Source organism: Lissotriton helveticus, chromosome 6 (assembly GCF_964261635.1).
Source record: "Lissotriton helveticus chromosome 6, aLisHel1.1, whole genome shotgun sequence".
In the NCBI taxonomy this organism is placed as follows: domain Eukaryota; kingdom Metazoa; phylum Chordata; class Amphibia; order Caudata; family Salamandridae; genus Lissotriton; species Lissotriton helveticus.
In genome coordinates this window covers 1,769,326,753-1,769,398,841 of record NC_136067.1, presented here as the reverse complement: position 1 = coordinate 1,769,398,841, position 72,089 = coordinate 1,769,326,753, and positions in this window count along the sequence as shown.

Below are 72,089 nucleotides of genomic sequence, written 5' to 3'. Positions count from 1 at the left end.
AAGCCGTTATCGATTTTAACACCGAGGTTCTTGGCTATCGTAGATGCAGCCGAAGGAGGAAACATATCTACAGGCCACCAATCCTGCCAGCTCGGATCAGACCGACAGCCGAAGAAGAGCACCTCAGATTTATCTGAGTTGCATTTGGGGCTGTTTAGCTGGAACCATTTAAAAACAGCCCCAAGGCACCCTCGGATGCTCTCTCCGTCAAACTCCGACCCCTTTCCACAAGTGAAGAGGAGTGGGTGTCGTCGGCATATGATACGATCTAGGCCCCATACGACTCCGCCAGTGTCGCCAGAGGGGTCATAAAGATGTTGAAGAGAGTAGGGCTCAAAACAGAGCCCTGGGGAACTCCGACCTCCAATGGCGGCATTACAGCGGAACAAGGAGGGGCCCAGACCGTTTGGCAGCGGCCCGCTAGAAAAGATCTAAACCAGCTGAGCACCGTCCCCCTCAGACCAACTTCACTGAGTCTGGTGAGGAGACCCTCATGGGGGACGGTGTCAAAGGCCGCCAACAAGTCGAGCATCACCAGCATGGCCTTGCCTCCTACATCCAATACCTCCTTGATTGCCTCCGTCACTTCCAATAGCGCCGTCTCGGTGCTCAAGTTGGTATGGAAGCCGGATTGAGTAGAATGTAACAGGTTGTGGGTTTCAAGGAAATTGGAGAGGGATGTGTGAACATGTTTCTCCACAATTTTGGCAAAGGCAGGCAGGAGGGAGATAGGCCTATAGTTGGCGTAGGCTGGGCTTTTTTAGAAATGGAATAACCATAGCCTGCTTCCAGACTGAAGGGACCACTCCGGTGCTGAGAGAAAGGTTCAGCAAGGGATTGACAAGGGGATTTATTACCTCCGCCATTCTAGCCAAAAACTTGGCTGGGCAGGGATCAAGAGGGGAACCCGACTTTAATTTAGCTAAGAGCTCCAGAGATGTAACTACGGGTAAGAATGGAAATTCCGAGAAAGTGGGCTCAAAGCTAACTCCAGACCCTGCCAGGACACTAGCGCCAGGGACTGCCACTGCCCCAGCCGCCACAAAAGAGTCCTGAATGGTCTTAATTTTGGTGGTAAAAAAATTAGCCAGTGAGGTCACCCAGGGTTGCGAGTGCGCACGTACCGGCGTACTCATTTTAGGGGCAGTGAATTCCCTTACAATAGTAAATATCTCCTTGCAGGAATTGGTGGCCGCCTCAATTCTCCTTAAGAAATAGATTTTCTTTTCAAGCAGAATATCTTGATGGTAGCCTTTGATGGAAGATCTGTACGCCAACTTGGCCGTGGCGTCGTACTGACGACGCCAGGCCCTCTCCATGACCTTATACTGCCGCCGTGTCAAAGCCAGGGCTTCAGTGAACCATGGAGCGGAGGCACGTTTGGCAGATGTTTGAGGGTCAATTTCGGGGGCAAGATCATCTAGCCTTTCAATAAGCCATGCCTGCATATGTGCCCCTCACATGACATCTCAGCTCAACATGTTCACTCAACAAGTGCTAAGCTGTGCTGTGAACAATCAGTGTTGTCTCTCCTAGTACATCATCACACATGTCACGAACCCAAAACACACCTCCATGACTAGGACAGATAGATGTGTTTCCCACATGACTGGTGTTTGTCTGTCACACACACAACTATCTGGTCTTGTTACAAGAGCACTGACATTATGTAGCATCAGATGTACATGTAACAACATACCCACAAAACACACATGATGTGCTACCAGAATGTTGCATAGTCAAAAAATTAATGCCTGTGATGGGCAGGCACAACAGTGACTCACATGTCAAAAACACATGGAGGTTGATGAATATTCCCAACTACCACAAATAATCAGAGACATGTGTGTAGCACAATACACACATACTCTGCATCAACACCACAATGTCAGATGTGGGACACCCATTAACACACCAACCTTTTCACCTATGAGTCAGGGTGTATGTAACATGTCAGCATACAATGGGCACCTAGAACTGTGTACATGCCTCGAGGTGTGATCTGCACAGTTGGATATGACAGTGGTGATGTGCATTACACACAATGGTGTCTGTCACCATTGCACCTTGCAAAGCCTGGGAGTGTGTGCCACTAAGTCCACCATACAAGATCCCATGTGTGCCCACATACTCACACAGGTAATACATCCTGAGATGTCACATCATACACTGTGTGACAGGCTGTTCATATGTTGTTAAGTAACTTAGTCCATTGTAAGGTATTGTGTGTGTAGCATCACTTAGCAATTGCCTACAATGGTGACAGATGCGTTTGTGTTCCCAGGAGACATGTCGTACATTGACTGAGTGAGACGTGTGCACTCCTATGCTATTGCCTGCAATGGTGACCGATGCGTGTGTGTTCCCAGGAGACGCGCCGTAAACTGACTGAGCGAGACGTGCACATGCCTAGGCTATTGCCTGCAATGGTGACGGATGCTTGTGTGTTCCCAGGAGACGCGTCAACACTGACTGAGCGAGGCATGTGCACGCCTATGCTATTGCCTGCAATGGTGACCAACGCGTGTGTGTTCCCAGGAGACGCGTCGTATACTGACTGAGTGAGAAGTGCGCACGCATAGGCTATTGACTATCATGGAGACAGCTGCAGGTAATTTTTTAAAAGACACGTCGCACACTCACTGCCCGAGCCGTGCACACGCATTAGCTATTGGATGTAATGGAGCCAGGCGCAAATTTGATCATTGTACGGATAGTGTCCAAATAAAATTCAGTTGGCTCCCTACAACAATGTATCAACAGCAATGGGGTGATGTAGTTGAATTTTTTAACCATGCAGGAGGCATGTACGAAGTGTACAATGCAATGGATTGGCCATTTTCATGACATGCACATTCGTCGGACCTATCACATAGGTCGCCTGGGACAGATTCAGCTCTTCAGCACAGATATAAGACTGTCTGTTCTCCGGAGCCAACACTTGCCTGCACCAACTGCTACAGTATTACATCTCCAATACCACTGCTTCTGTCTCTGCATCCTCTGACTTAAAGAATGGCACATACTTCACCGAGGAGGAAAACCAGGCCCTGCTGGACAACCTCCTTCCACAGTACAGTAAGCTGTATGGGAAACCAGGGGAACAGGTGAGTACGCAGTCCACTGTCTTCCAAATTGTGCATGGAGTCTGACTAGCACTACTAGCATTGTGTTCAGCAATGCCAAGCATGCTCACTGAGTATTTGTAACTCTCAAACTTTGTGGATGCAATTACTGTACAGGTGCAGTGATGCCAATATGTACATTTTATTTCTTGTGTGACTGTTTATGCTCAGTTTCCAGTTTGTTGATGCAAGCTTGCACACAGGACACATGCCTATTACCATAGTGGCTCTAACTGTATACAGCATATTCCCTTGTGATGACAACATGTATGGTCAAATGTGTGATGTACAAACAAGTTGCATGTGTAGTGATGATGTCTTACATTGTCACCTTTACAGGTTGATGCCCATCAAAAACAAGAAATCTGAAAGTCCATTGTACGTGCAGTTCGATCAGTGGGGGTCTTTAAGCACCACCGCCACAACAGTCAGAAGAGGTGGCAGGACTTTCGTGGCTGGACCAGGAGGATCGCCAGGGTCCAGCTGAAGCTGTCACCTACACGCCGATGGGGCGGAGGACGAACACTGACCCCCCACATGCTGAGGATTTTGCCAGTGGTCTTCCCTGACCTGGAAGGGCAGTTAAAGGCCAGAAAGCAGTATGGAGGGGGTAAGTTCATTCCTCTTTGGTGAACTATGGCTAACATGCTTTTTGCACTCGCTCAGCCTCCTTACACTCCCACAGTTTGTGTGTCTACTGAGACAACACTAATGTGGACACATTTGGTGAATCCCCATTCTCATCTGCTGATCAGGTGTGGGCCTTTTGGCATCTGAATAGTGTCACTAGTGTTGTGCGTCCTTGCTGTTGTCCAAGGATAATGTCTGGGCCGGCATCTGCTACAGGTGCCTCGTTCTGTGCTTCATGAGTGTGACAATTGTTTGACATGTGTCTGCACATAGACAGGTGTCTGACATGGACTCTGTATGTGCAATACAAAGGTGTTGTGAATGCTGATCTTGGCCACCATTACTGTTGGAGGTATTTAGCAGACACACATGCATGATATGATACAAATGTTGGTGCCTTTAGTGAAGGAATGTCATGGTTGTGACACATGCATAGCCACCTGCCTATTGTTACTGGTCATAACCTGTTGCACATGGACCAGAACAGGTATGCCAACTCTGCACAGATGAGACACTCGTACCTCCCAATCCTGGCTGTCACACAACAATGTGAGCATCCTGACATGTGCAATGGGGTGTCTGCCCCTGTGTCATTGTGGACTGGCATGGCTTCTTTTACTTCAAGAGTGTTACAATCTTGGTAATGGCTAGCCTTATGATATGTGGCTGTTGTATCAGCACATGGGGCAAAACAGAGGGGCGTAATTACTTGAGTGTGCCTAATGGTGGATGGAAAATTACAGTGCAAGCTACTTCACTTTCTTCCTGACAGACTGAGATAGATGAGTCCATATTTACTGATTTGTGTTAGCACAAACTCAAATGTCTAATGTGGATACCGTGTGATCATCTGATTCTTGGTGATGTGGGTAGCAGGAACTGTACATGTGATATGTGCACAGTGAGACATTACACTTACAATCCTTGCAGATCTGTCACCTGGCCCTTTGTGGAGCATGTTTGCACATGTACTTAGTGACATCATACATGCACCAGACGGATGTGTCCATCCCCAGGATGGGTACTTGGGGCAGGTTTGCCTGGCAGGATGACAAGTGACTGGTTCACATATGTGTCAGTCATTTTTGCTATGCTTATCAGATGATGCCAAGACCTGCTCTGTGATGTGTCAGCTCAATATAGGTGACAAATGTGAATATGGTTTTCTTCATTGTTTACAGCAGCTTCAATGACTACAGGAGCAGACAGCTCCACGGACCAAGAGGAGTGGCAGAGCCAGACTGTGTCTTCCGCGGAGGAGCTGGAGGGACCCAGAGGCACGGAGGGTGAGGAGAGCCACACTGAGGAACACTCAGCTTCAACCACCTCAGCTGTGGATGCATCCAGTACCAATGATGTCTCCCTTGTGGAGACATCACCCCCGTCTCCACCTGCCTAGCTGCTCCCATCCCTGATGTCCGTGGAGGCTCCCGTGTTAGGGAGCATGTCTCCTTCAGTCCAGGCACCACAGCCCCTGCTGCCGTCTCCCCTGCTGCCCTGAGTTTGGAGTCTATGGACCTGCTTAAGCAGATCCATGTGGGGCAGACATCGATGCTGAAGGTCCACCATGCTCACACCGGTCTGTTGACACAAATGGTGTACTTCATGGAGGGCATCTCATCACACATGTCTGTCCAACAGCAGACCATTCAGTCCATGGCCTCCTCGCTGATGGTAGCAGTGTCCCCCCTCCAACAGTCCCTTACATCTCCCACATCAGCCACATCCACAATACCCACTACCCTACCTACCCAAAGCACACTCACACAGGCACAGGCAAGCACATCATCAGTCCCAAATAGCTAACAGCAACGCAAGACAAAATTATGACACGCAAGCACTCACACTCCGGGGACTGACAGCACACACATAGGGGATAGGGCACAGACACACAGACAAGCATCCACAACCATTCTGCAGACCTCAGATCCCTCTCCCTCCAAACCCCTTTCTCTTGCCTCACCTGCAACACCCACTTCCCAGCAACTCTTCCTCTGTGACCTTGGCCTCTTCCCCACAGCTCCATCTGATCCCACTCACAAGGGGAAGAGGCGGTTACCACACACAGAGGGGAGTTCCCCTGCCACACGGACGCCCTCCCCAAGGCGCAAGGACACTGAGGCCCTATCCGCAAATCTGCCAGGAACTGGGGGAGCAAGAGCCCTCCCCATTCACGCACCACCACCACACAGTCTCTGTTCTCTAGCCCTAAGCCCACCACTCTTACACACCATGCCCCAGGTTCCCCCACAAACAGATACACCATCCCCAAATTGATTAGGCCCTCCACCCCTTCCACATGCACTTCAACCCCTACTTCACACTCTCAGCCTGTTCCTGCGACTGCTGTGGAGTCCGTGTCCCCCTCATCTGTCCTGCCCACTTTACCTTTGGCCCAAGACACTACCTTTGACATTGGCACTGCTGTGGAGACCCCCTCCACCCCGTCTCACTTTGGCACTGCTGTGGTGACAGTGCCCACTGTGTCAGACACCCCCACTGCAATTGCCACTGACACTCCTGCACCCACAACTCCTCACCTGCCCCATACTGCTATCCCCTGATCTGGTCCCTGCAGTGCCAGGCCTGTCCCTATTAATGCCCCATGAAGGGAGCTATCCCCTTGTTGTAGCAGTGCAGGCAAGCAATGTGGGGCACTCATTTCTGTGGCACGCCTAATGGACAAAATTAATGGACTGGCCAGGGGCCTTTATTTTCTCTTTGGTTTCACCACATCAATAATTTGAAGCTGAATAAAGCAAATTTTCATTTCAATGATGTTTTGCATATGCTGTATGTGATGTTGTTAATGTGTATCCGGAGTTGCAGTTGTAATACTTGTAATGTAGCTATTGATGGTTTTTCAATTGTGATGGACTCCATGTGGTCCGTGGTATCTGAGTCCTATTACAGTATGTATCCATGTAATCCTTTGCTGCAATTTGAGTGTGTCATATTCCATACAATTTGGCAGAGGGAGCCTCACAATTCCTTTGCTGTGTCACATCTGTGGCTTGCACTGTTGCACTTATGTTGGGCTTACACTTGTGCACAAAGTCATTTCTTGGAACAGTGGGCACTTCTACACTGCACATGCAGGTTTTTGCAAAAAATGGTGACCAAGTCATCGTTGGGTCAGTGCAACTTGCCATACATGTTAATGGAGTATGTGCAGATGACTTAAATACCCTCATGTACACAGTCTGATGTGACCTGAGCTTTCAGTGTGCTGTAATTGTTGGCTCACTAACCACAATTTAGGCAGACATGACAGGGCCCTGCTCAGACTACTTTTTGCACACCTGACCTTCCACAGGAGTGGAGTCACCTCATGGCAGTGTGTCATTCGGTGAAATTGCCAGAGCCCATGGGGTATGTTCTGTGAGCATGTCTCTGTTTGTTAATTTCAATTTTTTACACAACCTGTATTCCCTTCAGATGTCCCTGTCTGTGATGCTTGATGAGTTGCCCACGATTCATCCAAGATTTTTGCCCTGTGTTTTCTGGGTTGTTGGTGCATGGGAATCTACTGGCCATTAGCGTGTCATCCCGCAGTGTGTTTGTTGTTATGGCCTCGAAGGTGGGCAAACACAAGTCTGACATATGTAGGATTTGCCAAGGCTGTTTAGTGTTTCTAACATGAAGTTGATTTCCCTTTGTGATATCTTTCTGTGACTGGCTCACTTGTATGTGTGTGTGACTGCTCCCACTGCTCAGATGCAAAGCTGCACGGTTTTAAGGTATCAACATATATTCTTTGTGGGTGTCCTAGTGTTCCTCATATTTTCTGGGACTGTGCAGGGATCCCAATTATTCAGATACATTTCACATAAGGCACATGTACCGCACACTGTGCAGGGTCGCAGACATTATCAAGGGTTTTTTAACTGGCCATGTGTGACGAGTTGCTGCGCCTTGGTTTCCCCCTGCCAACCCTGGTATTGTCATGGTGCATGTGCAATGTCCACAGGCCATGTGGGATTTGCAGATGTACTTTGGTGCAGTTCATGGTGTGTGGTGTTGAGAGTGTCCTTATGGGAGTTGTGGTATGGCTATGCCTGTACCTACATTTTGACCTTGGATTACAGGCCATGGCCAGTGATTTGTGTTTGTGTAAGTGTGAATGTAGTTGGTGTGTCAAGACACATGACCCAGTGTGCACAGGTGACTGGAGTCCACAGTAAGGGCAACATCCCAAATTGTCTTCACAGAGGGGTTATCATGCAGGCTACTGTCACATCAATGTAGGGTCCTTGATGGTACAGATGAAGTGGGTCTGTCTCTTGCATGTCTTGGTTGCTGTTCCACCCAGCTTGTGTTGTGAGTCTGTTGGGATCCCACTCATCTGACGATGCCTTCTTGCCCACAGAGGGGTAGCCAATTCATGATTTACTTTTGTATGGCACTGTGTAGACATATGTGTAATTTGAGCACAGCACACTATCATGTGTCGCATACCTGCCTGACTACACTGACACACACATACATCTTGTGTTTGAGATGCAGTGTGAGACAGGATGTTTGTGTTTGTGCATCTGCACCAATGCATTGGTATGGCTTTTGTGTGCCATAGGCTGGATCTTGTTTTGTGGTTCTCCACTGCTATCCTTGTGTCTCCTACATCATACGTCAGCACATTCATCCTGGTTGGTATGTCCCATTGCTACCATGGTATGTGACTGTGTCACCTCACATCTACAGTCTCCACAGGATACTTTAGTTTGTGTGTCTGACACACAAAACACAATCTTGACGTGATGGTAGGGGTGGTGTGTTTGTCCTGCAATGCCTATGAGTGAGGAGTACTGGTAGTGGAAGGTATCCCCCCCTATGGCGGAGCGAGATTCGCTGTCCTGGCTCCAACCTTTTGGAATTCTCTCCCTGTTACTTTACGCACCTCACCCTCTTACCCTTTATTCCGAAAAGACCTTAAAACATTTCTGTTTACGCAAGCTTACCTGACCTAACTCTTCAGCTGCTGTTTGTCCACTGATCACCACTAGCGCCATGAAACCGCTGGGTATGCGAGCGCTGTATAAATGAGTAGGGAGTACTGGTAGTGGTAGGCATCCCCCCTATGAGTGGTGACTGTTGGTAGTGGTAGGTATACCCCCCATGAGTAGGGACTGCTGATAGTGGTACGTATCCCCCCTACGATTAGGGAGTACTGGTAGAGGTAGGCACCCCCCCCATGAGTAGGGCCTGCTGGTAGTGGTAGGCATCCCCCCTATGAGTGGTGACTGCTGGTAGTGGTAGTTATCACCCCCTGTGAGTAGGGACTGCTGGTAGTGATAGCCATCCCCCCTATGAGTTGGAAGTACTGGTAGTGATAGGTATCCCCCTATGAGTGGTTACTGCTGGTAGTGGTAGGTATCCCCCTATGAGTAGTGACTACTGGTAGTAGTATGTAACCCCCCCTCTGAGTAGGGAGTACTGGTAGTGAATGATATCCAACCCGTATGGCTTGGGCAATGCTAGTGGAGAGGGATATCCACCCCTATGTTTGTGTTGCATTTCGGTGGTTCGTGACATTTGTGTGTGTGGTAGGTATCTGACTTACCTTCTGTGATGTTCGCGTCCTGTTGTTGATCCCGTACAGGGATGACCTGCGCGATCGGATTCATGATTGGTTCGTCTCGTATGCGTGGATCGTTGGTTCGTCTCGTCGGCGTTGTGAGTTGGTACGTTTCGCAGCTATGGATCGTGTTGTGGCGCGAATCGAACCTGAAGTACTGTTCCTCTGGAGGACAAGACGTCCTGGAGATGGCAACGTGTTCGGCGCGTAGGAAGTACGCATCGTACTTGCCGTCCCTGAAACTACTGTTGTTTGGACTCCGTGCGACTTGTTTCAGCCTTTCCGGACCCGACTCGTACAGGAACTGTGGCTGGAATGGGAGCATACGTACAGTTTTTGAACACATTTGCGCATCATTCTTCCTCGCCCGGATAGACCGGCTGCCGGAACATGTCGTTCGGAATGTATGCCTACGAGTGGCTCTTTGGGGGCATACTGAGGGTGATCAGAATCAACCCCAAGTATGGATGATGGTAGATGCAATACTGTTTGGCAGATGTCCCACTCCGCCAAATAATAAACAAAAGCCCCTACACTCACATTGGGGATTCTAATGCATTGGTATTGTTAAGCAAATTGAGAACAAGCACTTACCCATAAAGTTAGCAATAGCATATTATGACGATATCTGTCTTCTACAAGTAAAGAAAAGTACTGGTCCCTAAATGGTATGTATGGCATATGTGGGCACACTGTCAGACTGAATAACTTAAGTTACTGATTAACAAAAAGTATTTAACAAGCATTGGCTAAGTGAATAGGTCTCATCTTTAAAAGAGGAATGCCAACCTATTACCTTTTCTAGTGCTTATTTACATTGACGATCTTACATCATGACACACATGGGCATATGCTTTGTTACCCATATGTGTGCATGTGTCAAAACACATGCTCATGCATACATAATGTGGCCATTTTGGAATGTTAAGAACAAATATTCCATAATGGTTGCCATGTGCACGATTGGTGACAATTTTGGTATTTTAGAATGGCAAGGTAAACAAGCATTGGCAAAGCCAGTAGATCTCATCTTTGGGACCATATAAGTGTTTAGCCATGCAGCACATTATCCTGGGTGCTGCGCCGCCAGAGACTTAAGAACTATACAATTTCTACACACTGGGTCATGCAGTCTGATTCAGGAATACATGCTTGGCTAAGAAAACATTAACCCCTTCGCCACGGGGCTAATTCCCTAGCGGCGCGGGGGGAGGGGGCGCCGCGCGAGGGGCCACAGTGCTTGTGACGAGCTTGGCTCGTCATGCTGCACAGTGGTGTTGAGCTCATCATGACCATGACCGTTTAATGGAACGCCCAGCACAGCAGGGGAATTATCCCCGCGTGGGCGTTCCACGGCCGAGCACAGCGCCACTGTGCCTCATGACGAGCTGAGCTCGTCATGAGCACCGAAGTGGTTAATTGACACATTCCAAGACAGAAAGGCAATTGTCTTGATGCAAATGACCAGCACTATAACATTCTGTGTGCGACTGCAAAGTGCTATGAAGTAACATATTATAAAATCATGCACCTTCCCTCCTTTGTGGCTCTCTGGATCATTGAAGAAACAGAAAGGCAGTAAAAGTGGTGCCCAAGCTCCAACAAGACGTACACAGAAGATTTATTATGTTATCATCTTATCATGGGCCAAGGCTCAGTTTTATGGCATCTGCTGTTCAAGGGTAAACTGGTAGCACAAACAAAATCCAGCTTTGAAGATGGAGGCTTGTGTTTGACACTAGAATTGCAACAATGTGTGTAATTTGCTGTTTGGTGAACGAAGCTAAAAACAATGCTTCATCTTGAAGAAAATGCAACCAAAGTAGGCAAAGTGAATTAAAAAAGCAGTAAACATTTATACTCTACCAAAATTTAAAAAACATGTGAAAGCAAGGAAAGTTTTACCGCTTTGTGAAGTTACAGTTGAATGGTAGCAGCCGAGCGTCGGAAAAATTGTAACAGAAAATAAAATCAGTTGTGAAAATGGTGCAGTGTGTTTTGAGTATTTTAAGAGGCGATCAAAAATGCGTGTGAAATGATATTAGGTGAACAAAGCTAAATAAGTGTTCCTCTCAAGAAAGCATGCATATACTGAAAGGAGGCAGATGATAAGAAGTTGCAAAACTGCATTTTTTTTAAATGATTGTTTATGTACAGGCTGCGGGACCTTCCTGAACATAAACAATTATAGGCATTTGGCTGTTTCTATGTGTATAAGGCAGCACACATTGAAAACAGTAAAAACGAGGAGAAATAATGCATTTCCCTGGTCTTAATTTTTTGGCACTGCCTCCTATTTACGGTGCCCTTGTAAATAGGAGGCAGCGTGAAAATCAATGTGTGTTGTGGTGGAACGTCTATCGCAACACCCATTGCCCTCCCCTTTCACACTAAATACATCATGAAAGGGTGCATTATTTACAAGGCAGCATTAAGCCACATTAAGTGGCTTAACGCTGCCTTGTAAATATGGCCAGGCCCCTATCGCCATAACAACGTCACTGAAAGTTACGCTGTGGTTGCGATACATGTTTTATAAATATGCCCCAAAGTATTTCCGTTTAGCCAAGCCACCATTGTATCACATCTGACGTTCGTGGGAAGAATTGAAACTAAGACATATTTCAGTTGTTTAGAAGGTGCTTTATGTTATTTAAGAGCGAGCACAAATGTGTGTAAAATGCTGTTAGGGGAACAAAGCAAAGAAACGATGCTATCTCCTAAGGAAATTGTGCATGTACTGAAAGGAAGCTGATGTTAAAGTTATCATTTATTTGTAACTCCAATGCACATTATAGCCATTTATATTTATTTGAATCGTAATTTCGTCATACGGAGCAAACTTACTATGTGACCAGTTGAGAATCTTTGTTCTCTAAATACAATTTATAAAAGTTGTGGAGTTGATTGATAATCAAAAAACAATTCTTTAGGGATTCTAAAAACGTGTTTAATACATTGGTTGAATATTTGGTTGCACACTCTATGCTTTTAAAATAAAATGTATACCTATTAGGTAAGTCAGCCTAGTACATAGACACAGCCTTTGTTACCTTTGTCTTGTCACAGCAGGCCAGTCTCAATTCTGTTGCAGCCACTACATAGTGATTTATTCTCAAAAGAGCCTTTGGCTTGGGGCCATTAACTGCTTTACAGCAACTTCCTGCTCCACCCCTGTATGCTGGGACAGACTGGTTTTTGTGGAAGATATGCAGCGTTTCATAAGTGCCCTCAAACAGGATCAACCGTAAGCAATGGTGTGAAAAATGGTGCTTGAGATGGGCTGATAAGGTGGGGCAGACTTGATAGGTGTTAGTTAATTGGTGTGGAAAGCGGTACATTTGAAGGAGCAGTAATGTAAAGAAGACATTTCACTTGCTTTGATATTCTTGAAAGGCTGGTGTTAAGGTCGACACTTGTGATGGAACTGCTGCTTGTGCATAGCAGATAATATAGACAAACTTTATAAGTGAAAAAGATACATATGCATTTTGCTACAGACGGTGTGGTTGTGGTAGAGTTGCTCACTTCTCAGGGATTGAATGCGAAATTTATGAACCCTGATTATGTTTTAGTGTGCTCTTCCCATACCCACAACCCCATCCCCACTCCCAAACAAGCATTGGCATAGACAATATGACTGGCCTTTGGGACCGTATAAGTGTTTGGTTATCCGGCACAATATCCTTGGTGCAACAACATCAACTGTTGCATGGCTAAACACTTATAAGGTCCCAAAGGCGATATCTATTGGCTATGCCAATGCTTGTCTATTTTATTATTGTTATGACTCTGCGGAAACAGTAACCAAAATAGGTTTAGCCTGGAGTTGTAGGAACATCCGAATATGGTTATGCATTTATTTAGGCTTACACTGGCTTCACCTTATTGATTAGACATTCTTGTGGGGCATTTGTACAATTCCATCACCCCTGCTCCAAAAGAGACGTCGTCCATACATGTCAAACAGTACCGGGATACTGTTACGTCCAGTAAGCAAATCCGTGTACCCTCTGACACTTGACTTAACTCAAAATTAGGCCAGTGATACACTTCAAAAATGACATTGTTGTGTGTATCAAATGGCGAGTGGCCTGTCAGCAAACTAATACACACACATTCCTCTGTTCTACGGTGCCTCATGGAGATGTGAGAGTAACCTACCGCAAAACATGGTTTATGCAAGGCGGACACATGTGATTTCTAACTGCCCGGATCAGTGCTGATGCCTAGCAACAAGTCTAGGGCCCTGCCGCATGCTGCGCTTCTATATCCCACCTCATATAACGAAGTGAAGGCAAGACGTAGTTATATGCCTCCCTATCCCCAGTCTTTTAAAACTACGAGTAGCTAGAATGATCACGTGCCTCGAAAGTGAATGTGGAATTAATATAATCACATTACCGCAGATGTCCCATTCAAGACCCGTTCTCCAGACACAGTAATTTCACGTCACTCTTCGGGCAGCCGTGCCAAGCCGCAGCCAGAGTCTGACGCAGTTTGGCAATTGTGTCCGCCATTTTGTTCACTCTGGCGAAGAAGGCCACAATATGAAAATGATGTACGGTGTTGCATTTACGGCGAGGTTCAGTCACCCGGAGGAAAATGAAATAGAGTCAGTCCCGAGAAACCTGCCTTCATGCGCTGGATCCCGGGTTTATCAATGACTCCGAGTCGGATCCCATGAAGTATTCAGAGAGCCGGAAATGTATGTTTGAGAAATATGTGGCTCGCATCGCACCACTCCAAGAGGAGTCCTGGGGTTGCCTCCTGTGGTTGCTTTGATAACAGTTTCTCTTTAAAAATGATAATTGCTCAATTCTAGCTTTCTTACAACTCCACTACACGCTAGACAATTTTCACATCACTTCCAGAACAAAGAGAAACTTCATTATAGAGGGGAGCCCAGCGGCAATGCACACTCTGTTTCATCTTAAAACAAGAACAGAACAAGTGCGCGTGCCTCGCGCTGAAAGGAGGCAGGAGAGGGTGGGGAGAGAGGAGGGGGCCGGCACCTGTTTCCCTTGCGGGAGTGAGCAGGAACCATCTGTTAATTACCAACAGATGGTTTTGAAAGCTCGCTCCCGCAAGGGAATCGCCAAACGTGCACGTGTTGCCATTCAAAGCAATGCAAAGCATGCACGTTTTTGCATGCAAAAGTGAAGCGATGGCTAAAGGTCTTTTTCATATGCAGCGCATGAGCGCTGCGTAGGTGAGACCTAAAAATCAGAGACATACCCCTACTTTGCACCTGGGGAATCATTTAAATGTACAGAGTGCTCTCCACATTGGAAAATTCTTAAAATAAATATAGAGACATACTGATATTCAAATTGAAAAGACCGTATGGTTTGTACAAGATCGTTAGGCCAGCAATAAAATCTATTATTTGTTATGTTTTTAAATGTATTGAAAGGAGTTGAGTTTTCAATGAAAGAAATGCAGAATGCTTTGGGAAAAGGATGTAACATAACATTGAAAGCGGTCTACTGTTAAACTGCAGTGGTTAAAGTTCGGTGTGCTCTCACCTTGCCAACCAAAGCCCAAAAAATGGCAAACAGCTGCAAATAATCCAACAATAAAGTCCGATGGATTTTTGAAGGGTGGAATTTTTTAACATTTTTGTTAGACATAGCTGACAACTTGATAACTGTGTTATAATTGTAATGTGCTTTCCATGTGTCAAACTTTTATTAAAAAAAGAAGAGACATGCCGAGTTTGAATAACCTTTGTGTTGCATAGAGCCAGTAGGGCTGCTATTGATTAATTCAATTGCTAGGAAATTTAAAGCATTTAATGTATCCGCGTTTCAAATGTAATTCTTCTGATAGCCTTTTTTTGTAAAGTGGCACGCCAAACTAAAACCAGTCGCGCGGAGTAATTAAAATGTAACCTGTGGGCGCATGGAAGGTGGTGCAGCGCTTATGAAGAGAAATTAATGTGTGTGAAGATCTCTGAAAAGCTGTACAAAATTACACAAAAAATATTACTCCTGTTTTGAGCAATGGCTGACCAGGAGAAAATATGGGAAGCGAGGCCATCGCGTGCTATCCCAGGAGTGTGACCACGTTGTGATTGACAACCAAATTGACCTAAAAATAAAGTGGATGGGTGCACATAAATGAGAAGTGAGTATCTCAAAAGCACTTCACAATTGCTGGGTTCTAAAAATAAAAATAAAACATATTTAAAGCAAGCATTTGCAATGCAATAGGTCTTGCAATTGCGTGATTTTGAGCTATTGGCATTGTAAATGATGTGTTTAAAAAACCTGCAATAATAAAAGGCATTGTCATATACAATACCAATAGGTCAAAGTTTCTAAAATGCGAAACCTAATGCATTGCAAATGCTTGTTGTTTACAAGCATCCCATACTGCACTTTCATGTTATTAGAGACCACACCCCTTTCTTTAAACGAGCTGCATCTAAAACAAGCATTGAAAATGCAATAGGTTGCGCCTTTAATTAAGTTAAAGCCATTTGCTTTGCGAGTGTTTTTTGTATAGCAAAGCAAATGGCTTTAACTTAATGAAAGGCGAGACCTATTGCATTTTTAATGCTTGTTCAATATTATACACACACCATAGTTGCTGCTTATTTATCTTATACAACGAACAACCATTGACAAAGCCAATAGTCCTGACTTGTTTCATTCAGGGGTATTCATGGCCTCTCGGCGCCGGTGCTCGAGCACTCCCTGGAGAGGCGCCCTACAAACAGCAATGCAGTTAGCCAAGGCTCTCCTGCCCAAAAGCGCGAGCGGGGGACGGGGCTGCAGCCAAACACATTCATGGCTCCTAATATCCAGAGGCTATACGGATGGCCACTGAATTAAAATACGGATGCCCAGGGCTCACATGAGAGCAATACGAGTCGAAAGGCATGGACTGAGCTGGGAGGGTACGGCATCTGCGCGTCAGCGCGAGCTGCATTGACGGGACAGATTTTGCAAGGTGTTTAATTTCCAACTTTTGTTTAATGCTGTTCCTTGTCATGGTCTTTCCAAGCCTCTTAAGACCCTTGATAACCCGATGGAGTATTCGTGACAGAATCTCCCACACATATGTCACAGCCTGTTAGTGTAAACGACCCTACGTGCCTTCTGTAACCAGGCACCCCCCAAGTGTGCAAATCCCCTTACCGCACAAAGCGCTCCGCTGCCTTTATCCCTAAATACATAGATAATCAAATAAATACATTAAGTGCCTTGTAATTTGAGAAGATACAAAGCTACAATCAGCTGTGCGCAGGGTCTACCTCCACAGAGCAATTCAAATTGTGAAGAAATGCTACACAACCACTAGGTCCCCATTCCAGTTACCCTCTTAAATGTTTGTGTGTACCTTCTGAATGAATGTATGTACACAAGTGTGACTTAAGCTTTACAATGTGGTGAATTTACTGTCTAATTGTAGAATCAAGGAAAAAAAGCACGCCTCAGGGAAAAAAGCACACCGCCATGCGTGCGCGTGTGCACATCCCTACACGTCTAAAATATACTGCATGACACAAGAAGGAGGGGCCCGGCGGGGGGAGGGATGGAAAGCGAAAGCACGCCGCCATGCACTCGTACGGACAAAAAAATGCGTGTGCCTGTGACATCCCTACGCTAATTAAGGTAAACAGAGCTGGCGTTGGGCTGTCCACATGCGTTTGCATTTTTTGTCCGTAGGAGTGTATGTGTAGCTTTGTGAATGGCGAGAGCAGCCATCTTTGTCCACCTGTACGCGTGCATTCAGCTTTGGCTGAATTGATCGCAAAAGGCCCTCGCATGGCGAGGGCAGCGCATGCACGCTGCTAATGCCAGGCTAGACCTAAAAATGTCCGCAGTCGCTATTTAAAGCGAAAGTGTAAAGGCTCCACTGGAGACTTCTAATCCTAGACTTCAGCTCGAATCCCAGTTTATGCACTGGCCGCAGTGTTTGATTTTGAGCAAATAATGCCAACTCCCTGGGCCTTTGTTCTTTTATCAGCCAGTATTGGGAGTGCACAGAAAAAGGGTTAACACATGCCATTATAAAATGATTAGTTACATTAATAATGTCCATATAGGCAGGCCATTCCTAATAGAACGAGTTTGTGGTGGGTGATCCTTTAATCACAAACCTGCTGCCCAGAAGGAACAACATAACCCAACATGCATCTTTAAACTCAACTCTGACATTCTAGTCGATAAAAAAAGAGGCAGGAGTCGTGACAGAGAAAACACATCTTGTTTTCAGTTTATTCAAGAAGACATTTTTGCTGAATACTAGCTATTTTACTTGTAGTTCTGTCTTCCCCCGTCCTGCTGACTACGAGCAGCGACAACGTTTTTAAAACTCTCCTTCAGTGGCCCTGCTGACTACTAGCCGCCACACTTACCTTGACAGCCGCCTGAAGCCAGCAATCCACCGTGGGTTGACCGTTCAACGGTGACCCCCGGCGACTGCGGGTGCCATCTTGGGTTGGGTAGTCGGCCTGCTACACCCTAGCCACACCCCCCTAATCACTTTGCTATTTAGGATCCTCCCCTCCTTCGCACCAGCGATAGCTTGCAGCCCGGTGGCAGAGGGCTCGCGCGCATCTGCTGGAGCGCTATAATCTTTATTTTAAATCCTGGCCTCACTGTGCTGAATACTAGCTATTTTACTTGTAGTTCTGTCTTCCCCCGTCCTGCTGACTACGAGCAGCGACAACGTTTTTAAAACTCTCCTTCAGTGGCCCTGCTGACTACTAGCCGCCACACTTACCTTGACAGCTGCCTGAAGCCAGCAATCCACCGTGGGTTGACCGTTTAACAGTGACCCCCGGCGACTGCGGGCACCATCTTGGGTTGGGTAGTCGGCCTGCTACACCCTAGCCACACCCCCTAATCACTTTGCTATTAAGGATCCTCTCCTCCTTCGCACCAGCGATAGCTTGCAGCCCGGTGGCAGAGGGCTCGCGCGCATCTGCTGGAGCGCTATAATCTTTATTTTAAATCCTGGCCTCACTGTGCTGAATACTAGCTATTTTACTTGTAGTTCTGTCTTCCCCCGTCCTGCTGACTACGAGCAGCGACAACGTTTTTAAAACTCTCCTTCAGTGGCCCTGCTGACTACTAGCCGCCACACTTACCTTGACAGCCGCCTGAAGCCAGCAATCCACCGTGGGTTGACCGTTTAACGGTGACCCCCGGCGACTGCGGGCGCCATCTTGGGTTGGGTAGTCGGCCTGCTACACCCTAGCCACACCCCCCTAATCACTTTGCTATTTAGGATCCTCCCCTCCTACGCACCAGCGATAGCTTGCAGCCCGGTGGCAGAGGGCTCGCGCGCATCTGCTGGAGCGCTATAATCTTTATTTTAAATCCTGGCCTCACTGTGCTGAATACTAGCTATTTTACTTGTAGTTCTGTCTTCCCCCATACTGCTGACTACGAGCAGCGACAACGTTTTTAAAACTCTCCTTCAGTGGCCCTGCTGACTACTAGCCGCCACACTTACCTTGACAGCCGCCTGAAGCCAGCAATCCACCGTGGGTTGACCGTTTAACGGTGACCCCCGGCGACTGCGGGCGCCATCTTGGGTTGGGTAGTCGGCCTGCTACACCCTAGCCACACCCCCCTAATCACTTTGCTATTTAGGATCCTCCCCTCCTTCGCACCAGCGATAGCTTGCAGCCCGGTGGCAGAGGGCTCGCGCGCATCTGCTGGAGCGCTATAATCTTTATTTTAAATCCTGGCCTCACTGTGCTGAATACTAGCTATTTTACTTGTAGTTCTGTCTTCCCCCATCCTGCTGACTACGAGCAGCGACAACGTTTTTAAAACTCTCCTTCAGTGGCCCTGCTGACTACTAGCCGCCACACTTACCTTGACAGCCGCCTGAAGCCAGCAATCCACCGTGGGTTGACCGTTTAACGGTGACCCCCGGCGACTGCGGGCGCCATCTTGGGTTGGGTAGTCGGCCTGCTACACCCTAGCCACACCCCCCTAATCACTTTGCTATTTAGGATCCTCCCCTCCTTCGCACCAGCGATAGCTTGCAGCCCGGTGGCAGAGGGCTCGCGCGCATCTGCTGGAGCGCTATAATCTTTATTTTAAATCCTGGCCTCACTGTGCTGAATACTAGCTATTTTACTTGTAGTTCTGTCTTCCCCCGTCCTGCTGACTACGAGCAGCGACAACGTTTTTAAAACTCTCCTTCAGTGGCCCTGCTGACTACTAGCTGCCACACTTACCTTGACAGCCGCCTGAAGCCAGCAATCCACCGTGGGTTGACCGTTTAACGGTGACCCCCGGCGACTGCGGGCGCCATATTGGGTTGGGTAGTCGGCCTGCTGCACCCTAGCCACACCCCCCTAATCACTTTGCTATTTAAACTTCCACCATGCGTCAGCGCAGCGGACGAGCGCAGCGGGCGCGCCGTAGGCGCGCCGGAGTCGCGCCAGAGTTAAGCCCGTCTGCGCCCGTCCGCGGCTGTCCTCGGCTCGGGCCCGGTCGCTATGCTCATTCACCTACTATGTACTCTTCGGCGACCATCCACTCCCTCTGGCACCCTCGCTCCCCTTTATCTTCAGTGCTTGAACGCATTGCCTCACTTGGTTTATGCATTTCCTCTCCCGCACCTTCACGGCCCAGTGCGTCATTTCAACAGTCGCCCGACGCCTTCCCTTCCCCCACCCGGCCGCCACTCAGGCACGACCCAACTTCCCCTCGTATCTCTGGCAACCCCCAGCCCACCACCACTGCGATCCTCCTTAACACCAGGTCCGCGGTTGGGCACCAACTCGAACTATTCCATCTGCTTGACTCTCGCCAACCTGACGGTTATTCCTTACGGAAACATGGTTCAGAGACGATTCTCTACCAAGCCTTTTGTCCATGCTGCCCTCCACTTATTCGGCCATTAGAAAGGATCGTCCTGGGGGGAAGACTGGGGGGGGCGTGGCTCTGATCACTCGCGCAGACCTCCTTTTTCAAACCCTCCCTTCCCCCCTATTCCCGCTGTGGACTGCCTAGTAGCCCGTTCCACCTCTTTCGGGGTTCCACTGACCTGTGTACTCATTTACCGCCCACCCCAGTCTACCCCTGACTTCTTGACCTCCATCGAGGACCTTCTGGCCACCCTGGTAGTGAATAACTCTGCAATTCTACTGCTTGGGGATTTGAACTACTGGCCGAATGACCAAGCTGAAGACATAAGATCTAAGGAGTTCACAACCCTGCTTACTAGCCTAAACTTCCTTCCCCAGCTCAGCATGGCCACTCATATCAAAGGCCATCAACTTGATCAAATTTGGACCTTCAACATTCCCATTAACCCTCCGACCATCTCCCCTTGTTCCTGGTCAGACCACTCCCTCATTTCCTTTACAGTAGACCTCGGACGGCCGCCCAAACCCCCCTGCCCAAAAACACCTGGGCAAAAAGTGGGACAAGGCTGACCTCCCTGCGATCTGCTCCTCCCTCGCAGCTTCCAGCCCGGAGCTCAGCGACTTACCCCTTTCCTCTCAGCTCTCAGCCATCAACAACTGGCTGCTAAAGGCGTGCAACACCACTGTCCCCCTTAAGAGAGTGATTATTAAACGTGCCCACGCGGCCAATAGATGGTTCACTCCCTCCCTTAGAGACAAAAAGCTAGCGGCTCGCAGAGCTGAACGAGCGTGGCGACGCACTTACTGCCCTCTTCTCAAGGCTAGTTACTGCTCGGCACTGAATGAATATAAAAGGGACATATTAAAAGCAAAAGCGGAGTACTTCTCTGGCAGAATCCTGGCAGCGGAAAATCAATCCAAGGAGATATTCGCCACAGTCCACGAGCTCGCTGCTTCTGACAGGGTAACCCCTAAAATTCCCCCATCTCAAACACTCTGTAACTCCCTCAATTCCTTTTTCTTCGAGAAGATAGCCCTCCTTAAGGCCAACATCTCCTCCTCACCCCCGGCACCATCTGCTGCTCACCCCCCTCCCTCTGCCTCATCCTTCACTCAGTTCCCTCCTTTGACTCGAGACACTTTCCTCCCCCTTCTGGCCCGGGTTAAATCGGGTTCCCCCCATGACATTGGTCCTGCATTCGTCTTAAAAGAGTTCTTCTCAAACTGCTACTCCCCTCCACTTACTCTTATTAATCACTCCCTTAGCACTGGCACTGTCCCCCATGCCCACAAATCGGCAGTTATTATCCCGATTTTGAAAAAGGCAGGCACAGATCCTTCTCTGCCTGCCAACTATCGTCCCATTTCCCTTCTCCCTTACCTGGCAAAGGTCTCAGAGGCTCATATCACCAGGTCTCTGAGCGCCTTTGTGGAATCCACGGGCTGCCTCTCTGCTCGTCAGGCGGGCTTTCGCCCGCTGCACTCTACCGAGAAGGTAGTGGTGTCGGTGATGGATAAACTACTAAGGGAGGGCATCGACACCTGCCGACCCCAGGCCCTGGTCCTGTTAGACCTGTCCGCCGCGTTCGACACGGTGGACCATGACATCTTGTTGACCCGTGTCGAGGCGGCGGGCATTGGGGGCACGGCCCTTGCCTGGCTCCGTTCCTTCTTAACGGACAGGGAGCAGGCTGTCCATCTGGCCAACTTTACCGCCCCACCTCGGAGAGTGACCTGCGGAGTCCCCCAGGGTTCCTCACTGTCTCCTTTGTTATTTAATTTATACATCTCTCCCCTCATTTTTTCTTTACAGCAGATGGAGGTCTCGGTGTTTAACTACGCCGATGACCTCCAACTTATTTTTAATCTTTCCTCCTCCCCTTCCTCTGCTTCGAATTTTCAGAGGGTCATGCTCTTCATCCAAGGGTGGATGAACTGCAACCACCTCAAATTAAACCCTGACAAGACCGAACTGGTTTTGGCGGGGGGTGGTTGCAGTCCCTGGTCTCCTTCCTTCTGGCCCCATTCCCTTGGTCCCCCTCCCCTTCCAGTTCCCAAGGTCAAAACCCTGGGCATTTTCATTAACCCCCTGCTCACCCTGCATACGCAGATTAACTCAGTGGTGTCTGCTTGCTTCTTCTCCCTCCGCATAATCCGAAAGGTCTCCCGCTTCTTCTCTGCCGCTGCACTTAAGCTTATCCTTATGGCTATGGTGCTTTCGCGCCTTGACTATGGGAACGTGATCTACAATGGCGCGCCGGCCTACCTGATTCACCGGCTCCAAATGATTCCAAATCAGGCGGCCCGCCTGATCTATGGCCTCCCTAAATTCAATCATGCGACCCCTCTGTTACAGTCTTTGCATTGGCTACCAGTGAGGGAGAGGGCCCTCTTCAAGTTGGGCTGTATCACGTATCAGGCTAGGTCGGGGACTGCCTCCGTCTTCCTTTGTGAAGCTATCTCCCCTTATCTCCCGACTAGAGAGCTTCGTTCCACCCACCAGGCTCTCCTGTCAGTCCCCCGTTTTAGGAAGCAGAAGTCCGGGGGGGCCAGATTTGCGGTGCTAGCCCCATCCTTCTGGAACTCACTCCCTCTCGCACTTAGGACTTCTCCTTCCTACCTGAAAGTTCGCAAATCACTCAAGACTTTTCTGTTCTCTAGATCTGCAGCAGCCAAGCCCCCATCCTCGCCTCCACTGATTCACAGCTATCCAGCGCCATGAAACCGCTTAAGTGCGCTTAACAAATATTTTAAAATTCAAATTCAAATTTTTGAATGGCACATCATAAAAAAAACACTATTCTTTCGCAGCCAAGAACATCTGTTTCTCAATTGTTGATATTTCCTCTGCATTGACCCCTCAAGTGAAAACATGTTTGAATCATGAAACGCATTTGGGTGCGCATGCTTTTTAGTGCCCCAAATGATCTAACAAAATTATGCACTTGTCGCGAGCACTCAGAAAAATGCACAAGGACTTTGTTTGCATTCTCCCTCCTTGGTCAAATATGGTCTGCATTAATAAACCCATAGCATGATACAATGCCATGGAAAAAATGCAGAACTAATGCAGGCAAAACTGTCTGAATACGCTTGACATAAAAGGAGAACACCAGATGAAAAAATCATTTGCAATGCAATAGGTCTCGCATTTGCGAGAGTTTGAGCTATTGGTATTCTAAATGACAATGCTGTTTATTTATAAGTTTTGATAATTAACACATAAATAAAAGGCATTATAATGTACAATGCCAATAGCTAAAATCCTTGTAAATGCAAGACCTATTCAAAGAAACGGACGCCATTGTCCTGAGCTGCTTAGAAACTGAAAGCACGCATGGCGCGCTGAATGGTGCAGGAAAGCATGTCGTGCCTGCAGATGGAGAAACTATTTAAGAAAATAGTGCTTACAGACTAAACAAGCATTTGCAATGCAATCGGTATCACTTTTGGGACCTTGTATGTATCTTTTTTTAAAACAACACAAATTGGCAACCAGGCAAAGTGGGCGCTCAACAATAATATAGGGCAAGTGTTTTGATGAAAAATATATATTGGTGCTCCAAGGGAAAAGAGGTTGCCTGCCAATTCAACCCCAGATAATCCCTCCCAAGAAGGGAGCACAATGACAATAAAGTTCCTCCCTGAGCACTCCAAATTATAAATGAAAAAGTCTAGCAGTATTAAAGTCTCTTATTGCACTTTGTTCCACTTTATTTCTTTTTTCGGGTACTCAGCGTCCGATGTTCAACAATACATTTTCAATCAGTATATTGCTTCCACAAATGTTGACATGCGACAAAGCAATCTACAGCCAACACGTGTTTTGTCGTGTGTATTTTGCACACATTGACTTCTTCAGGGCTGATTCTCTAACAAGTTCCAATCCACAATCTGATCAATCCACAAACCACCATTTGTACCTTGTACACTAGTAGCCTTATAGTCCCCTCTCGTAAGCACTCTGGGTAAGTTTAGGAGTACCAAACTGATTCAGAAATCCCCAAACGTATTACACGTTAGAGGCTGAAGCCCCTGTTAGAGACTCACTGGGTAAATCCAAAGTAATAAGACGAACAGTTGTTCGTGCACACCGAACGGAGTACTTTCCGGCCACGATTTCTACTGATACTATCTTGGACTCGGAATTCCTACTTACTATACATAACAAGTGTACAATGTACAAGCTAGAAAGGGCAGCTAGACTTTGTGAGAACAAAAGACATGCAGGAGTGTGGGGATAGCCAGTTGCGGTGTATGTGAGAAATTAGGAAAGTAAATTATTTTTGTATGTTAACATCTGCAAAAAGTCCATCGGCTTATGCTAGCACTGATAGACAGACCTTTGAGCATAAAGCCAGCTGAATCACATCATCCAATTGATTATATGGAATGTCCAAACGCCTGCTCACTGTGTATGTATGTTTGTGCAGGTGTATGCTGTTTGGTGTGGTAGCTCCTTCAAGACAGCTAAAGATGTTTGTAGTCAAGACCTTAAAAAGCAAATAACATTTGCAATTTTATAGTGCATGGCCTACAAAGAGAACCCCCAAAAGAAAACACCGAAAGAACTTGGGAACTGGATAAGGTTAAGGAATATTATAAGTGCGGACAATATGTTGCTTGCACAACTACAGTGAACATAGAACTATATAGTATCAGTGATGGAAAATGCTAAAAGATCACACAAATTGTTCTGCAGTATTACATTTGAAAACTAAAGCAGGAAGTTTGCAGGAGAATTCTTCGGCACCTGTTAAAGGTACAGTTGAAATTGGAAAATACCGCGCTGACAGACATATATATGGAAAAATAGCACAAGCCCTCCCAGGTGAAGTGGTTATTATTCGATTCTGAGAAAAACTCCATAGAAGGCATGAACATTAATGAAGCTCATGCTCACAAGCAGAAACATTGGATGCATATGCTAAACTGTGTAGCAGAGGGATAAACAAATACGTAGAACGGGTTTAGCCTGAAGTGAATTTCGGATTATTATTTTACCAAAAGGGCAAACCAATCTATTAATTTGGTGCGCACCCTATGGAGTGAGCGATTAGACAGCCATGTTGGTTGTTCGATCACACTTGCATTGATTTTACTGTCTAGCCTTTATCTGAATGATGGGAGGTTCTTTTGACATTGCAGCTTGCACTGGGAACAGCACATTGGTCAATAGTGACCAGCTGTTTTAAGCCACTGGTCCTCTTTTCATTGTATAGGTTCAATCCGCCTTACATTTCAAAGAGGGACAGATTCCCCCCTTTAGGCTGGTGCAATGAGTGACTGCACAGCCTCTAAGACAGAGGTCTTCAAACTCTTGGATGCCGAGACCTCCCTGTCAACATTTTCAGACGTAAGGACCCCCTCCTGACAAATATTTCTTGAACTTGATACTCCTCTTTATCAATAACTATACACGCCCCCAATTCCCATAGAAAATCATTTTTACAGTGGGGAAATATTATTTAACAGTTTTTAGCAAGTCAAAGGTTTGTGGGTGACAAATCAACAGTTAAAACAGTCCACCAGACCATAAAACAGGCCAGCAAGCAGCCACAAAAAGCCCACACACTGACATGCCTGGCCACCCCTTTGGGCACTGCCAGACTGTCCTGTTGGCAGAGCTACTGGAATTATGAGGCAAGTTAGGACCAGATTATGTGGCAGTTTTAAACTTGCAAAGGCCGAGCTGTGTAAGTGTTTTGCAAGGAATGAGAAACTGCATGCATTTGTGCTTGCTGCAGGCAATATTTGTGGTCATAGCACAGAAAGTAACAGTTAAAACAGTCCACCAGACCATACAACAGGCGAGCAAGCAGCAAAAGAATAAAAGCCCCCACACCGACCTGACTGGCCATCCATTTGGGCACTGCCAGCCTGCCCTAAAGGCAGGGCTACTAGAACTATGAGGTAGGGGAGGGCCAAATTATGCAGTAGGGTTGATTGAGTTGTGTGGTAAGAAAATGGAAATAATGCTATGTGATGCAGCATATTTTGGGATAGTATTGCTTCATTATTTTGACATTTTTTAAACACGGTAACACTAAGCAAAGTGTTTATAACCAAATACAGCAATAAACAACAAAAAGATGTCTAGTCATCCTTTGTGAAGAGTCTTCCACTCCGCAGTTCCACCACATTAGAAGCTCACCTGGCCCTGGCCTGGCCTGGATTCCGTCCGGAGTCCCTGTGGCCTCCGTGCATGGCCCCCCCCCCAACCCCCAAGGCAGACATCAAAAGCCTGGGAATTGTCTTGATCAAAACCTTACCCTGAACACCCAAGCAAAGAAAACGGCAGGAATTTGCTATGGTCTACTTCGCACCACTCGCAAGATCCTCCCCCTGCTCCCCTTCCAGTCAAGAAAGCTCCTTATACAGGGCCTTATCATGTCCAGATTGGACTACGGAAACGCCTTGTATCTTGGCACGCCGAAGAAAGTCACAGCTAGGCTTCAGGTTGTGCAAAACGCTGCTGCCCGGATTCTTACTGACACCAAGAACCGATGCACGGCTAAACCAGCCATCAGAGCACTGCATTGGCTGCCCGTTCTGCAAAGGGTGCAGTTCAAAGCCCTATGCTTAACCCACAAAATCCTCCACGGAAAAGCTCCCCCTATTCTAAAGGACCTCGTTGTCCCATATACCACCTCCAGAACCCTTCGGTCCTCCAGTGCACACCTAACCCTGACACCCAGGATCAAGAAAGTGCGCTCTGGAGGCCGGCGCTTTTCCTGTCACGCATCCAAACTCTGGAACGCTCTCCCTCCTGACCTCCGTGCCCAACACAATCTCTTGCCCTTCCGGAAGCTTCTAAAGACTTGGCTGTTCCCGTAACTTTCCTCTCCGGCTCCTCGCTTGATCTTCTGTCAGCGCTGGGACGCTCCCGGGCAGCCATGCGCTTTAGAAATCCTTTAACATTTAACATTCAACATTTAACATCAGCACGGGTCCCTTAAAACCCTGGCGGTCTTATGCAGAGTTAAGCAGTTCACACACACCTCTTTCCTCCCACCCCATCCCCTTTAACTCTCTCTCCCTTTGCAGGCCATTTTCTTTCACCCATTTTTACAACTTCTGATTCACCTCTCCCCACTCAACCTCTTACTGCACCTTTAATCATCTCTCGCTGTTCTGTGTTTTTTAATCCCCTCATCTATTACAGTCTCTCTTATTTATCTCATGGCCTCCCTGGCCCCGTCTCCTCTCTCAACCCTCAGCACTTCTCATTCACCTCAAGTCTCTCCCTTCAAATTTCTGTCTTATCTATTTGTATCTTACACTTCTCCAGTCCCACCATTCATCGTTCCCATCTCCTTTGTTCTTTCACACCTTCTTGAACTTATGTTCCTCTCTCCTGTTACCTCAGCACGCACCCCAGTACTCCCTCTATTCCATTTTCGCTGCACCCCCTCACCCACGTTGCAACAAATTCTTTTTATACCGCATGGATCACCTCTCAGCTATCTTCTCTCACCCTTTAATGGTAGCTCTCCTCTCTGCCTTCACCTTTCTCTCACACTCACCTCTCCTCTTGTGTTTCCGCACTTCCTTCGTCACTTCACATTTCTCTTCATCCCTGTCCTCTCAAATTGAATTCTCTGACTTCCTTGCTGCCCTCCTCACTTCTCTCATCTGTCTTCTCTCCTCTGTTTTCTCCCATACCGTCTCCTCTCACCCTCATCTCTCCTCACCTCTCACATCTTCTCCTCTCACCCCTCCCACATCTTTCACCTTGCCTCTCCTCACTTCTCTCACATCATCCCCTTCTCTCTTTTCCCCTCTCACACCTGCATCCTGCCTCTCACCTCTAGCTCCACACCTCTCTCCTTGCCCCCCATTCGGCCTCGCTTACCTCCATCTCCTGTCAGTTAAAGTATGACTGGCCCTGTCTTTCAATACCTAATAATCACACACAGACAGTGCCTTGTCGGTCCAGGCTCCTCCCCTTCATCCCTACAGTGTTATCCCCCCTTCAAACCCTCCTCTGGCCCAACAAAGCACACTGCCCTTCTGTAAGCTGCATGATGATAGTGCCATTTCTAAAGGGGGGAAGAGCACCTTCAGTCTTCACCACAGCCGCACTGGCCCAACCCTGCCGTGGGAAGAAAGTAAAAGACACAACCCTAGCACACAACATGTGACGCCTATGGTTGGATTCTCCTTATTTTCATATGTTGAATACTCAATGATAACACATGATTGAGTTTTGTTCAGAATGGCTAGTTTTGTGTTCAAAAAACCTTTTTTGTTTGAAAAGATTGTTCTTTCTGGTGGTGCAGGTGGGAGTGTGATTGACTCTCTAGGGGACTATAAAGCACATATGGAAGTGTCAGATTGAAAAGCATGTGGGATAACATTGCAATAAAAGTCGAATAACTAGGGGCGTGGCCAAGATGGCGACGGAGTGAGACGTGTTTTCAGGTCTCTCCGGTGCCACGCGGGAAATAGCTTTATTTAAGCTCCCTCTTGGGACTTTAGCGTACCGTGGCCAGCATCGCCGACACCCCGGAGTCTGCCTGGAGTGTCCGGAGGTCCCGTATTGCTCGGTGGGACACGGTGTGAGGAGCTTACCAGTGCGGCCTACCTGGCGGCAGTTCGGGCCCGGCTTAGGCTGCGACGAAGCCCGAAGACGTGCGCCCTGGAGCGCCGACTGTGGGCACTGACGTGATCAGAGGAGCCTGTGACCTGCGCCGGAGGTGGTTTGCAGGGTGTCTGACATCTGGCGGTGCGGAAAGCAGGGAGGTGAGCCCACAGCGAACCGGCGTCTCGGGAGGAGTTGAGCGGCGAGCGGGCCCCCAGACTGAGCTGCCGCGACGCGGCCACTGCAGCAACTCGAGGTCGGGGCTTCTGGGCCGGTGTAGGCCCCGACCAGGTACAGAGCCCACCTTTCCAAGTGGCTGACGCGGGGATCTACGCCGGAGCTCCCGGCGGGGGAGGGAATCTTGGAACCCCGCCGCGCTCCCGGTGCATCCACAGCACCTGCCCCCCAGAGCTGCTACGCGGAGCCTGCCTCGGACTCCGGAGTGAGGCGGTGGAATCCCTGGCCTTGTGGAACTGGCCCAGAGAACTAGCAGGACCTACCTGGTCGCTGGGCAGCCGTCTGCAGTGGGAGAGGAGGCCATCCCATTACCCTCCTGTCCCGGGAGTGCACTCGGGGGACCGGGCTGGACACCTTGAGGCAGGAACGTCCTGAGAGCCCCAATTGCAGAGTACCGGTTGATTCACCACGTGGTTCGGCCTCGCCGCCTGCACGGGGGCCCACGCCTTGCAGCACGGATGTGGTGAGCTCGATGCCCGGTGGAGCCTGGCTTGGACCTTGACCAGCGAGTGGGGGGAAGGGCACGGATTGCCATTATCGGTCGTGCAGCCTATAGCCCTTGCATCGGGGCCCCCGAATAGCACAACAGCGTCGCTGCGCAGAGGACCACCGGCCTGTGTCGGGGTGCTGGCGCTCCACCTCTGACCTTGGGTGAGAATGTCTACGGTTGGACAGATCTTTGGGGTGCGCGGCGGCAGCCATGGCGTCCAATAGGATGAAAAAGGACAAGCCTGGGAAGGAGGGGATCCCGAAAGGAGCCGCGCAGCCCGCCTCGCCTGCTCACGACAAATCTCCAAAAAGGGTGATAATGAAGAACCCGCGACCAAGGCCTTCATGATAGAACTCTTTGCGGAAATTAAAGAGGACATATCAGAGCTGCGCTCACAACTGGCATCAGACTTGCGTGAAGTAAGGAGAGATGTGGACGGAGTAGGGGAGCGGGTTGTGACGCTGGAAGAACATGACGTAGGTGCAGCAGAGGACATTCACCGGTTGCAGCAAGACGTAATTCGCCTGATGGAGCAAAACCTCGACCTGCAGGCCCATACAGAGGACTTGGAAAATAGGTCACGTCGCAACAACATTCGCATTTGCTCAGTTCCCTGGAAAGGCGAGGGGGCGGACTTGAGGGAGTACGTTGAGGCGCTATTCAAACACATTCTTGAGGAGGAGGATATCCAGACCATACAAATGGACCGAGTGCACCGGGTTGGTCTACCGTGTGGGCCTCAAGCGCCGGCCCCCGACATCCTGGTGTGTGTTCATGATTTCCAGCTAAAGGAACGGATCCTTAGGAAAGCGCGAGATCTAGCTCCCCTCCTATTCCGAGACCATAGTCCCCTGCTGTACCAGGATTTGGTGGCTTCCACACTGCAAAAGTGCAGGGACTTCAAGCCTGTGACCACTTATCTCCAGGAACAAAAAGTGCCCTACTCTTTGGGGCACCCCTTTCGTCTCATCTTCCGCTGGCAGAATAAATTGGTCCAGGTGCGCTCTTTAGAGGTGGCAATGGATCTTATGGGCTTGGAACGTCAGGACCCAGCGTCCAGGAACAGCGGTTCCCCCGGCAGGCGACGACGACGCTCAGCAGAGTGGCAGAGAGTGGGCAAGCCAGCGCAAACAGGAGGGCCAGACCTTTCAGCAAGGATGCAGGAGCGAGGTGCAGCGGTCGCTTCTGTGGCCAAGGTCACTGACGCAGCGACGGACCAGGGTGAGGCGGTCCCATGAACCTGAGAGGGTCATCTGCAGGCACCGGAGGGGGCCACCCCTCTGAGGTAACACTCGTGCTGTCTCTCCATGATCGTGAGGGAGCCCGGTAACACGATCTGGAAGAACAGTGACTGGTGCCATGTCCCCCTGCCCTTAAGACTTTTCCTCCTTTGTTCTGTATATTGTGTTTTTTTCCTAGGGATGTTGGGGGGGTGGGTGGGGTGGGTTGGGGGGAGGGCAGTGGTGATAGCAGGGGTAGAATCCGTGGAACTTGCCTGTGAGGGAGGTGGGCCGTGGGGGGGGGGGCTTGAGGCGGGGAGATCCTGCGGGGCAGGTTAGTCTTGACATGAACAATTGGTCGCATGCTACATTCGGATCCTGGAGGGGGGACGGGGGGAATCGCCCATATGGCCACCCACCAGGGGGGGGAGGGGGCAAACGGCCTTTGCAGAGCTCTCTCGTAGGAATTTCCGATGCCGCCTTTAACTTTAGGAACATGGAATGTTAGAGGGCTGAATTCTCCCCAAAAGCGCCAAAAGACCTGGAAGTATATTATTGATCACCATCTGGATATAGTGGGCCTTCAGGAGACTCACCTGGCTAAAAAGGAGGACTCACGCCTTAAGCACAAAATGTTCCAGTTAATCTATAGATCCTCCGCTGCCACGAAGCACAGGGGGGTGGCCCTTATGTTTCGCTCGACCCTGCAATTTCAGCCTGTGGGTGTACAAAGTGATAGGGAGGGTCACTGGATCATGGTTAAGGGCCTTCTGAGGGGTAGACTCTGCACATTTCTTGTACTGTACGCACCTAACACAGGGCAAAACGCCTTTCTACTTACACTGCTGAGGGCCGTTGTGGATTTTGTGGAAGGGCCACTGATTGCTATGGGGGACTTTAATATGGTATGGCAGAAGGACTTACATATCACACACTCCCAGAGATCAGACATGGGCACGTTTTCCCCCGACACAAGGCAACAGATTTCCGACCTGGGCCTTTTTGATGCTTGGCGCCTTCTATACCCACAGTCTAAGGATTTCACCTTCTTCTCCCATGTCCACCGCTCCTATTCCCGGATTGACCACTTCTTCCTGAGCCAGTCGCTTCGTGGGGACCTGCGGGAGGCCAAGATCTTCCCTTTATCGATTTCTGACCACTGTCTGCTTGCGGTGGGGCTCCAATGGGGTGTGAAGAGCAAAGACAGCTCCAAGTGGTACTTCCCAGCTTCCCTGGTTCGGGACAAACCATCATGCACCTCCTTACGAGGACTTATCAACAAGTTTTTCACCCTCAATGACCCAAAGGACACCTCGGTCTTCACCACATGGGATGCCTTTAAGGCGTACCGTCTTGGACACTGCATAGCCCTGAACGCCGCCCTTAATCGGCAGCGTGGTCGGGAGTGGGAACAGCTAGAGGAGGAGCTCTCCTCCCTGGAAAAGGCACATAAGGAGAATCCCTCAAGGTTGGGTCTCAGGCAACTAACGGCCGTCAGGGGTAAACTCCAAGACCACTATTATAACAGGGCCGAATATACCATGTTGAAATTTTGGCGACTCTCTTACTCCCAGGGCAATAAGGTGGGGAGACACCTGGCCAGGCAGCTACGGGACAAGAGGGAGAGGGAGTACTTAGGGGGAATTCAAGATGCCCAGGGTGGAATGACCCATCAAGACCAGATGAAGGCGGAGCTCTTTGGGGCCTTCTACAAGACCATTTATACAGGGGACCACCTGGAGGCTACTGCCCAAGCAGAATATCTGCAAGGACTGACACTGCCTCAGGTATCAGCAGAATGGAATGAGGCGCTTTCCGCCCCCTTCTCCAGGGAGGATGTGCTGGCTGCCATTAAAGCTTTAAAACCCCACAAGGCTCCGGGGGCGGATGGGTATACGGCCATCTTCTATAAAACTTTTGCTTCTGAATCATGCCCGCACCTAGTCCAACTATTTAACCGCATGGCGGAGGAGGGTGAATCCTCCCGCACCATGGCGGATGCACTTATATCCATCATCCCCAAACCCGGGAAAGACCCCAGTAAATGCGCTTCCTACAGGCCGATTGCCCTCCTGAATTTAGACGCGAAGCTCTACTCCTTTATCATCGCCCAACGGCTCAATGATCTTATGCCGGCCCTCATAGACCCAGATCAATCAGGGTTTATCAAAGGGCGCCAGACCCATGATAATAAACGGCGGGTAGTACACCTCATTCAGAAAGCCAATAAGTTTAAAATTCCGGCGGTTCGGGTGGACCTAGACGCCGAGAAGGCGTTCGACAGGGTGGACTAGGGGTTCCTGTTCCGTACCCTGGCCGCCTTTGGCTTCTCCTCTAAATTTATAACAATGATACGAGCGAACTACCTCTCCCCCGATCCCGAGTGGCAGTGAACGGTCGGTTCTCTCCCTTTTTTGACCACTCCCGGGGCACTAGGCAGGGATATCCCCTGTCACCGTTGCTGTTTGCCCTTAGCATTGAACCGCTGCCAATAGCGGTGAGGGCCGACCCAGACATCCGTGGACTACCATTCACTGCGGAGTCCCACAAGATCACTCTCTTTGCAGATGATGTCCTCCTCTCCCTCTTGGATCCGGCCCACTCTCTTCCCCATGTACAGGCGGCTCTGGCGCGCTATGAGGCAGTGGCAGGGTTCAAAGTTAACTATGACAAATCTTATGTCCTCAACCTTACGGTCCCCCAGTCGGAGTATCCCCACCTTAAGTCGCTCACTCCCATGGACGGATTCCTCCATTCATCATCTGGGTATCCACCTGACCCCCACGCTGGGTAAATTGTACTCTGCTAACTTCCCTCTGCTTCTTGCTAGGATCCAGTCCGATCTGGCCCGGTGGAAGCCTATGTTTATCTCCTGGCTTGGGAGGATCCACGCGATTAAAATGACCCTCCTCCCCAAGATCCTATATCTGTTCCAGGCCCTTCGAATAGACCTCGACAGAGAATTCTTTCGGCGGGTGCGGTCAATGATCTTGCGTTTCATCTGGCAGGGGGGCCGCGCACGTTTTTCCTTCACCGCCCTACGCAAGCCAAGGAAGGAGGGAGGCGTGGAGCTGCCCGACATGCACTTGTATTATAAAGCGGCGCAACTCCGCATACTGGTAGAGTGGTCGCAACAAGAATCAGAAAAACACTGGTTGCATATGGAAAGGAGCGTGGCTGGGAGAACGATTTGGGACCTGGTGTGGCGGCCCAAGTGTGACCGACCTAGGAATGCCTACCTCAGCACCCCCACTAGCACCACCTTGAAGCTCTGGGACTCAGTCTCTACAGATGACAGATTCCCCTCTCCCTTCACGCCCATACACTTCAATCCCGCCTTCCCTCCGGCTTTACTCGAGGGCCCCTTCCGTGCCTGGAAGGATGGAGGTTGTCTCACACTCACGCACCTATTTCACAGTTATATGACCCGCTCACCTTTGAAAACTGCCAGAGGGACTATGGGGTGTTGGAGAGTGAGCGACACCATCATCCTCAACTACTACATTGGGCGCTCTCCCCCCAAGTGCGGGAGGCGGCAACTCGACCCCTCACGCAGTTCGAGGCCTTCCTGACCAGGACTGACTCCATTAAAGGGGCAATTACTTTCATCTATGGGTTCCTCCTTACCACCACCGCTTCCCCTAGGCCCCGGTATATGTATATGTGGGAAGGGATCCTCCAACGCGACATCTCGGACGCAGAGTGGAATCGTCTATGGTCTGATATTGCCAAATTTAATCACTCAGTAGAGCTTAGGGAGGCACATATGAAAACCATGATGGATTGGTATCTACACCCTGCCAAGCTCCAACTGATCTTCCCGGGTACTTCCGATAGGTGTTGGAGGGGATGTGGGTTTTTAGGGGACTTCCAGCACATTTGGTGGGACTGCCCCATTATCCGACCGTTCTGGGAGGAAATTCTAGCCCAAATTAAGGTTATGCTGGGATAACCTGTTCCCACCTCGATGGCCTCCACCCTGCTGGGTCTCCGTGATCCTGATCTCGAACACCAGACCAGAGCGGACAAGAGGATATTGTGGCTTAGCATTGGAGCGGCCAAAATCACTCTGGCTGCAGCGTGGAAGAAGAAGGAGGCTCCGGCCGTCTCTCTCTGGCATTCGAGGCTATGGAGATTGCTTAGTATGAAAAGGATGGCAGATATTTTTTTAGATGACTTCAAAAACTTTGAGTTTCGCTGGGGGCCACTGGTAGCATTCCTCTCTAAGGGCCTACTGTCAGCGGTATGTCCACCTAGCATACGCAAACTCCACCTGTTTCAGGTATGAATCCCTGTCGCTATACATTTGGTTCCTTGTTATGCACTTATTGCTACCCCAACTGGGGGGGGGAGGGGTGAGGGGTGAGGGGGGCAAGGGAGAGGGGGGATGATTTAGTTTGTTTTCTCTGTTCGTTATGACTTCTCGCCTAATGCACCATTACAGTATGGCGTACCACCTGCAGCAGGGGTCCCTTAGCACTACTGGCAGCTATTTGTGACCAACCAATGATCCGCATGGCTATGTTTCTGTGCACCTGTGACTTTTCAGCTTTCTCTTCCTCCACGGCTTACCAAATGCTTTCCCATAGGCTGGTTAAGCGGCTCTCCCCTGGACACTAGGCCATGCACAGGAGCTTTGCATACAATGGCATGTCCCCATCTGTTTTGGCGCCCTCGGGCGACAGTGTATGCTACCCCCTGCGTGGGCTGAAGTGCGTGATTGTCGCATGTTTCTTTCTACTGGTTTTTTATTAAATGATCAATAAAAATACTTTTGACAAAAGTCGAATAACTGATATCAGTAAGTGAAACTCATGCTATTTACCAAATGTAACTGGCTTGGTAGATCCCACTGTGCACAGTGGGGTTTAAGGTGTGTATGCAGTTGCCGGGGAGAACTGAGCTGATTGCTCAATGTCCATTTGGCTCAAAGGGTTTCAGCTCTAGCCCCCCTACTCCTTCGTGTGTGTCAGCCCGGGCTGAGACAGCTTCCCGGGCACACACACAGACAGTTTTTGAGCTGTAGTGGTCTGGCATCCGTCTCATTGCAGCCTCACCGAGTACTTCACAGGTCCTTAAAAGACCATGTACTTGTTAACGAGGCTCTGTTGTTCTTTCACCCCTTCTTAGAGCACCTGCATCTTCAATCTGCCATTTGCTAGAAGAATTCCCCCCCTCGAAGGTTTTTTTAACCTCTCCTGAAATTTGACTCTAGTTGTGTCTCTGGCCCTGCATGCACACTACCAGAGAAGCAAGTACACAGAGAGGTGTGACCTACGCAGGGATTTCCATTTTCACATAGTGCATTTACCTCTGGGGTCTGGTCCTTAGCATTTGTTAAGAGTAGCTAATTTTGTCTTCGAAAAATCCTTTTTGTTTGAAAAGATTGGTCTCGGTGGCACAAGTGGTAATCTGACTGCCTCTCCCCTCCTCCTCCAACTTCACCCTACCCCAGAGTCCAGGATAGCCTATGTGGGCTTTCCCCAAGCCAAAAGGGAGATCAGAGTACAGCAACAGTTAACAGCGAGAGCAGAGCAGAGTCATTTCAAAGACAGCAGGGGGAAAAGGGCGGGCGTGAAAATAAACAAGTGTTTTGGATTCCAGTTCCAGGCAGAAGTGCAACTGGGGATGAGCGACCCCCTATCTATGACTCCCCGGCCCCCCTGGGGGTCGCGCCCCACAGATTGAAGACCCCTGCAGTATAAGAGGATGCATGGGGGTATATTTGATCCCCGGTCTCCAGTTTCACGCGGCGGCCTTTGGGCCCCACTGACTGTGGCTCTCATTTGTAATAAATACAGTGCACATATGTGAACAGTGGTTCTATGCCAACATCTTCTCAATGGTGGAGAAGAGAATATACCATTTATTTACACAACAGTACATAGGCAAGATGTTTAATCTTTTGCATAGGGCCACACCCAATGAAAATTGAGGAATACCAGTTTGTGATCATACTGGCACTAAATGTGTTCCGGTGTGATCCGTAATATAGAAAGGGCAGCACAATCATCTGCAACCTCTTCAGTAATACGAAGCTCTGTAGTGTAGAAGAAGTGAACACAAACACTCTTACATCCCCAAATCACTTACTGTCACAATGCCTCGGAAGCCTTTTTACTAATGGAAACAAGGTTATTGCCACAGCCCAAGGAATTGTTATTCCCCTTTCTCAGACAAAAAACAAAACTGTTACTTTATTATCCCCCAGCATCACTTGTTTACTTGGAGAGTCCTGCAAGAAGAGATGCATATTACAAGATTGTTCTTATTTTCTCGGCGAGATTTAGCACCGCACTTAAATTCACCTGCTGACTTAGGAGCCCGCAGGATGACCTAACCTTAAGGTGCAGGAAGTATAATTGTAATCAGATACCACTTGTCTCCAACAAGATCTGTATTATATATCATTGTTCGTGTTTACTGCATTCTTTGCCAAGTATCTCTCTCAAGGGATATCTTTTCCCTCTCCAGCTGTCTTTCTTTTTCCTTCTGTTTCTCCTCCCACTCTCTCTGTTTCTCCTCCCTGTCTCTCTGTTTCTCTTCCCTTTCTAGCAATTTCTCTTCCTGTACCCAATATCTGGTATCTTCTGCCTCCTCTCCTCTTGTTCTCGGTGAGCTTGTCTTAGATTCTCCCCCTCAAGCTCCCTGGCCTTCTCATCTTCCTTAGCCTTTTGAAGAACCAGCTGCAAGCTCAGGGTCCCTGCTAGATTTAACCTACTCAAGGGATTTATCATTGGAATTGGTGACAGTGGTACCCTCAAAATTTGAGGTGGTGTACACACCTGGGGAATTCTCGAAACTAAGGGTGGTGAGTATATTGAGGAACTATGGAAAATGTGTTAGGGAACACACTTTGTGTGTGTCTGGTTTAGATCTGTCCCACGGGGATCCTACAGCCTGAGTCCACAGAACTTTCTTCCTAGGTTCATAACATGGTTCCTTCCTCACAGTCAACAACAGCCTCTTCCGTGTTACCCAGTGCCACAAACTGATCCCTAATGAAGTTAGTAAGACCCTCTCTGTCCCTACTCCTGGGAACCCTTCACCCTTTGTCCCTATATAAATCTTTCATATGGTCTATCGACATGGTGCTGAGGTTTATTCCCATCTTGTGTTTTCCATTGTCTATGTGTGCTGGCTTTGTGCATGAAAACTGGACTTATTGTACTAGTAGCGTGAATTGGAAATTGTCAATAACACACCTGTATCCAAGTCTCCTAAAGGTTAGGCACGCTCCAATTGTCAGAATCCTTTTTAGATGGATATGGGGCAAGCAGGAGCTATTGGGCCTAACTGTGGGGGTTGAGGCCTTTTGTTTTGGATGTCCCGGGGCCCAACATATTATAGATCCTGAGCAACTGGCTCAAGTACCCCGTAAGCACTTGACTCTCAGTGCTATCAGGGATCAAGCAGTCCAAAGCATCTTGTGGTAGAGGAAGACACAGGAGGGTGAACACAGACAAATATGTTCAATAGCAACAATACATTATTTTACAGTCAAATACTTCCTTTTATGAAAAAGGAGCAGTTATATACCAACAAAAAGTAAAATATGGCATTCACAATACCCACAGTCCCCTGAGGTCAGAGCTCTGGTGTTTCAATAGGCAGGTTCCTGAGTCCCACTCGCCTCTCACTAGCGGTAGTAGTTATTCCCTATTCACTATAGGTGATATTCATGTTAAACCCAACTAGTAGTCTGAGTCCCAGGAGTCCCACTCAAACTCAAATGAAAGTCAAGAGTGTTTCAGAGCTGAAGCGCCATATGGCATGCAAGTTCCCCCACTTCCTTCCAGCTGGTTACTGAGACTTACCGACACCAGTTGAACCTGCACAACTGTGGTCTACGTGAGCACCCCCACTTTCAAGCACAGAGGCTTCAGCAACTGTCTCCAGTGAGATTTGCACAAGTGGCCCTGCATAAACATTGGTCTGGTGTCCTGTCCTTAAGTTCCTCAAAAGTGATCGTACCGGGCCAGCAGCCAGGTGTATTCGACGCTCCTCCAATGCTGGCAAATTTCCTTGGATCCTCCAAAACTCCTGCTGCAGATTCTCAGTCCGGGCTTGGGCCCACATGGGTTACCATGGCTGCCTCTTCGTCTCAATGATGGTATCGATCAGACCACGCACCTTGCCTTTTTCCCTGTGGCCCCACATGGAATATGGGGTAGCTGTCCTCACTCCGCACACTAGCTACAGCATGATCAACACAGCAGTAATCTTCACAGTGGCCCCACCTGGCATACAAGGTTGCCAACTTCCTTCTGTACACAGGTTACGACTCGATCGATGCAGAAACTGTCTCCTCACACCTTCCTTCAGAGATCCTATCTCCAGAATCACCCACTGAACCTTGATCCCTCTAGTGCGCTCTTCTTTCTCACAGGGCATACTGTTCTTGGAAATCAGTCAGGCACGGGTGCACAGGGCTACAGGGGCAGGTGGTCTTGGATATCCCAGGTGATGCCCCCTGACCAAGCTGACAGATTGGCAGGCCTTAGCCTCTAATCCTGGTCACAGGCAGAAGTCTTGTAGAGCTTCTCCTCCTTGTACAGCTCGACTGGCTGTTTCACAGTTAAAAATGTCAGGGGCCTTGTGTTCCCCTTATTACAGTCCATTTCCAAACACCAAATGTGATTTAGGGGCTGAGTCTTTGAAGTTTATGTTGGGGTCTGCTTCCTTTCGAAGTGCCCTCTAAACTGCTCTGTCCTTTCTCCAGAAAGAAGCCTGTCACAGCAGGAGCAACTGCAAAATCGGATATCTGCACAACATAGGCTATGGGAGTGACTACCGGTTGACACTTGGATGTTAGCCACTGTGATATGTGTATCAAAAGGTTCACCGAGAGCCTCAGCCCTACTTTTTATAATTCTCTTATCGGCCCCATCACCTTCCTGAGATATGCCCAGTTTTCAGTGACCTCTTTCTGAATCAAAAAGCACTTTTTGAAGTATAGGTAAGAGCCTGAATCTCCCTTCCTCCAGTGTGTCCCAACCGGATCACAGGAATACAGTAATCCACACATCTGTCTAGGGGAATTCTTCCACTTCCTCATTCTGCTCCATACAGCTCTGGGTCTCCCAAAGTTGAACCCAGAATCCTCCATGTATAGTTCCATTCACAGGCACACATACACCAAGCACATGCATATAACACACAGACCTAAATACTAATCTGCTGTAGGCCAAGGGTGAGTTAAGCAGAAAGTAGTGGAACATTACATGAGTCTGTAGTCCTCACTCCAGTAACATAGGTAAAAAAGCCTGTTCACATCTATTGATCGTTACACAGTATGCTGCTACCACCACACTTGTGCTGCTTAACTCCTGGCAAAGGCAGATGCCTTTCACCACTAAGAGGGTAGCGGTTTAGGCTGCCCCTCCATTCCATAAGACCACAATCTGGGAGACAGGCCTATGTCATGGCACACACGCATGATCCCTGTTTGCCCATTACAACAAAAATCAGCACCAGGGATTGATGGAGCGAGATAGAAAACAAAATTTTGTTTAAACTCGCAAAGTCACATTTCCATAACATGAATAAAATTATTAATGATTTGTGATATGTCGTGCTAATACAACCTAGATTAAACTTTACACGTGGGGGGACTAACATGTGTGCTCATAAACGTGCATAAATGTTGCATCTTTTTGTTCGTGCAAAATAATAAAATAATTTATTGTTTTCGTTTTTGTCATTACTAACTGCTGCATATTTAAAATAAGCATGTGCTTGTTTTGCTTTTTCTCGTCTGTGTGATGTCATTTCTACTATTCTAGGTGCATATGGGTCTCATAGAAAAACGGAGACTGGTAAATATAAACGCTGCTTTATTTGTTTGCAATGGCTAGGTAACATTTTGATTAATCGGGTGGGTTAATTAATTAGTAAACCATGGGGTGGATACAGAATATACTTTATTTCTTTCATTAATACTTTTCTTGTGTTTGTTTTATACTAGAAATCATAAGTTGCCTGCTTTTGAGGCCTAACTATTTGAGCCGCACAAAAAGAGCTAATTCATATTTCTACAGAAAGTCACGAGACGCCCATTCTGAATTAAAACGTTTATTGAAGCTGCATTCACAAAGCGAAAACTGATGAGCTGACATCATTCTGTCGGACATGGCCAAGGTCGAAAGTGAACTTTTTGTCAGTCCTTAACTTGGCATCCGCGGAAGTTGCACTGAAAGACTATGGAAGCTGCGAGGATGACTTAAAACAAAGTTGCAATCGCAGGAAGCCTCTGGCTTCACGTGGAAGAGACAATGGTCTTTGTAAGACATGATTTTGTGGAACTTTTTAAGAATCGGGTGACATGTCACTTGTCACTCTCAGCCAATGGGACGTCGAGTATTTCTGAAAACTTTCCTTTGCTAGTTTAGTTAGCGTAGAAAGGTATAAAAAGTCATGCCCTTAGGGTTGGGCTGGCTGCTGCTTTCTGACTTTCCGATGAGGGTGATGTGCTGCTGGACTTTGCGTGGAGCACGTAAGAATCCTCAAAGATCTTTACTTTAATTTCTGTCTATTTAGCTCAGTTAGGGAAATAGGTTTTAGAAATGCTAAACTTTATATAATTTCTTTAAATTTGATTAAATTGCTTAAATTGTATTTTTCCATATTTCTTACTATCATGCTTGCTTTATTGCAAATAAATTTCATTTATAAAACTTACAACATATATATCATAATTTAGAAAATAAAATCTTACTTTTGACAAACAAGCTGGTCTTGGTTATTTAGAAGTATAGGTTACCTTTAGCTAGATCACGTCGCCTATAGTGGTCATTTAAATGATTGGGTTTTATTCTAATGACTATATTCTTTCTGCAAATGTATAAAATGTTTATAGTTTGTAAATAATGTGTATATAGATTTATTTGACCACCTGATTCAGTAGGCCCAAAAATATATCAGGTTCATAAATGGGTCCATGTATAGTTTAGAATTTTGTTTATAGGTTATGAAATTGGGTAGCGTAGTTTATGATATATTTTCTATAGCCCGCTGGATCAATTATCTGGTAGCAGAAATTGATGGTTGCTAAGCGGTAACCAAGGTAACATGTTGGTTGCTAAGGATTGCGTCATGGTATGCAAATAGGATCAATGTTTTAACACTCGTTAAGTTCGTTTTTCGTGCCTATCTGTAAGCTATACCGGTATAGATTGTGTGGCGAGAAATTAGTCACGCAAGCCATCTGTTCGTTTGTAGTGATATCGCCGAGTATCACAAGAGGTATCGCCGTGTACCATAGTGTTGTCGCCGAGCAGCACAGTTTTAGGGCTAGGTCTGATTCTTGTATAGTGAGGAATTTCTAAGAAATCAAAGCAGCATGAGAATAGGGACAAAGCGCCTTCCATAAAACTCACTGTGATGAGAGTATTAGTTATATCCAAGCTTGAGTGAAGGGTAAAATTTAACGTCGGTGCATGATTATCTATAAACAGGTTAGAGTCCTGTACGGGTACATGTTTCATATCTATAAACAGGTGAGAGCCCTGTACGGATAACGTCGTTATTTTGCTAACGGTGCATGATTTCTATAAACAGGTGAGAGTCCTGTACGGATTTCGTGTGTGTTTGAATTTAGGGAATTTTCCGTGTAAAAGTGCGAGTTTGAATTGTATTTTATGTTCAAGTGGAACTCTTAGAACTTTCACTTCGCGGTGGGTTCAGAGCAAAGCGAGTTCATAATTATACTTGCTTGAAGGGTGGGGTAAGGTTACTCTACTAACAATTGAATATTATCCTTAGTGTGAATAGCGCCGTCTATTCCGAAGTGTGGATACTTGAATGTATGTAAACTATCCTAATTAGTGAAACGAACAGATGTTGTCTTTATAAGTCATTGTTAAGAATTAATTTACACTGAAAAGTGTTCTTAAAATGGCACTGTGAAAAGATTTTGTGAAGGAGGGGTAAGCGCCAGGAGTGAGAAGCGAGAAACCGCAGCTGCTGTGTACGTCACAGAGCCGCGCTGGGATTGGGTGACCTACGTCACAAGCTGTATTCTGATTGGCTCCTGAGTCTCTGACGGCCTGTGAGCTGATTGGTCCTTAGGAAAATCTCCAAAATTATTGGTTGAGCAGGAAACTGACGTAGCTCAACTGCCATTGGCTTGTTGGTGTGTTTCGCGCACGGATTGGTTGTTTTGCGGAACATCCCGGAAATATTTTACGAACGATTTTGTGAATTAAATTTAACTTTTAAAAATGAGTTATCATTTTAATCATGTTGAGAAAAAGACAACATTATTTCAGAAATTTAAGAATTTATTTTCACCTGACAAGAAAATCGAAACGCGAGGTGGTAAACTACTTCATAAGTATAAAACACCTGCAGCGTACATGGAAGGTGAATACGGATATCATACTGTCTTATGGTTCGACAGTTGGAAACGCTATACTAAAAACGATGGTGTTTTGACTTGGCCTGATGATGGTTCATTTAATGTAAGAGTTTTAAGAAACTTACGAGAGAAAATGAATGCTCTTGTTCCTAAACCGAGACCAACTCAATTTGAAGCTTTAGTTGAGTGGGAAGATGAAATGTATCAGTTACAAAGAGAAGCTAATGGAATTAAAAGACCTTCTAAAAATCCATCATGGAAAAGAGAAACTCATGAAGATAGATTACGAATGTGGAGACAGGGAAACATGAGTGAAGGATTGTATTTAATTCATGAAATGGTAATGGGTTCTCCTACAGGAAAATCTATGGAAAGTGAATCTGAGGATGCAATTATGGAAGAAATATATACAACTGCTAAAAATAAACAGCCTAATCAGCCTTTGAGACCTCCTAGATCATGGTCTACTCCGGTGGTTTCTACTGAAACTTCACCGAGTGCACCTCCAATTAATGAAGCTCCTAAACTTTATCCAAATAATTGTGAAATCACTGAAACTCCTAGAAGACCAGAATTTGAGAATGCTCGAAATGAGGGTAGACATTTTTCAATGACTCCAAGAGCAAGGGAACCTCCAAAAGATTATACAAGAGAGACAAGAAATGTTGATGAGGATGATTATAATGAATACTTAAGGTCTAAAGAAGAATTAATTAAAAGAATGACAAAAGGCATGGAAGCTGTCACAGTTCCAGTAACAATAGGTCCTGTTCAACCTGTATTTGATCAAAGAAATACAAACAAAACTGGATTAACTATTCCTTTAAATACAGAAATTCAAAAGCCTGCTGAAAAATTTTATTCAGACTTGACTGAATTAAACACTTCTAGATCGAGAATGCCTGATTTAACCTTTAATGAGGATTTATCTCCAAAAACACCAATGGGTGCTATGTCAGATGTAGGAAGTCCTGAAGTTAGGGTAACCACACCAAAGCTTGATGTGGCCAAATTAAAAGCAAATATTGAAGAATTAATAATTGGAACAATTGGCCCAGATAGTTTAAATTACTATCGGGATGATGAACTACTATTCATTTGCAAAAGCATTCAATGGAAAACGAAAAATAAATATGATCAATTAGAGGATCTAGCTGCAGAACTTGAAATCGATGTGAGTAAACAAAAGAATTTTGCAAAACATTACAGATTAGATTTCTCAGAAAGCGACATTGAGAGTTTGAACTCAATGGGAAGAATAGTTCACATTAAAGATTTAATTGTCTATATCAAAAAGCTAGGAGAACTGAACAAATGGAGAGTGAAATGGACTAAAAGGAAGGAAGATGAAAGATTAGAAAGAATGTCAAAACAATTTCCAATGAGAGAAGTTGCAGGTGGAGGATATGTTCATGTCCCATGGTCGAGACAGGACATTCTGTTATTCACAAATGACTTTCCAAAATTAAGAGAGAAACCTGTTGAGTGGTACAGGCAAGTCGATAGATTTATCAAAGTGTCAAAAGTTCTGTGGATTGATTTGGATGGATTTTTTGACATTGTTGTTCCATCTGATCTTTGGACAGAATGTAAAATTTCTATTAGTTGGCCAAAAACAGAACCTGAGCGAATTAAAGAAACAGGTGCCCCAAATCCACTCGTAATGGATTTTTATGAGAAAGTAATTGTTTGGATGAAAAACAAAATTCCACCCAAAGAAGTTGATTGGGTTAAAATAGAAAGAACAGAGCAGGAAACAAAAGAATCAGTTCATTCTTTTTATGAAAGACTACTGTTAATCTTTAAACAATACAGTGGTTATGAAAAATTAGATGAGAAAGACATGAGTCATTTTATCCATAGATTTGTTTATGGACTAAAGCCTGAAATTGGAGAAATGATCAGAACTAGTATTGTCGGATGGCAAGCACTATCTATTGATGATATTCTGAGAAAAGCAAAATATTGTAGCGATGAATTAGAAGTAAAACAGAAAAGGCTGAAGGAGAAAGCCATGTGGGCACAGGTAAAGGTGGCTGAGCAACAGATTGCCAGCATGGGAAATAAGAACACTAATTTTGTTCAAACTGGAAATACGAACCAGATACAAGGAAAGTTTAAAGGTAATAATTTCCAAAAGAAATTTAGCCCAAAAATAGAAGAGCTGAAACAAAGATTACCTTGTTTTAATTGTGGCGAAATTGGACATTGGAGGGACGAGTGTCCTCATCCTCCTAGAAACTTAAAGAATCCCTTATTGAATTCACAGATGCAGAATGGTGTTAACGTGCAACAACAGCTACAGATGCAACAGGGGTTAAATGAATTTAATATTCAGCGACAGTTACAACAACAGCAACAACAACAGGTGAATAATCGACAGGACCAGTTGCCACAACCACCTTTTCCGAATTGTGGGGGAGTTCAAAAATATAATCCAAACGTGGGATTTCAGGGATGTGAACAGGTAATAAAACCACAAAAACAGCAAAAGCAGCAAAGGGTTCAAATGCAAAATGCTTCACAACAATTTTTATTAACAGAAAGCCAAGACAGTGATTCTGATGATTATTGCTGACGGTGCCCGAGAGAGGAGGAAGAGTGTGTTGTTGGAGCCACTCTTGAGGTTGACCAGTCTGGTCCTTATGTAAACGGGAAAGTTAATGATGTAGACATCACCTTTCTAGTGGACACTGGTGCTACCCGTTCTACTGTTAGATCAGTGGAAATTGAAAACCTACCTCTCTCTGGGGATACCATCCAAGTTGTCGGAGTAAGTAATCAGCAAATTAAAACAGATTTAACTGATCCAGTACCAGTTGAAATTGGAAATTACAGAGACAAACACAGATTTGTGGTTTGTAATAGTAGTCCAGTAAATCTATTAGGTAGAGACATACTGTGTAAAATGAATTGCAGAATATATTGTTCTCCTGAAGGAGTTGAATTACAAACAATGGAGGAAGATGGTTTGTACAGAATGACAATGATGATGATGGAAGCAGAAGAAACAAAATTGTTTCCTGCATTTGAAGAAAAAGATTTACCTGAAGAGCTAAAAGAAACAGTGAAATCTGAAATATGGGATTTTACTGGGAATGAGATGGGTCTGATGAAAAACGTAGATCCTGTTAAAATTGCATTGAAGCAGGGAATAGAATTTCCAAACACTCCACAGTATAAAATGAAAACAGAGACAATCGAAGGTATTACACCTGTAATTGAAAAATTAATCAAGCAAGGTGTATTGGAAGAAATGAAGAGTAGCTCTTGTAATTCACCAATTATGGGAGTTAAAAAGGCTAACGGAACATTTAGGATTGTACAAGATTTGAGAAAGGTTAATCAAATTGTTATTCCATGTTGTCCTGTGGTTCCAAATCCAGCAGTGATTCTATTTCAGATTCCATATGATGCTGAATGGTACACAGTCATTGACCTTTGCAATGCATTCTTTACTGTTCCTCTACACCCAGACAGTTATGAAATCTTTGCTTTCAGATTCCAAGGTAAGACCCTTGGATGGACAAGAATCCCTCAGGGCTATACAGAAAGTCCTTCAATCTTTAACGAACTGTTAAAAAGATCATTAGAAGATTTAGACTTACCAGGTAGGTCTACGTTGGTGCAGTATATTGATGATTTGTTAATAGCTGCTAAGACAAGAGAAAATTGTGTAACAGACACAATAATTCTGTTAAATCGCCTTGCAGAAGAAGGACACAAAGTGTCCCCAGCAAAACTACAGTTTTGCAAACAAGAAGTGAAATATCTTGGTCACAGAATTGCAAAAGGAAAAAGACAAGTAACAATAGAGAGAATAAAAATGATTCAAGCAATGTTACCGCCAAGAACACAAAGACAGGTCAGAATGTTCCTGGGAATGGTAGGTTACTGTCGACAATGGATAAGTGGATTTTCAGTAATTGCGAAACCACTACAAAGACTGACCAAATCAGATATAAAAGATCCAATTATTCTCAATGATGTTGAGATGGAATCTTTTGAGAACCTGAAAAAGAGCTTATGCCAAGCTCCTGCTTTGGGTATGCCAAATTATGAGAAAGATTTTGAACTGTATTGCAGTGAGAGAGAAGGATGTGCATTATCTGTGTTAATTCAGAGACATGGAAACCTAAAGAAACCTATTGCATATTTCTCTGCAGTTCTTGATCCAATTGCAAAAGCATTACCAGGTTGTTTAAAAGCAGTCGCAGCTACAAGTATTAGTCTTGAACAAAGTGAAGGAATCATTATGGGATTTCCTGTAAAAGTTTTTGTGCCTCATTCAGTTGAAATATTACTGACAAGAGGTAAGACTCAACATTTAACAAGTAGCAGATTGACAAAGTATGAGAAAATCATACTAGGAGCAGATAATGTATCAATTTCAAGATGTTTGAATCTAAATCCTTCTACATTACTGCCTGATTCAGAAATTGTTAATGACATTGAGACAGAACATGAATGTTTAGATGTCATGGAATTCTGCACAAAACCAAGAAAAGACATCAAAGACAGACCTTTGCCTGAATCGGATTTTGTCTACTTTGTAGATGGCTCATGCTTAAGATCCGAAGGTGGTGTCTTGAAAGCTTCATACTCAGTTTGTACAGTCGAAAACATTAAAGAAGCATCATGTCTTGAAGGAGTTCGTTCAGCTCAAGTAGCTGAATTGATTGCTTTAATTCGTGCATGTGAAATATCAAAGGATATAAGAGTTACCATCATTACTGATAGTCAGTATGGGTACGGAGTTGTGCATGATTATGGACAACTCTGGTCACAGAGAGGATACATGACATCAACAGGGTCACCAATTAAAAATGCAGTTTTCATTAGAAGATTAATTGAAGCAATACAATTGCCAAAAGAAATTGCCATAGTCAAGTGTGCAGCGCACACTAGAGGAACTGATTATATTTCCAAAGGAAATGCCTTCGCAGATGAAACAGCAAAGTACTGCGCAAGGAAAAATTATTCTTACAATCGGAATAGAAGTACAGAAACTGATTCAAATTCATTAATGCTAACAACTATTGTAGAAACATGGAATGAGATTAGAGATTTACAAAACGAAGCAGATGATGAAGAAAAAGACCAGTGGTTAAGATCAGATTGTAGACAACGTGATGAAGATGGAGTGTGGGTTTACAAAGATGGGAGAGTAGTTTTACCAAATTGCATGATTTCTGACATGGCCAGATTATATCATGGTCCTGCACATTTAGGAAGAGATTCTATGGTCAGACTGTTTAAAGAAACATGGTTCAATACCAAATTTAGAACCATTGCAGAATCTTTTTGTCAAAGGTGTTTGTCATGCCAACAAATGAATCCAAACAGAAAATCAGTGGTGGGGACAGGAATAATTGGTCGAGAGGGTGGTCCCTTCACCAGGTTACAAATAGATTTCATTGAAATGCCCTTACACAACTGTTTGAAATATGTACTTGTAATTGTATGCTTGTTCTCAAGGTGGGTAGAAGCTTTTCCTACAAGACATTGTGATTCAATTACAGTAGCAAAACTAATGCTCAGAGAAATCATCCCAAGGTACGGTTTTCCAGTCACTATTGAGAGTGATGGAGGAAGTCATTTTGATAACAAACTGTTGAAATTAATTTGCGAAGCTATGAGTATTGAGCAGAAAATACACTGTGCATACAGACCAGAGGCATCAGGTGTAGTTGAACAAATAAATGGAACTATCAAAAACAGAATTGGGAAAATGTGTCTAGAGACAGGAGTTAAGTGGACTGATGCTCTTCCACTTGTTTTGATGTCAATAAGAAGTACACCAGATAAAAAGACAGGTTTGAGTCCTCATGAAATTTTGATGGGAAGAGTTATGAGGCAAGCTTTTGTACCTGTAGGTAAACTGTTGAGCATAAATGACAGTGCAATTTTGGATTACTGTAAAAGGTTATCTGATATGGTAACTTCTGTGTCTAATCAGGTGGGAACTGAAGCACAATCAAATGACAAAGTTTTGACACATGATCTGAGACCTGGAGACTGGGTCAGAACGAAAGTACATCGGAGGAGGAATTGTCTATCTCCTAGATGGCAGAAACCTAGGCAGGTAATCTTGATCACTACTAATGCTGTAAAGTGCAGAGGATTGAAGCGTTGGATTCATCCAAGTCATACTATTCCAATACCAACTCCTGAGAGTTCTGATGTTGAAAGTGATACCACAGATGACTCTGATTCTGAAGCAGAAGACAGATCAGAAGGTGAAGTAATCCCAGATTCTGAAGATCGACAAGAAAGTCGACATCTGGAAACTGTGCCAGTGAATGGAAATCTGACAAGAAAAGACTTAGAAATAATTGAAATAGATTCTGAAGGTGAAGAGAATCTGTTAAAAGGAAAGATAACTGAGGATTCGGTTGTCTATGTTGAAGACAGAGAAGCTGAACCAAAAGAAGTTTCAGACCAGGAGAGTATCGAAAGGCAGAGAACAAGCTCTGAAGTAAGGAACAAAATTCCGAAATCTGGGAAGCTAGAGGTAATTGAGGAAGAGGAGGAGAACGAATTACCGAGTACCAGTGATGGAAGACAAAGTGAAGTTCCTGAAGGAGTGAAATTGCCGAATAGAGAAGTTCCTGAGTCAATTGAAATTTCAGACTACGAAACTGAGGAAAGTGACGTGGAAGGTGGAAGTGAAAGCAGAAAGAAAAGGACTTGGAAATCTGAATCGAATAATTCTGAACCAAAGAAAAAGTACGTGAGAAAAGCAGACTACTGGCCTGGTGGAAGATTGAGAGTCAGATTGATTAAAAAGCCAATAGAACAAGTTGAAGAAATAAGTAGTCAAAAGAGTCCAGGAAAAGAAGTTGGAGTTGGAAGAAAAATTGAAGTGATATCAAGAAAAGGGAAGAGAATAATTAGACCAAACCAGAAATACAAATCTCCTGAGTGGACTTACTTAGTAATTCCACCTGTTATAGACATATATGATAGTAGTGAAGAAGAAAACGAAATCCAAGAAATTAGTGACAATGATTGAAGTACAAATTTATTAAATTGGCATAAGGCTGAAGAAATCCTGTTAGTTGACACAAGGTCGAAGAAAACTGTCTAATAGAAGAAAACTTATGTATGACATAAGGTCGAAGAAATCTTGTTTAGGGTTATAAAAAGAAAAATATTTTAAAAGGGGGGTGTATATAAATTTTAAAATTTATTTTTATTTTTTATTTTATTTTTGAGGCTAAAACTAACCTAAAAATGCCTTACATTAAGGAGAGCACTTCAAAATGCTCTGTTTTTAAAAGATGCTGTAAGATGACTCTGGTGTGTCTGCTCATTTTAGTTCTGCTCTGGTTGGTACTAGCTGTGATTATACCTTTAGAAATGAATAGAGAATTACACAAAGTTAACATAACAAGCAAAGCTCTGGTTAGCCAAACTAAACATAGTGCATCTGCAAAAGTAATTGATCATCAGCCTAACATTCATCAAGATAAATCAATAGGTGATTTTTCAAGCAATACATTCACAAAGCTTTTGAGTGAATATGTAAAGGTAATGGATGCAAAGGATTGTTATGTGTGCGTTAAGTTGCCCGCTTCTGTTTCTGAGGGAGTAACATATAATATGCTTCCTCTCACTTATGCTGTTACATGTAGTGTATTAACTAGTTTATTTTATCAAACCGGTCGTTTAGAATATTACTATTCAAATTATGATGAGATTTTTGCTAATGTCAAGATTGATAATGCTTTAAATAAGCATAAGAAAGCTAAACAATTAAGAGAATATTTCCTTGTTACTAACGAACTCACTTATGAGTATGCTTACAAGAATAATCTAACATGTAAATTAAGTGCTGAAGGAAAGAAATTTCTGAATATGGTTGAGGAGAGAAGAGCAATTTATAAGAGAAATGAATTAGTCAAGCAGACTAAGTCATCATTCTGGCAAAAAGAGGATGAGAAACTAAATGGCAAAATGCTTGAAAATATTGCAATTCATATAGACAAACCTGTTAGTGGAAAGCTTTGCATTAGAAGAGATAACACACTTTTTGATAATTATTTTGTAGGTGCAAGCAACTGTGAAGATACTTATCAGATTTTGGGAGGTTGGGGATTTAAAGGTGGAAAAGATCCTATCTTTCCTGGAATTTATTTTGTTTGTGGTGACAAAGCCTACTACAACCTTCCAGACCATTGGTATGGAACTTGTTATGTGGGAATTGTTTTTCCTAAAGTGTTTCATGTTGACAGAGATTCAGAAGGATTATTTAAAATTCATAATTATGTAAATAGAGCTAAAAGAGAAACTTTTACTGAAGTTCTGGGAGATATTTTCCAAGCTGTAATACCTTTTGTTGGTATAACCCTAAATGCAGGGAGAATCAGAAAATTGTCCACTATAGTTGATAGATTATCAACTGACACTGCTGATGGATTTCAATTAGTGAATGTTGAAGTTATTGCAATTAGATCCATGGTAATTCAAGACCGTCTTGCTTTAGACATACTCCTAGCAAAGGAGGGAGGAGTCTGTGGCATTTTACATGTCCAACATTGCTGTACATATATACCGGATGAAAGTAAAAATATTGAAATGTATATTAAGAATATTACACAAATGCATTCTGAAATAATTCCTTTAGAAGAAGAAGATTTTACTGGGAAACTTTCAAATAGGTTTCAAGCAATTAAAAACTGGTTTCATAATATCGGAAGTTCAATTCTTGGCAAGATTCTGGCACCTTTGATTATAATTATATTCATTTTTATTTTGACTAAAGTAGGTTGTTTGTTGCATAAAAGAAAGAAACATTTAAGAGAAAAGAAGAGAATTTATAAACTCAGAAAAGAAGAGGAAAGGGAGATTGAGTTGCAGGAGTTACATAGAGAGCGTCATGTTAATTGTAAAGATTATGCTGAAACAGACTTTTAGGTTTACTAATACAATGAATTTGAATCGATTTCTTATAAATTAAATTTACCAAAATTTTGAGTGCTGGTGTGGTGATTTGTTAATCACCAGATGAGGGAGTTGATGGAGCGAGATAGAAAACAAAATTTTGTTTAAACTCGCAAAGTCACATTTCCATAACATGAATAAAATTATTAATGATTTGTGATATGTCGTGCTAATACAACCTAGATTAAACTTTACACGTGGGGGGACTAACATGTGTGCTCATAAACGTGCATAAATGTTGCATCTTTTTGTTCGTGCAAAATAATAAAATAATTTATTGTTTTCGTTTTTGTCATTACTAACTGCTGCATATTTAAAATAAGCATGTGCTTGTTTTGCTTTTTCTCGTCTGTGTGATGTCATTTCTACTATTCTAGGTGCATATGGGTCTCATAGAAAAACGGAGACTGGTAAATATAAACGCTGCTTTATTTGTTTGCAATGGCTAGGTAACATTTTGATTAATCGGGTGGGTTAATTAATTAGTAAACCATGGGGTGGATACAGAATATACTTTATTTCTTTCATTAATACTTTTCTTGTGTTTGTTTTATACTAGAAATCATAAGTTGCCTGCTTTTGAGGCCTAACTATTTGAGCCGCACAAAAAGAGCTAATTCATATTTCTACAGAAAGTCACGAGACGCCCATTCTGAATTAAAACGTTTATTGAAGCTGCATTCACAAAGCGAAAACTGATGAGCTGACATCATTCTGTCGGACATGGCCAAGGTCGAAAGTGAACTTTTTGTCAGTCCTTAACTTGGCATCCGCGGAAGTTGCACTGAAAGACTATGGAAGCTGCGAGGATGACTTAAAACAAAGTTGCAATCGCAGGAAGCCTCTGGCTTCACGTGGAAGAGACAATGGTCTTTGTAAGACATGATTTTGTGGAACTTTTTAAGAATCGGGTGACATGTCACTTGTCACTCTCAGCCAATGGGACGTCGAGTATTTCTGAAAACTTTCCTTTGCTAGTTTAGTTAGCGTAGAAAGGTATAAAAAGTCATGCCCTTAGGGTTGGGCTGGCTGCTGCTTTCTGACTTTCCGATGAGGGTGATGTGCTGCTGGACTTTGCGTGGAGCACGTAAGAATCCTCAAAGATCTTTACTTTAATTTCTGTCTATTTAGCTCAGTTAGGGAAATAGGTTTTAGAAATGCTAAACTTTATATAATTTCTTTAAATTTGATTAAATTGCTTAAATTGTATTTTTCCATATTTCTTACTATCATGCTTGCTTTATTGCAAATAAATTTCATTTATAAAACTTACAACATATATATCATAATTTAGAAAATAAAATCTTACTTTTGACAAACAAGCTGGTCTTGGTTATTTAGAAGTATAGGTTACCTTTAGCTAGATCACGTCGCCTATAGTGGTCATTTAAATGATTGGGTTTTATTCTAATGACTATATTCTTTCTGCAAATGTATAAAATGTTTATAGTTTGTAAATAATGTGTATATAGATTTATTTGACCACCTGATTCAGTAGGCCCAAAAATATATCAGGTTCATAAATGGGTCCATGTATAGTTTAGAATTTTGTTTATAGGTTATGAAATTGGGTAGCGTAGTTTATGATATATTTTCTATAGCCCGCTGGATCAGGATAAATACATAATTGCAGTTGGGGGCACTTAGGGTTGGGGTACATGTCCATCACCATGCAAGACTTTTCCATACAAACACTCTGCTAATGCAGTTTGTTCCATGAAGGGGTCCCAACTTTAATATTGTTGTAGCCCAAGCGTGAGGCTTCAATATTGGATTCTCGTTCAACTATACTTAGTGGTGGAACACACAAATTCACCTATTACCAAACACTTCTTGAAACAAAAAGCAATTATTTTTTGCTGTACCAGTGCTTGTTCCTTATGTTTTCACTTTTCTCGTGGTATGTTGTACTTTGTCGAATTCTCAGACTAGTTGAAACTTGTATAAACTATATGAATGTTCAGCATTCTTACTTTTGACAAAACTTTTTATAACTACAGATACACAGCCACCTAGTAGATGCAAGGTATGGAACTAATCTACTTACCATGAAAGTAACATACAGCCTAAAAAACATTCCCTTTGGGAATTGTAAACGTGGATCTTCACCTCACTGAGCCATGGGAGGTCAAGTTACATACCATTGATCTCTGAAACATGTCAGTAGTTGCTTTTGATACCTTTGAGGGAGGACATGGCCTACCATTTTTGGGATGGACTTTCACTTTTGGAGCAGCCCTTTGAATAATTTACATATGGTTCATGTGTGTCTGTCTTTATCAAAAGGAGGGAGGGAGATCAATAGATCAACGGACACTAGTTACCACTTAGGGGAGTGGAAGGTCCAGTTACAGCATGTGTCCGTGAGTGGTCTTCACTAACAAAGCGGGGGGCTGAACTGTTCCTGCAAGGAGTGGGAAGAGAAGAGGAAGACTAAGGAGGACTATGCAAAAACTGGCGTGACCAGAGGTGTAAATGTAACACCTGTGGGCATCCCTTTTGTTGGATGTATTTGCCTCACACACCCCGAAGGATGTCATGCTTCATCATCGGCGGTTGCTCCTCGTCGGGGGGGCGGTGCAATCCCCGACGGGCACACCTCAAAGAGGGGCACTTTGGCGGAGATCTTTTGTATCCAACTGCCCTATGGTGAAGTGTGGGTGTGTGGGCGGAGAGGCAACTGAGCCTAAGGTGAAGGTTAAAATGCAGTAAGAGGTACCGGAAACTATTTTATTCTGGTGGTCCCCCTATTGCAGTTAAAATCGTGAAAACGAGCTCACTCAGTGTCACCTCGTTAGGTAGAGTGACCTATGTGGAGCTCTGAAAAACAACAAGTGGTCAACATGTTTCTCGCAAATGGATTACTATCCTGCGATTCATCAGGACCTTAAAACGTGAAAAATAATGAAGAAAATTAACTCAATAACATGCTGGTGTCATGTATATGGTGTGGTATGGGTATACAGTTCACCTCAATGGAAAGTCCTATGCCTAGAATATGAGAAAGAAAGCAAATACACATTAGTAGTACATTTCTCATTAGAACAGCAAGGATTGCCAACGCCAGAATGTGAGCATAATGAGGCATGCTTGGGGCAGTATGGGGAATTGTCACTACCTCTCCATGCCAGGTGGTTTCAGCGTGCAGTGTGGTGTGCACACACACTCTAAAACTATATCGGTGAGGAGGTACAGAATATAAAAAAATACAGTTATAAAAAACAGCAGGCAACTACACAAACACCATGTTGGCTCAGAGCGGCATCACGAACCTTGATTGTGTGAGTGGCAACACCTAACACTCAATGTGCACTGTCAAGCCTCGGTGACACACATGGTCATGAACTAATCAACGCCGGACTCACCTAAGGGTTAAGGGCTACATACCACATGAGTGGTCGGCGGGTCAGTACATCGGGGTAAGCCTTCAGGTTTGGCTGGAAAATAGACATATTGCAACAAGAGTGAAGAAAATGCTTCGCATAGTTCAGATTAGGTATTAAAGTGGAAGCGCTGCGAAAGAATTCAGGAAGCCGGTGTGACTTGGCTGAGAACTAGGCATGTTACACCGAAGGTCTGGAAAACATTTCGCTGTGTTCAGGTGTATTTAAATTTATTTTACAACGCAATAGCGCGGTAAGGAGATTGGCAAAAAGATAGGCGAAAAAAATTATATATATACAGGAAGCCGGCGTTAAAGCCTCCACCCGGTCAGGTCTCATGGTGTGCCCACATATTAAAAAGAGGGTGAAGGAAACGCTCCGCTTTGTTCAGATTACCGAATGGAAGCGCTGGCAAAATAATTAAGGAAGTCGGTATTGACTTAGCTGGGAAGTAAACACATTGCAACGGAGGGCTGGAAAACATTTCGCAGTGTTCAAGTATTGTTTATAAAGCGGAAGCGCTGCACAAGGATTTAAGGAAGCCGGTGTTACAGCCTCCAACCAGTCAGGTCTCAAAGCGTGCAAGCCCAAAAAGGGGGGTCCTCCTCTTACCTCACTCTGCCCGTGTCCGCGTGGGATCACCTACCCATCTCCGCCGAGCTCGGATAGATGGTGTAGCACTCGCGGAGTTTGTTTTTATTGAAGCCCGGCTCGGGGGTTTCGATTGAGGACCCGCCTCCCGCCCAAATCATGTGACTCGGGCGGTTGATAGGTCGGCCATGATGTAATGGTCAAATGGGCCGCGTAATTCATGTGTAAAGCTAGCATGTATGGGATTTAACGTTTCTTCCATCGGTTATATGGGGACAGAATGTTATATTTACCGGTTATTCATGATTATTTCCTGAAAAAAATGAATGTCAACTACTCTTGGATTTTCCAGAGAACAGATTGTGCAGAGGTACTGACAAGGACCGTGTTATTCGAAGTCCATGGGGCGTGCACATGTAAACTTCGTGTGGGTTGTAGAATGGGAATTCTACCGTGTACAGTCCGTCGGCATAAAGAATATAGGCATGGTTAAGGCTGATAACACGGGGGTTGTTCCGAACAGATGTGCTAAGTCAAAATTTAAAGGCAATGTTGCTGGAGACCCAGGTAAAATTTTTGTTTGATCTGTCAGGATTCAAAACTAATATATACACATGTGTGTCTGTAACAGGGACAGGAAATCTAACAAATTATGGATTGGAGTGAAAGATTGTCTGTAGTTTTCATTGATTCAAGAAGTTGCACCCACCACATTTTTATTCTCTAGGAAAAATAACTTGGAATTAACTGGGAATCTAGCCTGGCCTAAATCCAACCTCTGAACTTGAGGTGGTCTGATGTGGGTAGCACTGGCATCATAGTACATAACAAGTTAGCAGGTTAAAGAGACATCAGTAGCCTGGCTTCTATCTGTTAAACACATGGCTTAGATCCCGCCCTGAGTTTATATAAGACTGGCATCGATAATGTTCAAAACGTTGCTTTAGGGGCGTTTAAATCTTTAACCTTCAAAACACAGCAATTTACTTTTACATAATTATTTCTAAAGGTTTCATTGGAGTAGTACTTATAGTGACTTCAATTCAAAGGTATCATACAGCTGAGCAGACAATGTACTGTATGAATAGGGCTCCTCTTTTATTTGCTGTGCAGCTCGTGTCTGCTCACTCTTCAAAAGTAAAAGCAACTTCAAAGGTATCCCTTGCCCAGTATTAACATTTGGTCAGAACATGAATGTTTTTTGTCATGTTTATTTTTAAAACAAAATGTTATGGCAAGGAGGTAAAGAAATGGGGGAATAAGGCAGGGATGAGGCATCATTTTTTTTTTGCGTAACTGTCTGTAGAGAAGGGTGGGAGGTACGTACAGTGTTTTTTCTTTCGCTAATAATTGTGACATGGTTTGACAAATCTTCACAAGACTAATTTTTTTAAAGTTCATCCACTTCAGCTTCTTCCTGGAAAGTTTTTGGGTGATCTATCAAGGGTGGGTAAAGAAAAAGGGGGCTCCCAAAATATTGATGTTGATTTCCATGCGAAAATTCTGTTGCAGCTAAAGAACAAACTGCTGAACGTAATTACACCATATTTGCCAAAAGAGAACTTTATTCAGAAAGGGTGCTCTTTGTGATTTGGTGTAAATCGTTTCAGCCATTTTCAAGAAACATGCATTTAAAGAAGTGCTGACTGTGGAGGGAAAGAGTTAAAAAAAAGGTATAGCTGGACGGTTGGTCCCACAACATTCATTTAAAAAAAAAATGGGGCTTACTGATTGGCCACGGTGCTTTTTCTCCAATGGTCCTTTTTGCTACAGTGGAACCATGACTGGTCCCGCTGTACTTAGCAATCTGATTGGCTTGTTGTGGCTAGAAGTAAAATGCTGTGGCCACCATTACAAGTTTTGGAGACTCGGTGCCAGAGACTTCAACTTTGTGTTTTTCAAAAGCCCATAAGGGGGCGGGTGGGCACGAACTAACCCCTATAGGCATGTGGGGGGATCCCTAAAGATGGGTCAGGGATAGCACTAAAGACCATGAAGGGCAAGTGGGATGGGCAGGGGCAGAAAGCTGACCACGGACAGAAGATCGTAGGAGCAGTGGCATTAAACTGGGCCTCAGAGAGAAGGTGGGATGGACAGTGCACAGACCACGGAGGGCAGGCTGTGAGACGATGTTAAAAAAATGTATACTGGGGCGGCAGGTACTGCATTACCTAACAGCTGGCAGTGTGGTACTGTAAATCCTTAGCAAACAAATGTGTCTAGTCTGACAGGGGGTCAAGAACGAGGCAACACCGGGTCAGAAGTAGAGCCATGGGGAGCACACAAACAACAGAGGGTGGATGGGGGAGGCAAGGGCAACGCATTGTATGAGTGAGCAAGGCGGGACAGGTAGGGGTAAGCACATAGGCTATGGAGGGCAGGCGGGCGGGGCCAGCAAATTGAAAATGAAGCACAGGAGGGAGTGGCAGTACAAGGACCATGGATAGCAGGCTTGAGGGGTAGCAAGCTGACCGCAGACGACAAGCTTGCCATAGAGTGCATACAGAAGTGGAAGCAACTTCAAAGGTATCCCTTGCCCAGTATTAACATTTGGTCAGAACATGAATGCTTTTGTCATGTTTAGTTTTTTTTAAAAATTGTTATGGCAAGGAGGTAAAGAAATGGGGGAATTAGGCAGGGATGAGGCATAATTTGTTTCTTATTTTTGGGCAACTGTCTGTAGAGAAGGGTGGGAGGTAAGTACAGTGTTTTTTCTTTCGCTAATAATTTTGACATGGTTTGACAAATCTTCACAAGACAATTTTTTTAAAGTTCTTCCACTTCAGCTTCTTCCTGGAAAGTTTTTTGGTGATCTGTCAAGGGTGGGTAAAGAAAAAGAGGGCTCCCAAAATATTGATGTTGATTTCCTTCGGAAAATTCTGTTACAGCTAAAGAACAAACTGCTGAACCTAATTACACCATATTTGCCAAAAGAGAACTTTATTCAGAAAGAGTGCTCTTTGTGATTGCAGCACAAAAGACAAAGCATGGATGACGGGAGGAGAATGAGCAGCAAAGAAGGGCAGGGCAGAAAGTTAATCACAGAGGGCAATCTAGGGGGGCAGAGGCAGTCCATAACTTCCGAGTGCCTGCGGGAGGGTTAGGGGCAGCAATCTGACCAAAAAGGGCAGGAGGGAGTTAGGGTATGAAGCACAGTGGATTGCTGACACCAGACAGGAGGGGCAGGGGCAGCACATGGATCATGAAGGGCATGAGGGAGGGGCAGAGGCAGCCAGCCTACCAGGGATGGTAGGTGGGAAAAGGGGCAGCACAACAGATCTCAGTGGGCTGTCAGGAGGGGCAGGGGCAGCGCACGGACAATGGAGGACAGTTGGGTGGAGCCGGTGCCGTAAGCTGACAATAAAGAGCAGATGGGGGGTTAAGGAGCACCAAGCAGACTGCAGACGGCAGGCAGAAGGGGCATGGCAGCAACTTGACCACAGAGGGCTCAGGGCAGGCGAGAGAGAGGGGGGCAGTTGCATGGTTCATGGATGACAGGCACTCAGACAGAGGCAGCAAGCTGGCCACAGAGGGCAGGTGGGAGGTGCAGGGTCAGCATATGGACCAAGGATGGCAGGTGAAAGGGGCAGAGGCAGCAAGCTAACCACAGAGGGCAGGCAGGTGTAGAGGGAGCAGCAGAAGAAATCACAGACAGTAGGCAGGAGGGGCAGGGGCAGAATGTTGAACACAGAGGGCAGGCAAGAGGGTCAGGGACAGCACAGTGGACTATGGATAGCAGACAGGGAGGGCAGGGGCAGCATGCGAACCATGGAGGGCAGGCGGGAGGGGCAGGGGCAGCAGGCTGACCAAAGAGTACAGGCAGGAGGGACAGTGGCAACACATGGACGAAAGAGGGCAGGTGGGACGGGCAGGGGTGCCACAATGGACCATGGATGGCAGGCATGAGGGACAGCAGCACATGGCCCATGTAGGGCAGGTGGAAAGGGTCAGGGGCAGCACAATGGACAATGGAGAGTAGACAGGAAAAGCAGGGGCAGCAAGCTGACCATGGAGGGCTGGGGAAAGGTTATGGGGCAACAAACGCAACACAGAGGGTAGGCGGGAGGGTAAGGAGCAGCACATAAAATACTTTATTTATTAAGGGTGTGGGGCAGCCCACGCTTACATGGGGACATGGCTCCAAAGTCGAAAATACAGTCTTACTGCCCCACCTGCCACAAGGGATTTTATGTTTGGGCAAAAATATAGGGTGCAGGTTTCCTATCCTGATATCGAGCCATACCACCACCTCAATATGGGCAAACCTGGGCAGAAAAGCACCACTATCCCTATGGCAAGCGAGAGGAAATTTCGATTCTTGTGGGGGTTGTTTCCCATTTGGGGCTAAATTCCACTATCGTCCCACTTGCCATGCTGAATGGCTGCACTTGTCAGGCTTGAGTTGCCACCACCTGGGGAACCTACCAAACTCAGAAAGTTCTGCAACTAGGTTCTTAAGAGAGTCCAGGATGGTGGGCCTTGCTCAGATTGCACTACATTATTTTCTAACCACAATGCTACACAAAAATCAAATGTTGCCTAAAAGGACATATTTTCCTTGCCTTTCTGTGACGTAAAATTCCAGAATGTGTAGGAATCCACAAAATTTCTACCAACCATCATCCCCACACTTATCCCGATAAAAACGCAACCCCACTTCTGTGACTCGGCCTAGCGCCTGCGACAACAAAGGTCCTACAAAGCAATGTGTATACATTTGCAATAGAGGGATCTGTGGTATTAGGGCCAGGGCTCTGGCGCCCCTTGGGAAACCTACAAACCCATACATATCTGTAAACTAGACACCGTGGAGTTCAGGGTGGTGGGCCTCTCTTACATCCCTTATAGTATTCCTATCCACAATACCCTGAAAACTTCAAACTTTGTCTAAAATCATATATTTACCTTCAAGTACTGTGATGTAATCATCCCGAATCCATAGGGATCAAGGACAATCCTACCTACAGCATTCCTTCACTTGTCCTTTTAACACCACTGCCCCCACTTGAATGGATGGGCCAGCACCTGTGAAGGCAAAGGCCCCAAAATGCAATGTTAAGACATCTACATTTCCTGTCAAAAAGGTGACCTGATGTGGCAATGGGTAGCAGTGATAATTGGGCTTGGCCCCCACTTCGGGAAACCTAGCAAGCCCAGACATTTCTGAAAAATAGATGCCAGGAGGAGTCCAGGGTGATATGCTTTGCATGGATCTTACAAAGTTTTCTTACCCACAATGCCCTGTAAACCGCAAACTTTACCTAAAATCCTGCATTTTCCTTGCATTTCTGTGACTTAATCTTCCAGAAAAAACAGGGGATTCACAAAACTTCTACCACCCACTCTTTCCCCACTTATCCTGATAAAACCTCTACCCCACATGTGTGGCTGGGCCTAGAGCCTGTAACAGGCACTAGGCCCAGTGGTCCATGATCACTGTGGGAAACTGTTAATACAACCCCCTAAAAAAAGGGTCCTCCTGGAGTCAACTAGAACCACTACTCTTAGACTGCAAGGCCGTCTTCTGACCGCAGGGGTAAAGCCAGTGACTGAAACACTCAAAATGAGTCACATTTTGCAATGTATAAGCCACAGAGATATGTGGTCTACCTCAAAATATATTGGTTTTCAACTATAGAAAAATACTAGTGTGGCTTATATGTTGTGGGAAGGTGAAGGAGTGATAGCTAATCCAAATGGCTGGAGATTTCCTAACGAATGAGCTCCTTGCGTGAGTTGAAGACAACACTAAGACGAGTCACAACATACTGTGTATTTTTTTCATAGACAAGAGAGACTTTGCGCTTGCGGTTCTCAGCTAGATAGAGCGCACTGGCGTTCAGTGAACACATATTTCGTATTATATTTGGCATGGATATTATATTTGTCTTCATAGTTCATAAGAGATCTGGGCATGGTGAAATAAACGTTTGACTTGTATGAACAATCAAATAAACTAGTCCGGCATAAAATGTGTGTTCCTACCGCTGCATATATGTTTCTTTTTTATCATATGTATATATTTTTTTTAAGTTGGTCATTGACATCATTTCGGGTTGATACTAGTAGCAGCTTCCACCGGATGTGTCCTATCTATCACTGGCGCTTTTGTGACCCCTAGCTCAATGGGACAATAAGCAACATCTATTTAATTTAAAGTTTTTTTTTCACTTTCTACTCGTTGGCATCGCTCTGATTTTTGTCATAGTTTGATGCGACAGATACAGCAGAATAAAAGGTCAAGAAACTCTTCACAACTGTAGCAGTGCGATTGCGGAAGCACGAGACTAGTGCTAGGATAGAGGGAAGGAAGACGAGGGAATTCAATGGCTTTCTCGTCACTCATAATGTGTCATTTCATTCAGTAATCATTAAAATGTCTGCTTGAAGAAGTCGGGCTATCCTATATCCTGTTGCATGTTTCACAGTAGTTTATTTTACACTACAGCTCTGGATTTTTGAGGAAGGGCTGCATACTTAAGCCCTGAATAATTTAAAACTACTAGGTAGCTCACTGGGTTTACCACCTGCTGCTGAGATATCAGTAGAGCCTTGAGCCATTGGAAGTTGGTAAATATTTGGTTATGAGGAAAGCAGAAATCCCGCACCAAGTTTTGTATCCCCAGGTTCCTGAGGAATAGAGTGGGATTTTTTTTTAATATCATTATGCCAAACTTGCATTCATAGTTTACATAAGTGATGGGGAATTCTCGAAAAAATATTATTCTTTTGTGTGTTGTGATCAAACCCAAATAGATATTTTAGCAGAGATGAAAACATTGCCCTAAATTAACATCAGTGTACTTGTTTTTTTTTTTTTTTACGGAAAATGACTGCATTTTAGATTTCGTGCGCTATTTATTCAAGTTCGTTTCACCGTTAACACCCGACTGGACTAAGAGCTTCCAAACGTTTATTTTTAACGGGTTCAGCTGTTGGCATGCCATGTTTACAGCAAGAACAAATAAACCGGGAGTAGTGAGTAATAGTCCTAAAAGTGCTCCACCCAAGCCTGCTGGATACAACGCAGCTCTATTAAACTATCTGTGACTCGCCTCGAGAGTGGGGCGAGGCCAGGGAATGTGAGGAGGACAACCTGATGTTAGAAGTGAAGCAACTAGCTGCAAATCACGTGGGTTTTCATTAATCGAGAACAACTGACTGTATTTTTTTTATTTGAGCGTTTGGCAGAAAATAGTACAAACTGTGAAACGAACGACATAGTTTAGTCACTAGATGCTGCTTGACATGCTGCCATACAGTGAGATGCTGCAGAGACTGTTGCTGGAAGTCCCACCTCCTGGACTGATGATAAAAGAATGACGGATAAATATTGTTTAACAAATGTATTTCTATGTCATAATGTCTTAACACTGGCCTTTTACGTCTCTCAAAATTGCAGCCCAGATGTTATGAAAGCATCTGTCCATTGACTACTATGTTACCCAGTGGTCATACATAAGCACTGGCAAAACCAATAGGTCTGTGTTAAAGTTGTGAATGCATGAAAACAGTGTTACCACATTATAGCAAAAGAAATGTAAGAAACAAAGGCCAGTCTATATCGAAAGCTCTCTTGCCTTCATTATAATCCTGTTTATGTTTCTGTGAAGTACAGCTAGATAAGGGGGTGCCACAGGGCTCGTGTCTGAGCCCTACACTTTTTCATAAATACATAGCCCCCCTGGCGAAAATTGCCAGGGCATTTGGTTTTGAACTTTTGTCTTACGTAGACGATACACAGCTAATTGTTACTCTTGGTAAAGATTTGAACAATGTAAAAGCGCACTTTTCTGCCGGTCTGACAGCCAACGCGACCTGGATGACAGATAATGGCCTCCAGCTAAGCGCCAATAAAACCAAGATTATGCTTTTTGGCAAGGCCCAACATCTGGGCTTTTCCTTTTTTTCTCATTCTATGTGGTAGACCTTGATTCAGGCTCTAGTCATCAGCCACCTAGATTATTGTAATGCCTTATTGGCTTCAATCGATGAGACAATGATTCATAAATTGCAAGTGGTCCAGAATACTGCAGCGTGTCTCAAGGCTAACCTCCCACCCAGGACACCTTCTTCTCCCATTTTGCATTCTCTTCATTAGCTGCCAGTTCATAAAATAATAATTTCTCAATTCTGCTGTATGACACATAAATCCTTAAATGGCAAAGGCCAAAGTTATCTGTCCGCTTAAGCTTTTCCCTTATCGGCAAGACAAATCATTGAGACCTAGTGATAAAGCCCTGCTTACTGTTCCTTGAATTAGAAAGTCTCGTTCAGGAGGCAGGTCTGTTTACTATTTAGCCCTTATGTATTGGAACATGCTTCCACTCTACCTGCGTCATTGCAAAGATCATTTTAAATGTCAGAAATTTCTTAAGACAGAGCTGTGATTCTTTTTTTGAACTGAGCTGCACCGAGACACCCCTCCCGGGGTGATTCATGCCCATTATAAATTAAAATAGGATAACAACAACATATATGGTAGGTAGGCATGGCAATTTAGGCCTGAAGGTTAGGTGTATGGTAGGTAGATATATTGTAGAAGCATACTTCTATTTCCTAGATATCAATGGAACTCAGTTAGGGATATATCCAACAGCTCGTATAAATTGATTTACCCCAAGTCCATCCAAGGAGCATTCTTCTCCTTGTATCCAAAATGATCTGTTTACTCAGAAGTATGTCTATTTCTAAAACTTCTAAAAGCTCTGTCCCCATCAGAGCTTTGGCCTAACCTAGAACCTGTCATTACTCTCGGTTGGCTACTTACTAAATTCTGAATTCATGGTAACTTCAAGAGAATGTTCACCTTTTAAAAATACACCTTGAACATTGTTTACCACAAGCAGGCGGATTTCCTTTTAAAGTTCTGGATTTTGTACTTGAAAGATTACCTTGACAAACCTGCATTGGGAGAGTAACTTTAATGTCTGTCGGTGTAGGTCTTAACGTGTGACCTTGAGGGTACCGCTATAGACTCATTAAGATGATAGATATGTTGCACCAAAGGCTGCCTCCTGGGAATTCATTTGGGTGCCCAGCAAGCAACTGATTGTGGCTGTTTAATGCTATATTAGATAATGCTTAGCATACCCTACTGCAAGAAGAGAGACCTGGCAGTTTGCAATCTGATCCAACCAAAAGGCACTAGAAGGTTTTCAGATGCCCTCTGTAAGTCAAGCCGGGTCTCTCTGGAAAAACCAAAAACATGCCAAAAGGTGTGCGCCACAAATAGTTAAAAAAACAATAACTTGTGTTGTATATAGTGGTGCTACTCTTCGCCTTTTGTAAATCCTGAGAACTACTGGTGCTAATTAGTTATTACTCAATGTAATGATATTCAGTTTACCTACCTCGGAAGGAAGGAAGGTTGAGACTACGTTGCTGGGGTTAAACCATGCGACTGTGAAAAAACATATTTAAATAGCAATTGTTGAATTCTCTAAGTTGCATTGTCGACTACATTAGTTCTCAACTCCATTCATTCGCAAGTGGGGCTTATGCTAACTCGAGTTGTGTTTACAATGTCCTTCATCTTATACTGTCGTTACTAAAATCACTGTTCTTGTTGTCGTTTCTTACATTTCAAATGAAGAATTGCAAGACACACTAATAAACTAGAAACTGTTCTCAGAGACCTCTTCCCTATGGTCCAAGGATGCCTCAACTGTACCAAGCCATGGGCATACAATGCATCCATTGGATTGCTGAGCTAACTATGAGATTGTCTGTACATTCCATATAATGTTTTGCTTTTGTCCTCATGTCACCATCGATTAGCACCAGTCAATATGCCCTTTGTGAGTGCCCAAAATAGGCTACAGATCAATCAGATTTACTGGGTTGAATTGAAGTTTAGACTGCCCTCACAGTTTCTGATTTAAGAGGGTGTAATCATTGGACAGAAAGTTCTTCAAAACTTTAGCAAGTCCCAGAACCTGAGCCTACTTTTATCCATTTCCTTGAAAAAATCCACGTTTGTAAGCATAGACCCTCCAAAGATAGTCGGTAGCTTTTCTATTTAAGAAGAAAATAGAGTGATTGTTCTATTTTCTAGCAGTACATAAGCTAGACTTGTAGGCTACCCATGTAGTTATGTGATGTGTCTGATATAGTTTTGACAATTATAATGCAGTAATACATGGGATTATGCAATCGATGTAAAAAAAAAACAGTCTCTAATTTCTTTTTAATAGGCGACTTGTGACACACCCTGATGCCTATTAAGAAGAAATGAAGTCATAACTTAGAGGTATTAGCTTTTTACAGTTACGTTCTAATGTCACAATGCTTGCTGCCAGAGCCAGCAGCCGTGGGGAAAGACAGCTGTTTAAAGAACAAAGGAAAACATTGCTTTTTAGCTTTTGCTCTGTTTTACCAGCTGTATATTGGCCAACAGAAAGGAAATATTAACTGCAACATGCTCATGTTTTAGCACTCCTTAGGTAATTATAGAAAAGTTAAAATCTTTCTGCATGTTTCTACACATTCTGCACCTTTAAAAAAATATATATTTGTATTTAATGATTCTAATATCGTTTTGCAACAAATATGTAACCGCTTGTTTGATGTGTTTTATCTTGCTCTAGAGATTCTCTTTTATTCTTCATGTTTGCAAGCATGCTGTCTCTTTCATATGAAAGAGTAGTTGTGCACCAAAAATTTAAGGGAGGTGTGTGAAAGGCAATGGTGTGACCATGCATATAAAGGATTAAAGTATCCCCTGATGTACATGATAAGGATATTGCAAATGATCTTTGAGTTCCATCATTTTATAAGTAACTCCGCCTTTGGTCTTGTTCCTCTATATGGCCATGGACCTCCTCAGTGACTTGCAGCATGAAAGTAAAAGGGAGCTCCTATATCTGAGGAGCTCTACCTCAGGCTACATATTAGGTCCAAAACTCTAGAACCTATAAAATTAACTCTATCCTGGTATCTCAATCCCACCTATATCCGAGTCCTTTCCTTTACCTCCTTATAATGTACAGCGAGGGGAAATGTATCCATATATTATGCTATTAGTTCTAATAATGCAAATCATACCAATAATGTGAGAAGCTCATAATTAAATTTATCGCAGGCAACTGTTGCAGTTCAAAGATCCCACAGTGCTGTCTTTAAAGTTGTGAAGAAGGGATCAAGGAGCTGTTTACAGTCGTGTGTAAAGTTGGTATTATGTAAGCATAATCTTATGTATACCCTCAATGTTGGGCAATTCCAGGCTATTGTAATTTCCTGCTTCTCTTACAAAGACTTGGGGCCAGATGTAGGAAGGCTATTACCGGTCGGTAACGGCCGAAATCGGCCGTTACTGACCGGTAATAGCCTTTTCAGATGTAGGTGGTATATTTACCGATTCGGTATTTACCGAATCGGTATTTACCGATTCGGTATTTACCGAAACATCATTTACCGATTCGGTATTTACCGAATCGGTAAATGAGATGTAGGAAGCACTTTAAAGAGTGCTTTTGTGCTTTAAGGATTCGTTATTTACCACCAACTATTAGTTGGTGGTAAATAAGGAATTCCTCTGTAAATGCAAATCTGTGCATTTACACCTGTGCCATGTGACAGACATACACGCCCTTAGGGCATGTTTGTATGCCACATGAGCACACTAGCACTATTCAGGGGTGAAACAGGGTGTCAAAGTGACACCCTGCCACCCTTGACTCTCTCCCTATTTTACCAAATCGGTATTTACCCATTCGGTAATTGACATTCATTCCTATGGGCCTCCAGTCCCATAGGAATGATTTGCAATTACCGAATCGGTAAATTCCGATTCGGTAAATACCGAATCTTAACGATTCGGTATTTGTTACCAACTTTTCATCTACATTGCATTTACCGATTCGAAAATACCGAATCGATAAAATTCGGTATTTTCGAATCGGTAAATTACAATTACCTACATCTAGCCCTAGGTTTGAGCAGACATGTCACAGAGGAATTGTGAAACTAATGTGTGAAGTGTGGACTGTGCTAGCAACCTTCACCTTGTAATTTGCAGACACGGCACATTGTACATGGGTAATGCATGGGGCTGGCATTTCTGTCTAGAACAGTCTATCCAGCATTAAGGCTAACTATCTAAGACTTAAACAACCTTAAGGTCCGGTGGACAGGATCTGTTTCTAATGGATTTGTCACTATGAAAACAGTCTTGTGCTCTGGTTGGTGGAGGATCTGCTGTCCAGGCATCTGAGTGACCCACAAACCTCCTTTGTCTTAGAGATGATGACTAAGAGCCTAAAGTTCGCTTGAATGAGATGCACTTGGAGATCACAGAGTATGAGAAACCACTCTCTGCACTCTAATAGTAGACTCACGGCAGAGTATCACATGAAGTGGCCCCTCCTTTAGGGAAGTCATGTGAGCCATGGCAGGCTTTGTGGAAACCTGTGGAAAATGGTGTCTTTAACCTCTGTATGTGTTTAGCGTGGACGATTTGGCGTGGTTGTCGGTGTACAGATAAACATGTACATATTCTGACAATTCACTGAGTGTTTGCCTTTACATTGTCTGGGTATGTGAGTAAAAAGTATGTTGGTTTCAAAATGCTCTTTGTCACTACTGACATACAATGATGTGCAAATATATCCTTTGGACTATGGATACTTTATTGTGGCATGCAATAGTCTAGTCTTGCATTAACAAACTCGTTGGTTTGGGATCTACCCATCTGCTATGTCTTCTCGCTGTGTACGTCATCCATTGGCTAAAGTCTTATAGCTACTTCAGCTCTAAGTCACTTGTAGTGTCTCTGCATGCAGCCTACACACTCCTTGGGTGATTTTCCTATATTGAAAGTCCATAGTGGCTCAGCTCAGCCAGCATTACATTGCCTTACCGGAAGCAATGACACAATTCTGCCTCAAAATGAAGTTGGTCAGTTAAATGAGCTGTTCAAAGTCTATTGAAACACCTTTAAATCTTGGCTGTCCACCATCTAGCTGAAATTAAATTCCACAAAAACAGAATTTGTGCTTATCAATAATGGCTTGTTTCGGGCCCAGCTTCAGACCTGTGTAAGTACTTTTAGTTTCTGTATTGATTTCAGCTCGCTTTTAAATAACCAATCGAAAACTAAATTCAGCAGGCCTTCAGCTTGACCACCTTACCAGAAAAAAGTCACTCTTTGCCCCACTATCTTATGCACACTAAAGCTACAGAAGTTAGCCCAGCATGCAGCCACCCTCCTGGTGAGAATATGCTTACTTCCCACATTGAGTTAACACCAGTGACTATCCTTATCAACCTATACCAAATTCCCCTCATGCTAAACAGTGGATTGTCTCAGAGAGTGAGCCTGGAGTGATTTGTGCCTTCAAAGTGTTGCCCCAGTCTTTCTGTGTGGTTCTCATGTGAGATGCATTAAGACTTTTTAAAGGACAAGTACCACTGTGTCACCTGATAGCCCACACAGGCTGGTGCTGCTACTGTTGCAGATGACGGAGAGGGAAACCTGCCTTATCGCTGAAGCGGGAAGCCCTGATTGGCCTGGAAGTTGCAACTGTCGAAGGCACAATGACGGTTGATTACATTGCATGGAGGCTGCAATGAACGAATCTGAACCCCTGTCTGCATCCGTTTGAGAAGGCTGTCACTATCGAAGATGAGTGCTTCCACCAAACCGGAATGATAATTTTCATCCTGTAAATACTGTCCAGAGGTGAGGTTCTCTCCGTGGGCCCCACAGGATAGGAGCTGCTGCTGTTCAGGCTCAGGACACACTTCCGACACACTTCTGCAACAGTAACAAGCAGGTAAACGTGCCATGTAGCATGCACCTGGGAGTAAAGATTAGTGTCTGTTCGAGTATGCTTCATATGCTTAAGATTTTTGCTGGCATGGAAAATACACTGAACTGTGTTGCACATTTTACCAGTTACAGTAACTGATCTGCACTTGGCCGGATCAATTCCTAAATCTATAATATGTTGGGAGCTGTAGTTCTGTGATCCTGACCCTAGCGGAAAAGAGGACACTAGAAGAAGGAAGTTTAGTGGTTCATTAATTAGGACGGATCTCAGGACGCCAGTGACAAATGACCTTATCCTCCTCCGTTCAGCCCAGTAGTCCCTCTCCCTGCTCTCGCCTTCCAAATGGGTCTAACGGCTTCGCTGCATGCCTACATATGTCCCTAACTATACCATATGGCCAGTACACCTGCCTATTCCCAGGTAGCTCTACCCCTGCCTATACTTTAGTATCTCTACCCAAACTTGTGCTCACTGAGTACCTCTGGCCCTTCTTATACTCTTGCACCTCTACAACTGCTTTAACCAGAGCACCTCTGTTGCTACATTTATTCTAGAACCTCTATCCCTACCCATACCTTACTGATGATAGACCTCCCTTTCTCCTATCAACCTATACCCTAGCACCTTTTGCCCTTCACCATTTTACTACTCCTGCTCCTTATTCTTCTCACCTGTTTTCTCATTCTCTTTTCCTGGCTAGTTATGTCAAATGTCCTCATATTTTTGGGCAAATTCACCAAAATTGAGTTTTACCAGATTTCTGATAATAGTGTTCTCCATTTTGTTTTTTCTACTAAACAGGCTTTTAGGAATATTTTTTTAAGAAAAGAACATAGCAACTGCAGTGTGCAACAAAAATAGTTATGAAGTGGCATTTTCTGGTTCCTCTACAGGAATAGCCTACTAGAATCAAGCATCAAATCATGCTATTTTAACATCTCTGTCAAACCACAGTTCAACGAAACTCTTCCATCATGGCAAATATTAAAATGGAAGAAATAAGGAGGGTGAAGTAGTAGAGGGAAACACATTTCTATACATTCCTCAAATAACAATCCAAGCAACTAGATGAATGTTATTGTAATCCTCGCAAGATGGAGCAATCCAAGTGTATCCATCCCGTCTAGGCGGGATTCCAGAGCAGGGCAGCCAAGCAACAATGTTTAGCCATGGGGATGAGCTTGCCACAATGTTTTCAAGTGTAAAGGGGTACAGAACATGTATGGCTGTGTTCCCAGTCACTGTGCAATACTTTGCCAAACATAGTATCATTTAAAGTATGGTTGAGATATCTCTCAGGCATATATCTCTTTTGTATGTTATGTTATGTTATGTTATAATTTTGTTAAGCGCGCAGCTGCCCCAGCTAAGGGGCGTCCCGGCGCTGTCAGTCTAATTGTACAAGATAACAAATGCTTGCCAAAGAATTCACAATCCTTAAAACAATGGGACGAGAAAGGTCTTAATGGCTTTCCGGAAAGTCAATATGTCCTCTATACCACGAATGGAGACTGGCAGAGAATTCCACAACTTAGCCGCCAAGAGCCGGAAAGAGCGGCCCCCGGCATGGCACAGTTTAGTCCTTGGTATAATTACCAGATGTTGTCCCAAAGAGCGCAAGCTACGTTGGGGAATGTATGGGGTTAAAAGAGGCTGCAATAGCTCAGGACTTGTACCTTTTAAGATTTTAAACGCCATACAGAGTGTTTTAAACTGCATCCTTACTTCGATCGGAAGCCAGTGTAAGCCTCTGATTGTGGCTCTGGCAGAACATCTATGTGGGAGTCCAACCAGTGCTCGGGCTGCCGAGTTTTGGACTCGTTGGAGTCGCAGAATCTCGGCTTTGTTTGCTCCCAGAAGTAGAACGCTCGCTTAGTCCAGGCACAATAAAATCGTAGCCTGGACAATAAGGTGCCGAACTGGCGCACTGAAGAACTTCAGGATGGGGTGGAGACCTCTCAACAGGCCAACACAGGTCGCAGCCACCTTCTTCGTATGGGTCTGAAAATTGAGAGCCACATCCATCCAAACTCCCAAGTTCTTAACCACTGGCTTAGGTGTTGGCATGGTGCCCAGCGAGGCCGGCCACCAGTGCTCATTCCAGAGGGAGATGTTTTTCCCTACCAGCATCACTTCCGTTTTACTAGCATTTAGTTGCAAACAGTTGTCAGCCACCCACTGAGCAACTGCTGCCATCCCATCTCTAAACCTCGTGGCTGATATAGAAGGCCCTTCTGTTAGGGTAATGATCAGCATACGATACCAGCGTTAGGCCCCAGTCTTTTGCCACTACCGCGAGAGGTTGTACATAGAGATTGAACAAAGTCGGGCTCAA